Below are 72,089 nucleotides of genomic sequence, written 5' to 3' on the forward strand. Positions count from 1 at the left end.
CTGTAAAATTTATTAAGAAATCTGGTTGCTGGACACTACTTGTGTATAATTATCAATTTCTTGTAGTGTATTTTTTTCTGTGTGAAGTATTTTTGATAATAAAATAACTAATTACATAGCACAGCATCAATATTTAGAAAGAAACTTTTTCATAAAATGAAATAACAACTTCATTTCTTTGTAATGAAGAAACTTGATGTATTTCGAATTCTAGAAACTTGATGTATTTGGAGTTCACAAATTTTGTCAATGTCAACGCGTGTTCTTTTATCTTGCTGTGATTCTAGATGTAGAAAGTTTGAATTGAAGTATATATCTATTACGTATGTATCTTCCTAATAAACTTCTAAAGTGTACCAACAGTATATATAAACATTTAAAAACAAAATAATACAACTCTTGTATCTTTCAACACAAAACTCCACAATTTACAGACAAATAAAACCGGTTTTGAAGCTTCTAAATTGTTTTGTAATTTATTTCGTACTTTCTTTCTACTTGTTTAAGAGCATGTAGGTTAAGAGATAATACGAGCAGCAAATTTAAACTCATAAAGAAGTATGAAGGTACTAGCAAATGGCTCCACGGCACCACGTATGGAGGATATCTTAGCGAACCACTTTGACTTTTTTTTTTAATTCTTTCTACGTAGCTAAAATCAAAGAGCGCTCAAATACGTATTTGTTTATTTTAAATCAGAGGTTCAAATTACATGTAACCTTAAATCAGAGGTTCAAATTAATTAAGGTACCTTAAAAGTTTACCTCACATTTAGCGAAACTCACAGTATTTTTTTATTTTATTTATTTATTTATTTATTTTTTATTTTTATTTTTTGTTTTTTGGTGAGGTTTAACTGGATTGTTGACGGAACTTGCACAATACAATATTTTAAGTTTTTGTTTGCAAATAAACCTACATCTGTTTTATTTTCTGGTTATAATCACCATAATTTGAATCGTTGGTTTCTTGGGCAATGAAGAATTCGTATTTTCCATTGAACCGATGTTCAACGTAGTAGGACTTTGCTAGTAGTAGCTTGTAATTCCCATCTAAGCGCTTCACATCGTTTGGATTTAACAGTGGAAATTCTCAAGTTTGCGTTTCGTTCAGTTTGACGAGCTGTCGTGATTGTCTAGTCAAGTTTTCAGATTTTACTAGAACCTCTAAACGATTGGGTTTATTTATCTTTACAAGCAATTCGTAAGGGGGGAATAGAGGTCGATCCCAAGACCTTTGGCATGCAGTACAACTGCGTTTACCACTCGATCATCTGTCTTATGTGATAAGCAGCCCCTTATTAGGCTTTTATATTTAAAATATCAACTTGGTCCCAATTTTATTACCTGTAGTTCGCTAATGGTATATTTCCACAAGGCGAGTATAGGCTCCTTCTAAAGGTCTTACTAAATACTATTGAAAAATATAATAAAAACTCAAAATATCGTGTTTTAAAAAAACAGTAAATTTTTGCATATTTGCGTATTTTTCCCGTAGATGATAATGTTTATTCCAAATTCAATTTTCGCGCCTCTATTTGCCCATTACCCAAAGTAATATATACAGAATTCGCGACGACAAGAGATTTTGATCTGAATAGTAACACGAATTCTCTGCTTTTAATCGACATATAATTTATTCGTGAATATGGTTTTCGTCAGTTAATATTGATCCCAGATATTTGAAAGTATTCACTTTATCAAAATCTCGGAATAAGTATTATTCCATATTTTTACGCATCCATGAGTTGCCGTATTACGATCCCGACGAACTTCCATGTATTTAGTTTTTTCTGCATTTACTTCTAAACCTATGACCCTGTAAGCGTTCAATAAGACCTCTGCATTTCCTTCTACTGTTTTCCTATCATCCCCTATTAAATTTACATCATCATACGCCATAACCTGGTGAATCCCATTTAACTCTAGGCCCTGGTTGCTATCTCGCAAAGTTGAATAATAATGGCGACAACGCATCTCCTTGTTTCAGGCCTTCTCGACGTGAAAGCTCGTGGATATAAATTTTCCTACTTAAACTTTACTTTGTTATTCATTTAAACATATCTTAATTAATCTAATTAGCTTCTTCGGTATTTCAAATTATGTAAGAATGTCGTACAATACTTCTCTTCTAACCGGGTCGTAAGCCTTTCTAAAATAAATAGAGAGATGATGTACCGAAATATTTACAGTGAGCTTATGTCCGGTTAACTTTTGTCCGCTTTTGCATTAATATAGGTGAACTTATGTTCGGTGAGGTTATGTCCGCGACCCGCCACTACATGCAAGAAGAACATAAGGATGGAAAACTTTCTAACTTAATTTCAAATATCTATATGTTAATGATAAAAGATCACTTTGGAAGAACTGGGAAATAACGAAACAACCTCTTTCCCCCCTCAACTCTGCCTTCCAGATGGTGGTGTGTAACGAACAAGCGCAAATGTGTCGCCTGGGGCAGAATTCAGGAAATAGGGGTCTTCTTAGGAGAAAGCGAACTTCTCTGAATGTACAGCTGCCGACTTGCCAGACGAACAACAAACACAGTCCCAAAACTCTAGTATTAGTGATCATCTCATAGGTGACCTTCCCTCCTCTCCCTCCATTTATTCAAAAGCTCTGTGAGTGAAATCTCCTCGTAGTGTTGACAGAACAACAGCGAAAGGCAAGAATTCATCCCTCTCCCAGCACTCAACCATGCGTCAGTCTTCGGCAACAAATTGCCAAGAAAAAGCGATGTACTTGCCTAAATGAAACATCTCATTCCAGTAAAAATGTTGATGACAAACAATGCAAGCAACGCTTGCATTAGGAAAGAATGTGCGGAAACAAGTAAAGGCAAAGGCAATGGTCACGGTATTGAGGTATAGATAGATAGATAGAGAGAGAGAAAATCCTATTTACATCAGCAGTGGATTTTGTTTCGAGAGAGGCTTGAGGAACGGGTAAAAATATTTGTGTTGTAAGTGTAATGCGAAGAAATTATCACAAATTTATTTCGGGAGGGGGTTGAGTCCGATAACCACTCCAAAATACGCTACTGTACATGAGTCAACTGTTCCCATTTTATCTAGCAGCAACGAAACAAATTTTGAGTAAAAGCAATTTTAATTGCTATCAATATTCGAGACGAGACCGATTTTTTGAGACTGACCTAAGTCTCGTCTCGATTTACAGAGGTCTATCTCGGTCTCTGTCTCGTCTCGGTATATAAAAGTCTTGGTCTCGGTACCATCACTACTTTATTTGCCATAGCATCTGCAAAGCGAATATAATTAAGTTTCCTACCTACTAGCTACTACGAGAATGTCATCTTCGGTGAAATACTTTTTTGGTGTTTCTTCTAAATATATAGGGTGTTTCAAAACAACATCGATAACGTTTGGGAGGTGATTCCTGACACCAAGATGGGACAAAAAGTATAGATCAACTGGTGTGCACAAATGCTTCCTTTCAGAATTATAGGCTACCGAAAACATGAAAAAATGAACTTTAAGGGTCCATAGGTCCTAAACTATGGGACGTACCGTTGTCGGGTAAAGACTTTACTTAGGCACTAATATGTGCCCTATGCAAAAATGCATGTTTCAGAATCCTAATGTACTCAACCAATAATTTTTATAGAGGGAGTTTGGCTACAGGCATATAAGTTCAAGTACTCACAAATTACCTCTATAAAAATTGTTGCGGAAATGCCCGAGGATTATGAAACATGGATATTTGGATAGGTCACATATTAGTTCCTAAGTGAAGTTATGACCCGACTACAGGACGTCCCTTAGTTTAGGAGCTATGGACCTTTCAATTCATTTTTTTCGTTTTCGGCAGCCTATAACTCCGAAAGGAACCATTTGTGCACCCAGGTTGGTCTACTATTCGTCTCATCTTGGTGTCAGGAGTCATCTCCAAAACGTTGTGGGTGTTGGTTTGAAAACCCTGTAGAAGTTGGTGAAAGGCAATATCTCTGTCAAACTTCGTTCCAACTGTACTTGCCTCCGTCATTTCAACTCTTATTTGTTGGTTAATAAAAGGGTTCGTTCATTAGTGGATACTGTATTACACTTTGATTTTTTTCAAAGTGCAAAGCATTCTTATATTTAAAAACAATGATTTACTTGGCGGAGGCGAACTCAAACCAACATATACAGCATTTTATCTTTTTCTTTACCGATAACTTGAAGTAACAAACCCACGTAATATGTACTGTCTAATTAATTAAATTGTTTATATATACAATTAATATTATATATATATATATATATATATATATAATATTAATTGTATATTTATTTTAGGTATAGCAATTAATATTCCTGATCAGTGAACCGAAGGCTAAAGCTAGCATACATAACGTCTATCTGTAGCCGCGGGTTGGATTCTACTCGTAGTAACACTGATTTCAAACTTCATGCTTTTTTGTGGCATGTCTTTTTAAAATAACTTGAAGAACACAGAAAAAGCTTAAAAATTAATATCTTTGAAAAAAACTGCTTTTGTTGTAAACGGATCCGGTTTACGGAGAACAACGAAACTTTACTCTGGTGAGAAACGAAACTGGGTTTGAAGAAACTTGAGACCAGTTTCGCCTAAATCCGAACCGTTTTTTTAGCAATCCGAACCGTTTTTGGAGAAAACAGAAACCGGGCTTGAAGAAAAAGCCGAACCGGTTTTTGGAAAAACGTAACTGTTCCTGAAAAAAACGAAACCGGTTCCGGAGAAAAACCGAACCGGTCCCGGTGAAAACCGAACCGATTTTTGAAGGAAACTGAAACCGGTTTCAGCGTAAAAACGAACCGGTTTTGGAGAAAACCGAAACCGGTTTCGGCGAAAAATCGAACCAGTTTTTGAAGAAAACCGAAATGTCGGTATTTCGGATTTCGATTTTTTAGAAAAAGGTTTCCGGTTTTTATATAAAACCGGTTTTGCCTATCCCTAGTATATACTCATATACTATACAACCACATATATTTCTATATATAAATACATATACTATAACATATATACATACATACACACACGTATATAGAGATAACTAATATGGACTAATAAATACATAAACACGTGTGAGACAATCAATATATATACCACAATATAATAGATATGTGTATTCATATCTTATACTTTAAGCTTTTTCAACAACCTATTCCACTGTTGGTCGATGATCAGTCCTGAGTTCCAGTTCATAGCTTTATTACCCTCCATTTCTATAAAACGTGCCTCCTTCCATTTCCTAACTATGCTTCTTTCTTCCTGGCCTAAAATTTTTACTTCATTTCAATTAACTGAATGTCCCGTGCCCTTACGTGTTGGTAGACCGCATTTTTGTTCCTTTCTAGTCTAACGTCATCCTTATGTTGTCTTATACACTCTTTTGGTCTCTTTCCAGTTTCCCCAATATAACACATATCACACTTGCCACACTGAATTTTATAAAGGGGTCCTTTTTTCTCCATCATTACCCCTTGTTCTTCTTCTGTCTTCTTCCTTCTTTTTTCCCTTATTGCATCCAGAAGCCTCTTGCTCCCTTTTCTGTAAGTTGAGATGCCCCCCATCTTATTAAGCATTCTTTTAATGATTTCTGTTTCTTCTCCCAAACTTTCTATCTCCCACCACATTTTTCTTCTTTTATCTATTCCTCCTTCACTTTGCTCTCCTTCTTGGCTTATTTCTTTTTCTTCGTTTATCTTCTCCCATCTCCTTCTGAATTTTACCCTCTTTTTATCGTAGCCATTATTCTCCACCTGCTTATGGAATGACTGTATACTTTGTTCCGCCTTTTCTCCTTCAGTGGTTATTTGCTTAATTCTATTCTCGATGTTAATGATGAAATTTCTCTTGGTCGAGTAATCTACATCACTTCGGGCGTAGCAATAGTTTCCCGACGCGCAACTTTTTTGATACCATTCTGTGTATATCACTCCTTGTTTCCTCCTTATTCTCATATGCAGGAAAACTATAGCCTCTTCCTTTTCTACCTCTATCTCCAGTTGTATGCTTTTCTCTATATCCTCAATTTCTTTACAAACTTTTCCAATTGTTAGAACCTGTTGCTCGAGACGTCCATATATCTGTCGTTAAAGCAACTACTTCTGCTTTTTGTAGCCTCTGTTGTACTTGCACTTTCAGTTCAGAATAAAAAAGCTGCAAGCATCTCCATAGTGTCCGCCTAGACGGTACGCTATAATTTGGTTCAAGAAAGGATATTAACTCTTGAAACCCTTTCCTGGGAGTAGATCTGTTACTATCATGTTTGCAATCCTTTTCGCAATCTGTTCTTCATGTTCTGGTGTGCACGGCCGGCTATTTTTAAGATACTTTACTATTGATCTTTGTTTATACGTTCGCTTTTTATTGTGTGTTGAGGAACTCTAATTACCTCATCACGCGTTTCGTCATTGGTGACAGTTTCAAAGGAAACTTTCACAGTAGCATCTTCTGATATATTTGTGGTCTCAACACAGTCTGAAATTCCAGGAGAATCTTCAGAACTATCCGAATAGGAAGCTTCCACAAAGGTACTGTTAAAAAAAATGACATAAATTTATGTTTAAGCAAAATCACAATGTAATTCTATGAACAAATTAAATAAAAACTTATTTTAAAGACAAAAGCAAAGAAATTATGAACATAAGCATTGAAACTTGTTTCAGTGTATTATTATTTGACTCATCAAGCCACTACGTGGGTATGCATGTAACAGTTGTTTTGACAAATTTGCCTCAGGAGATTTGTTCGTACTTCCGCTGTCCTGAAATTAGGGTGTTGGGAAACCGGATGGCGTTCTGGTCACCAGCATCGTTGTAGTAATTTATCAGAGAAGGGTAAATATCCTCCATTAAAAAGGAGATTCCATTCAATCTCGCCTAACGATTTATCAGTCACTGATATCTCCAAGAGAAGAATGTCAGCTATTTCAGGTTTTCCTCCTATGCGGACTAACATGTGTGTAGCCAAAATCGAACGTCGAGTAAATGCCTCACCACACTCTTAGCACGTGTAAGGTTTTTCTCCTGTGTGGATTAACATGTGTGTAGCCGAATGTGAACGATGAGCAAATGCCTTACCAAACTCTTGGCACGTGTGAAGTTTTTCTCCAGTATGGATTAACATGTGTGTAACCAATTTTGAACGTCGATAAAATGTTTTACCACACTGTTTGCATGTGTAAACTTTTTCACCTCTGTGCATTAACGTGTATGTAGCCAAAGTCGAGCGATCATTAAATGCCTTACCACACTCTTAACACAGATGATGTTTTTCTCCTTTGTGAATTAACATGTGTGTAGCCAAATGTGAACGTTGAGTAAGTGCCTTACCACACTTTTGGCACGTGTGAGGTTTCTCTCCTGTGTGAATTGAAATGTGTGTAGCCAAATATGAACGATGAGTAAATGCCCTACCGCACTCTTGGCACGTGTGAGGTTTTTCTCCTGTGTGGATTAACATGTGTCTAGCCAAATTCGAACGATCAGTAAATGCCTTACCACACTCTTGGCAGGTGTAAGGTTTTTCTCCTGTGTGGATTAACATGTGTCTAGCCAAATGTGAACGTTGATTAAATGCCTTACCACACTCTTGGCACGTGTGTAGCTTTCCTCCTGTATGAATTACCATGTGCGTAGCCAAGCTTGAACATCCTCTAAATTCATATCCACATACTTCACCAATGGGAGATTTTTCACCTGAATGCAGAAACTCACCACTTGACATAGTTGAACTTTGATTAGAGCGTTTATCACTATTTTGGTACGTATGACGCTTTTCACTTTCCTGTGTCACCATATTTTTAGTTAAACGTGAACGATGATATCCTTTGGCAAACTGCGTCGAAGTATCAGATTCCTCATAAGAATGAGAAATGGCTTTATTTAATGTAGTAAACGTACTCCCTTCTCCGTGGAAAGCAAAGATTTTATCGCGCCTGTAACAAATTCAACAAACAATGAAATGTAAATGGAGATAATGATTAAGTAGGAAGAAAACATGTAATCATTCGCTATATTACATGATAAAGTTACGCTATATTACATGTTTTATTAAAATAAATATTGTAGAAATATGAAATGGAGTACCATTTCACTATTGTCTCAAAATAAGTTGCTGTAGTTGGTTTCACTATCTCAAATTAAACTATCATTTATATCGTGGCGGACATAAGTCTATGACCAAGTATTGTCGGCTGTCTTGACACAAATGAACAGTATGAGAGTTATATCTGTCTTATCTGTAGTTTCGTGTGGAGAAAACACCAACTTGCGAACCAAATGTTTAATAACAAATCAACGTATTAATAGAAACTTTACCGAAGATAATTCACTTATATCATCATAAGAGGAACACGAAAGGCATTTTGAAACTAATTAAAAAATTACATACAACTTTCCAAACTGAGGCAGAGAAACTTAGAGTAATAAGACTAAAGATGAATCATTTACAGAGTTGTGATTGTGGTTCAGTGGTCTAGGGGCTTGACCAGTAATCTGGAGGTTCTTCGATCAAATACACGTCAAACATTTTTTTTTTTTTACTTTAGGAATTTTGATGGAAATAGATCGGCGATAACACACGCTTCATTACTTTCAAATATTTGAATACTCGTTTGTTGCAGCACTTGAACTATCAAATTTTCAGGAGTAATACTAATAACAATAACAATTATCTCGAAGAATATTTAAAAATTAAAAACCTATTATCGCCCTGGTCGTACCATTACAAGCAAAAACGTGATATTAGGCAAAAAAATATTTCGGTTTTGTGTAATGTTGCCCATGAAAAGACGAATTTCTCATCTCGATTCTAAAACAAACCAAACAAAGCGGGATGAAACATATTAATTCGAGACGGGACAAGGTTAACTCACACTATAATCATGCTTTGGAGATGAGATTCGAGACAAGACCAAAACTATCGTAAACATTTCTCATCTTATCTCGATTCTAGAAATAGTGTATGCCACTTTTTAAGCAACAATTGCTCTGTAGACTGAAACTTATACATCATTTTGATAGTTTGTATTTTAGAGCTTACTGAATTATGGTCTGTGTATATATTTTTGTAGCAAAAGTTTTTTAATTACATCTGCAAACTTCACAAGTTAGTTTATTACAAGCTTTAGTATTCAATTATATTCAGTTCTTTTTTTTTTAGTTTTTTCCTGAAAACGTACAGTAGAATATATTCTACACGAAATATTAGCGGAAATCTTTCGTTTAAATTTGAGTAGCTGTAGAGGTGTCTCATGATGGTATGGAACCCCTTTCCCGAAACCCCTTCAACATCTTCTGTAGCTTAGCCAGCATAACCATTACTTAAAAACAACTGTAATTACGGCTCTTGTGAGTTTAGAATCCCTACTTTCTACACCAAAATTACCTCGAAACTTTCCGTTATAACATTTAACTTTCTTTATAACATTTAGCTAGTTGTAGGGAAACTTTCCGTTATAACATGTAGCTAGTTGTAGAAACGTATCGAGAGGGTATGTGCTGTTGGTCCTGACACTTCTCTCCAATCCCGACTATTTTGTATTTTGTGGCTTACGCTACGGGTTATTTTACAGGCTTTAATACAATGTGTCCTCATACGAAATTTGTTACCTATACTGTTAATATTATTATTATTATTATTGCTGAATATTTGAGACCTCAATATTACGTCACACTGCCGTAGCAAAGCTGGGATAAATGTAATAAACAAGTGACAAATCTTGGGAAAAAAACGAAAATCAATATGAAGGTTACGATTATATTTACAAGAATCTAACAACTACCAAAAAACACGATTTCAACCACATGGCGACCGTTCTCCGGATTAAATTATAGCGATCTTCTACAACTACTTTTACAATACCATTAGTTATACAGATAACGTGTTGAGTTTGGATCTGATTAACCTAGCGTCGACAGTCAATTTCCATCAGAACCTCGGCGAACACAATTAATTAAAAATAAAGCAAAGTGATAGATAAAAACAAGAACTGAGTAATGTAGATTTTTCATATAAGTTAAGTAAATATGTTTTGACCTTGAGAGCAACAGAGATTAATGTAGCTCATAAAAATTTTTCTTGTTGATTTTTAATTCCATGTAGATGTGAGTGGATAGCAAACAGCTGATTGAGTATACACATATACATACATGTTTTACACTATGCACCTTCATGTGCATTTATGAATAAGAGTAAACGTTTTAATACTAATACACAATAACACACTGAGCAAGGCTATGTGATAATATGTAAAAAGAAAACAGTATCACGTGACAGTTTCAACACAATAACTGTGCAAACAAACAGTAAACATATAGAGAATGTTTCGGAAAGCAAGAATTAGAACGTACAGAAAAAGGAGGAAGCAGAATAATTGAACTAGTCAGAAGAAAAAAGAGAAAAGCAATAGCGAACAGAGATCAAGGGGGAGTAAAATATAGAGTAGGATGCGAGAAGTGTAACAAAATTTACATAGGAGAAACAAAAAAAATGCAAAAAAAGGATTAACCAGCACAAGGATGATGAAAGATTGAAAATGGACAACAATGCGATATACAAACACCAGAAAGAAACAAACCACAGGAGAGGGTGGGAAGGAGCAGAGGTCACAAAGGTAGAGAACAGGACTTTCGTGAGAAAATGGAAAGAAGCCAGAGAGATTATGAAAGCAGGACGCAAGGTGATGAACTAGAATGCAAGATTCTCGATAAATAAGGAGTGAGAGAAGATTCTGCTTAAAGAAGAAGGAATAAAAAGGAAGAAGAAAGAAATAGAAACAAAATAACAAGGAAAATAAGGATAATTAGAGGACAGGACGCATCCAGCGGAAAAAGTAAACCTTTAATTGGACACGTATGCAGCTAAAAAGTGAAAGTGAAAGTCACACAAGTGTTACTTTTTAAAGAAGGGATGGAACCTAATTAAAATTGATCTCCGGACAGTATATATAAGTGATGACCAACTCCCAGCAACCAGAAGGAGTGGAAGTCTGATGAAGACACAGTTATTGTGTAGAAACTGTCACGTGATACTGTTTTTCAAATATTATCACATGGACTTGCTGAGTGTGTTATTGTGTATTAGTACAAAATGGAATCAAAGCCTGATAGAATAGTTATAGAAAATATTTTATATATGGTACTAGTTTATATCTGTGTTAATTTTATATTGAAGCACTTTGCAAAGTGAAACCTGAGTGTTAAAAACAAGGATTGGTTGTTAATGGTCGTAATATCACCATTCTTAGTGTTTCATGTTTTAAGTGCATGTTTCATATTTTCGTATTAAACACAGACATTTATATTTTTGTACTTTGAATTAGTTGCTCGTAACTCATATCAATATGGAGGCTAGTGTTTTAGAACAATTTCAAGCAATGTTGACAGAGGAATTAGAGAAAAAAATAAAAACCATTGCTCAAAAATGGTAATGAATATTAGATGCCTAGGACAAAAAATACATGAATCAGTAGGTGAACTTCAAAAGCCTGTAACAGAAACGATTTGGGAGCGTAGGAAAGAGCGAATTGAATGCCAAAGGAGACAGCTTACGTAATAATATCAAAGTAGCCAATAACTCCTTTACTGAAGTACTCTCTGAATTAGTTACCGCGGCCAATCATGTTGATTCAGTAACTGCTGAGTTTAAAAATAGTGTAGCGGAATGAAAGAAAGGTCTCACTGTGTTCTATGAATACATGCGAACGGCACAGTTTGAGTGTAGGCAAACCAACAAAATAAAAGAGTGCAAGGCGGAAAAGAAACCGTCTTGAATTCGAGCCGGCCCAAGTTGTGAAAGATATGTGCCAAATAAACCAGAAAGTCGATTACAATCAGGAAAAGGAAATATGCAGTGTAGACATAGCAAAAGAGAAGAATTGTTACGCGTACCTGTAAAAAATTGTTCCTAATGTAATTGTTTTGCCGGCAAGGGATACCGATGTTTCACACATGATAAGCGGTAGCGTTCAGGTTGCGCGTATCCGCCCTCTCAAAAAAGCCAAGGAAGGCTTGAGAGTTCAATTGATGATTTTGTGTGATAACGAAGTTACAGTGTTGTCATTTTGTGTCACAGGCAAATGGTGTTGCGCGAATTAACACATTCAAATTTGTCTTTGTAACAGTGTATGTCTAACGTAAGTTGCATTTTAGTGCTGCAAATCCATTCCGACTTTTACAGCTTTGAGTATCGTAAAAGGAAACGACTTAAAATTCACAATAGACCCGCCAAGCGAATTCTGTTTTACGTAGTGAAGGTCTCGTAACACTTCAAATAAAGCACACGTAGTCGAATGTATATTTCCGTTAAGGAACCGAAATGAAACACCTAAGTTAAGAAGAAAAATAAGATGGCCAATGATACCCAGTTGAGTTTTCGTAATACATTATTAACGTAAACTCGATTCCGAGGAGCATAATCAGTAGAATTAAAATGAGCAGACGTGATCATATCAGTACATCACATGCAACATTTATTAATTTTCAGTTGCCGAAATGTTTGAATTTTCAAGCTAGTACTTCACTATTGCGAAATTGTAAAAAGCGAAAGTTTAAGTGTAATGCTACACAAAATGTTGACATGTTGATTGCTCATGATGAAAACAATGTGCGTCGACCTCCATGTACAGCGTATTCTCAGCACGCTCAACCACACATTAGGCGTGCAGAAGGAAATAAGTTGAGAATAAAAAGAAAGTGTCTTGGTAAGCGTAATTCGAAACGCACTAAACTCGGTCAAAGACGAACTACATGCAAATTAAAGTCGAGCTGTAGGCGAGGTTATTTCGAGTGAAACATGCGGAAGAAGTATACATCGACTCCGAAGAGCACTAAAAAGCTTAAGCGAAAACACGTACGAACATTGTATAGTAAAATACATGGCAAAATATAGTAATAGTAAGCGCAAACCTAAAAAGAAATTTATGGCAGGTATCGCAATGCAGCGTAAATCTAAACGTCGCAAAGGAAGGCGTGTCATTACGTGGAAGTTTAGTAAATACGCTGTAAAAAGGAAAAAAGTTCCGAAATTAAACAAACTTACTGGAAAAGTTCACGTAACCGTGCTAAATTACAGCTTACAAGCGTAACCGGCACATATGGAAAATTAAACTCTTAGCACAAAAAAAGCGTGAACTTCACCCCAACTCGGGTTAAACCCCAGAAGAGATGAGAAATCAGAAATACCGAATTTCAACTTTTAAACTTTTAGATTATGAAAAAAGGATTATTGTTTATTTATTTGATTATTTCCCCGAATTTCGAAGGTTACTTTTCAGAATCAAAGTGTGTGCCCACCGAGACTGACGCACCAGTCCAACAAACCATCATTATCGCTCTACAATCAGGTACGTTTACTTAGATGTCATGTTTTATAGTTTCCTTACAGTATTTGGAGATAAAAGATGAATGTGGAAAGGAGAAGAAAGACACCATTGGAAATTTTAAACAGGTAATTGATTTAGAACGCGACTTTCGACTTTGAAATTGTAATAATACCGCACCACTTGTGAAAAGTATGGCTATCCCGTTTTGAATGCGGACTTTCAGTATCGAATTCTTATTAGGATGTTTAAGTTTTGTATTTTTTTTCAGGTCTTTCCAGTTTTGGGAACCATACTCCACAATAAAATTTTATTATCAAATTTTGCTTGAGTTTTTAATCATTCTTCTTTATGTCTATATTAACATTAACTGTCCCCATACAATCAAGCATTTAGAGACATGTTAGGCAATTAAACATAATTACGAACATAATTAGAGAAGTACTAGTAATAACTACAATTAATCATAAAGTTAAAATTTTGGGTAATTAAAAAAATGTGTTCTTTAGATAGTGAACTTTTTCATCTGATGTTGTAATTGTATAATGAGAAAATATGCGAAATTTGTAATGTAAGGTCAAGCCGCCGTCAAAATACTGTAAGTTAAACACAATTTAGTATAATATTGAAAGTAATTGACAATAACCTTGAATTTGATAAAGTTGCTCGTTGATTTGTTCGTCGTTCGATATATATATGCAGTCTACTATGAAAAGTCAATGTGCATTCAATCTGACTAATGATAACTGAAGTTAATTGACTTCAGAGAAAGCGATATTATAAGTTAAGAAGAGTTGAAGGTTAAAATATAGTTCATCCCCGAGGGACATCCCTACTTTCGTTATAAAATTAAAGTGATGAAACCAGTCCGACGCCCGGTTGGGTCCCAGCTAATGTGCAGATTTGGCAATTGACTAAATTTTTAAATTTTGTTCTAATTTTTAATGTTTGGCATAATTAGAGAGAAGTATAATAGTAATAAAATTGATGTTCGGTTTTTTGATTTGGTTATAATATTTAGTTTTGATTTGGATTTATGGAAAATAATTAGAGTTTTGATTTGCATTTAGTGAAAGTAAATTAAATATTATTCTTTTTGATATTTGAAAATAACTCTTGTATTCTTGTGCCGGAAATCATTAACCGATCTCGAGAAAAAGAAAAAGGGAAACCCGTTTACGATTTCACCCTTTACTACGATAAACACCGGATATTATGATGTATCGATAGTACGGAGTGCCTACGTCAGTTAGGCAGTATATGGTAAAATTAAGGTTTATGTTATGAGAACATATTAAGATTGCTACGTACGAGTAGGCCCTGAACAACAATAACGTTTAATGAACAAGTTAATATTACTGTTATCTTGTGTTTCACTATTGTGACAAGTGCTCTCGGATGTGACTTTATTCTCGATAAGTGCAATTGCTAGTAAGCCACACATAAGTATTAGTAATCGCTCTTGAAAAGGTTACATTTGTAAAGCTACCAATTTTGTAGGTACGAGCGGGCCTGAAGTAATACTAATGATAAAAAAATTGATGAATTAAAATGTGATGTTGTAGCATTTAATCTCCTCCCAGGGTGTATTTCTTGTCGTCTTTTTCATTATATTTATTTTCTTAAAATGCCTCTTCAAGGCCTGAATGTTGACAGCCCAATTGGGGTTCGGAAATTAACCCTGATTTGTCATGACTTGAATACCGAAGGCATGCAAATAGGGTGGTATGTAAGGTCTTATGGCAGAAGCGATTCATTCGAATCGTCAGGGACCTGCAAGCTTCAACTGTAAGAGATTGTCAGCACCGTTGGTTTTAGGATCCAATTCATTAATCTGTATTTTTTATGAATGACTCACAACCTGTGTTTTCAAATAATTACGCACAGAATGGCGCTCCGTAGGGCTTAACCGCCGTTTAACTAATTTATTTGTATTAAAATGTTCAAACGGTTATCAGTTACGTTGTATAATATAACAAAACTGACTTAACATTGACGGAAATTCTTTTAAAATTTGGCGGTGCTTACAGTGACTGTTTTCCACGCCACTACAACAACAAACCCTCCCTGTAATTAGAACTGATGCTGACCCCAACATTAACACCAAAATAAAGTTACATGTTCTATCGTAGGAGGTAGTTGAAACTTCGTGTATACAGTTTATGGTTTTACCGACGGAGGACTGTAAAACTCTATTCATATTTTGTGCGAAGTAATGCCCGATGTGCCACTGTAAGCGAAATGAAGTATCAAAATTTAGTGTGGCAAATCATAACACGGAACTATGAAAATGTTTGGGAATGAAGGGATCCATATAATTAAAAAGTTACGTCTCTAATGTATTGTGTTACTTTGGAACACAAATATACAAGCAAAGAAAGCATTTCAGCATGTTACCTATAAAATACTTATGAACGTACAAGAACACATTCAACACGTAAGACATGTAAGTCATCATAAATACAGAATTTTGCGCTATCCTTGTTTACCCACATTCTGCGTAATGCCCTAATCTGCATAGCAATCTCATTTTTACCGGCCATCTAGCACATGCTGATTAGCGTTGTTTTTACAATAATTCATATATTATGTACGTACACCAAGCCCATAAAGTGACCCAATATTGAGAAATGTAGGTCCATACCCTAAAAAAGATTCCTGAGAATGTAAAAAGTCGACTTCCTTGAAAAAATGTGTGCAGCTATGAAATGGACTGTTGTATGGACCTCTACAAATAACTAGGAATGCAATGGATATACCCGGTTGCAATGAAATGAGCTGAGCGAGCTTAAACTACGTAGAATCCAAACGTTCTAGGAGCAAGCGTTTTTCGGTGATTATTCCTCGATGGTACATCGGATTTTTGATTTCGACCTATGTTTTTACTCAGCACGACATACTCTATCAACGTGTTTTTTGATTGAGATCGGCCAAACTGTCTAGGAGCAAGATATTTTACCTTGTATTTATCTTGTAAATATTCTTTATCTTGTATTTTACTTATGTTTTTCGGAGCCCGCCGGAAAAATCAAGCTAAATCAAAATCACAAACGTCCATAGTTTATGTTCGAATATAATACATTACAGGTTTACATTTGTAAAATTTTAGGATAATTACCATTCTCATTATTTGTTATTTTACATATGTCTCTATATAAACAAAACAATATCGTCGAGCACCCATATTTGAAATATGTGCAACAATTAGTGGGAAATGTGTAACCAATAATAAAGAAATAATTATTTTATCAAGATACGAACTACATAAGAATTGTATGGATCGTATCAATCTTGTTATTATTTTTATTTCGTATACAGCTTGTCTATGTGTGCCATGTCATTTCGAAATTGTAGGCTACTAACTTACGTTCATGATATCTCCCATACTTAAATATTTCTCGTGAAGTATTGTTTTTAACCAACAAAATTTCCGAAACCATGTAACCGTATTATCAATCTGAGCCAATTAGTTAATGAAGAATTGAACATTACCTTTCTGGCCGAACTGAATTTAAACTTTTTGTTGTTAATTGTTGGGAGTCATTGGAATACGACGCGCAAGTCTCCTGAACCACAATTTTTCTGAGCGTTTCTATATTACTTTCAAATTCAGGATCTTCTTCTAGTGCTAATTCTGGTTTCACCCTATCAACGTTTAGTTTCACATCCAAAGAGGACATAGCTGTATCCTTGTCCACTGATACCTCTCCTTCCATTGTAGATAATATTAACTCTTTGTTGTCATTCATTAGTTCGTATGTCCACCCTCTCCCTTAGAGCGGATCATCACTAGATAAGTCATAAGCAATTTCTTCTTTGCACATCAATTCCAACTTAACAGACGCCTTACCAGCCATTGTGAATTGAAATATAATAAGAATTTAACACTATTCTTATACTCCCCTTATATTTTACGTTGCCAGTGTTAATGAAATGATTTACAAGTACGCTCACAAAAGCAACTTTATATTTCCAATCTTCTTCTTCTTCCTCTTATGGCAATTGATTGTTTGTTTGTAGTAAGCATTACAAAAGTTTTGCATAGTATCATTATCACTGTATTGAACAAGAATATCGGCAAATTAGAAAGGTAATTAAACGTGTAAAATGTAAAGATTAAAATAGTTGAAAAATGATAAAAAAAAGTAACAAGATGTGTACAAAGTCATAAAACAGATAGAAAGTAGTAAGTATGATAAAGCGAAAATACGTGAAAAAAGAAGTGTCGCAATCGGGAAAAGTCAAATTTCAGGTTCAGGTTCAAGGTATTTTCCTTCCTTCTCTTCGGAAGTTTGGTTCTTGAAAGAAAGAGAAAGTAAGTACTGCCCTTTTTTCACTTAAAGTTTTCCATTTTCTTTTTCCACCAAAATTCAAGAAGTTCTTTGTTTTTTTATATTTCTTTCTCACTTAGTTCCCTTCCATTTACATTAGAGCCTAGCCTCCAAGCTAATTTAACCAAATTTCCTTCCTTTTACATTTCATCGATCCATTTCCATTTTTCCCTGATTTTTAGGGTTTCTTCACATTTTAACAATAAGTGTTCTAATGTTTCATCTTCTTTAAAACATAATTGACATTTTTCTTTCACTTCTTTAATTTTTTTTCAATCTTACCCCTGTTTCATAGCTCCCTGACCTGGCTTTGAAAATAAAAATGCTTCGCAAATCATTGTTCATATAAATTATTTTCTCATAACGCCTTTTATATGTGTATATTCCTTTCAAACTGCTCTTCTTGACACCTTCTTCATACCACTTTGCCTGCGATTTCTCTTTAATTGTTTCTTCTGTGATTTTTTGGAAAGAAGTATGGTACAATAGGGAAAGATCAGAATAAGGAGAGAATTTCGAACAGATAAACGGGTTGAAGGCCAAGTTAAACAGAACAAGAGGTAGACAAAACTGAGGAGTGTAAAATGACTGGGAAAAAGTGTAGAAAAAGGAGGGAATGTATTAACGTGTAAAGGAAAGAAAATGTGTGTAAGTTTAGTAAATATGTATAGAAAACCCCACACAACTCTCGTCATCACAGGACACACAAAGCACGATGCACTCGCCATAACGGCCACTCAACTCGATATTTCATGGATACTCTCCCGGCAATTATAGACGGTAGTTGCAATCAAATATACAATCAGGTTTTAATATGATACAGAATACTTGCTCATTGAAAGAATTAGTTCTTCTTCTTCTTCTTCACAAATATAAAGCCCGACCTGACAAACACCAATGGAAATTTATAATGTGTTTCAAGCCACTGTTGTATACATGTTGAAGGCATGAGCTACCGCTGACTTTATATATTATTATTATTATTATTATTATTATTATTATTATTATTATTATTATTATTATTATTATTATTATAATGATAATAATAATAATAATGATATGCATAACAATGAACGAAAAGTGGTTGGTGTGTTTTCTTTGTACTTTTGTTTTGATATCATTATTGTTTTCCACCGTAAATTAAATTGCACTAGTTATTTTTTTCGTTTATTCTATTTGTAAAATGTTAACTTTTACCAATGTCAACTCATTCAAGAGTAGTGATAGGCAGTGGGAATATTTACGGTGGAAAGGAAAATAAAAAACGGGAATACTCCCGGGTTGTTCTCTTGCATATCAATTTCCGGGAAGGAATTTATTTCCATTTCTTTATTTTATTTTCCAAATTATACGAAAAGTATGACAAATTATTTTATTTTCATTTATTATGATATACTTCTAGGTTTTAAACAATTTGGAGGTTACAAAAATTAAAATTCGTTGACTGTATTTTATATAACTAGTCATATGATTTTTTCTAACAAGGGACATGTTTCGGTTAGGACGCGATGATCGGTATAAAACTTGGTATACATATACAGGACTAATTACTGAACACTGTATGATAAGTCATTCCCGTGTAAAACTCGTTTTCCGCCGACAACGCCATCTATCCTTCGAAACACTAGCAGTTAAATTCCTCGTTATAGGTGCTGAGTGATGATCAGTCTGGGGGGCCAGTGTGTCGTAGTAAGCTCGAGTTGTTGTTAGGTCAGTGTAGAAAAAATGGGCGGGCTGCGTGCATTAACCTCCTTCATGTAAGTGAATTGTTAAAAGACAAACTAAGGCGCAGATTTAAGAATCAAATATCAGTTGGAGCAGAAGATCAGTGATTTGCAACACCTTTATGCAATTTCATTATCAATGAGTATGAAAATGAATTAGAAATGATCATACTCGTCAGAGATGATAAAGAAAACTGGGCCATATGCAGAGTTCATCTGGCTTGTGATTAGTACCATACTAAAGCGTTCGACTTACATATGCTTCCTTCAGATGTCGGGCGTTTAGCATGACGCTAATCATTTGTCAAAACGACTATGCATAAGGCGGAATAAATTTCTAAATGTTATAAACAAATCAGGTTGGGTAACTGCCAGAACACAGATACCCCACCATTTTGTCAACATTTGCGCTTAAATATGTATGTTCAAAATATTTGCATGTCCTTCCTTTTTTTTAATTTTGCATGTAACATTGCCACACACGACTTTTCTTCCTGCCTATTTCTCGAAATTCCATGCGTGAATTCACATGTAAGTTCGAGTACCTCTTCAGAATTTCGAGTCAGAGAGAGGAGACAGACCGACGTCTATTAAAAACGGCAAAATTTGATGCAAATATCTGAGAAATGTTATATATATATAAATATATATATATATATATAAATATATATATATATATAAATATATATATATATATATATATATATATATATATATATATATATATATATATATATATATATATATAGGGTGTCCGAGAAGTCCTTCCCTGATTACAGAAATTGATAACTCAGGCTAGAAATAAGATAGAAATATGAAACTGGTGTAGAATTGTTTGCAAACTATAAAAGTTTTGGTCACATCAGTACACTCCACATGAGCACCCTTGGTAGCACGTAGCACATCTAGGCGATATTCAATTTCCATCCACACATTAGCCAATATCACTGGAGGGATCGGTGCAACGACTGTGGTTATTCGTTGCTGCAGGGTTTCAAGATCAGGTACACGTGTTCGGTAGACCTCATCCTTAACATAACCCCATAAAAAGAAGTCTAATGGGGTTATGTCAGGAGAGCGTGGAGGCCAAGCTGTTGGTCCATCACGACCAATCCATCTCCCAGGAAATGTTCTATCGAGATAGGCACGGACGTCCAAACCCCAATGAGACGACATCGGGGACGTCCAGAAAAACGACATCGGGGCGATACTGAAGCAGCTGAGGAAAAGCATACAGCTGCAACATATCCAGGTACACAGCAGATGTGATGGTATCCTCAGCGAAGAAGAATGGCCCGATAATTCGATCGTGCAATATCGCGCACCAAACATTCACCTTTGGACTGCCTCTGGTGAACTCCCTGACCTCCCTGGGGGGTTCTGAACCCCAAATGCGCACATTATGGCGATTCACTACTCCACTGACAAAGAATGTCGCTTCGTCTGAAAAGGCAATTCGTCTGAGATAACCATTATCTTCCTCAATACGTGATAGCATTTCGACCGCAAAGTCATATCGACGTGTACTGTCGTCGGGCAACAAGGCCTGAACGAGTTGCACTTTGTAAACACGAAACAATAAACGTTTGTGTAAAATGTCATGGATAGAGCTTTTTGGCATCTGTAATTCACGTGAGGCCCTGCGCACCAATTTATCAGGACTTCTAAGAAAAGACTGCTGCACAGCCTCCACCGTGTCTGCTGAGATTCTTGGTCGACCAGACCTCGGAAGGTCAGCAACCGACCCTGTGTTCTTGAACTTCTCATACCAGGCTTTAATGCTCTTGACATAAGGTGGAGTCCTCCCAAATGTTGTCTGGAACTGTCTCTGTACCGTGGTTGGTGATCGTGTCTCATGGTACCACAGGACACACTGTTTCTTCTCCTGCTTGGTTGGCATGGCTTCTTGGGCTTCTTACTTACGTAGTACAAACCTAAAACAAAAAAATTGAGACTTGGTAAAACAGAACAAACCTAACACAGACAAAAACTTTTATAGTTTGTAAACAATTCAACACCAGTTTCATATTTCTATCTTATTTCTAGCCTGAGTTATCAATTTCTGTAATCAGGGAAGGACTTCTCGGACTCCCTGTATATATATATATATATATATATATATATATATATATATATATATATATATATATATATATATATATATTACTAGGGTGATACTAACCAACTCGTGTGTGTCCATAGAAAAGAGGCACGTTAGCTGTGGTGGGTATACGCGTGCAAGATGTCGAAAAATACTAATTTGTTAAAGGTGGCCTCTACAAGCTAGTTTTGATTACAATTAGAAGCAGTGAACCGTTTCTATGGTTACAAGTGACCTATATAATTGCTCTTAATATTGCTGTTCCTTTCTAGCTTGACACGTTTCAAGTTGTAAGCCTGTAACAGCACCTCCGAAAAGAATGAAAAGCACTTCATCCCTGACAGTCCACAATTGCTCCTTCTGTGAAGATTACTTTGTACATAGTGTTTGTATTTGCTGTGTCAGTTCTTCACTATTACTTCTCAGCTATGCCGCCTGAGTGAAGTAACTATTCTGCATAGTCTTTTGTTATGACGTGACTGATTTCACCTGGAAATGTCCAAATACTGGACCCCTTCTTCATTTTAAGCATGTGTCATCTGATATCGTAAAAACGGTTTTATGCAGTGCGATCCATTCCTACGCGATTGTGACTCAAAGCTACTTGTTGGGAGCACCTACCATAGGGTATAGGTGTGTTTCTCAAACTCTTGTTACTTTCCACATAAACCTACCATTGTCATCTCGCCTCTTCCCAGGATTACACCCGAGCTCAGTTCCTCAAATTTCCTTTGCTTTAAATTGAACTAGATATAATAATAATAATAATAATAATAATAAACACTTCTGGGCATTTTGCAGTCGTGTGCATGATTTTCGCTCTTGACGTCTTCATGCTATATAGCTAAGTGTATAAGCATGCATATTATACATTTGTACACAATAGATCCACAATACTCAAAAAAATAAGAGAGCAGAATATATCAGAAGATAATCAGTGAACTTTCTGGTGCCATCATTTAACCTTTGTTATGGACATGCACTAACCAAAACAAATCATTATGACAATAATTCGTGAACAAATAAATTTATTGGTTTTTGGTGATCTCTTACGAATATCATGAGGCTTTCAGAGCATAACGGAATCACGTCTTCAGAAAGCTGAGAAAGTGAGAAACCTGTTTGTAGGTACTTTTATGTATTATCTGTCAGCAAAGTAAATGTACACCTATTTTTCGAGTCTGGCATTCCTGCACTCCTTCCGTGGAGAGTATGAGAATTAAATCAATCAAATGTTTACTGAGGGGCAAAAAGAAAAGTTCAATCTGAATAAGACACTGCAGATGGGCACAAGCTGTGAATACGAATAGAGCATAGTGTAAATAAAGGACGACACCAAAAGAGAAAGCCAGAAACAGATGTTAAACTTAGAAAAAAAGAGTAAAAATTGTCGAAGTGGGAACATAAAGCATAAATACAACAAATACGCCGACAACTAAACGTTCACCACGACGTGATCTTGGTGTAGTGGTTAAGGTGCTGCTTTACAAATGAAAAGGTCGCCAGTTCGAATCTTCGGTGGGGACGTTTTTATAAATTTTTGTTAATAATACATGCAGCTCGTGAGAGATGGTAAAAGAGGTCGTATTTAGTTTTTCGTAGCAATTATTATTGGCAATGTTTAGTACTGATAATACTTTTTGTCTTTGCGTATTGCTTTTATTCTTGTCTTAATTTTGAAAGAGAAGAAAATCCGAACAAATGCCACCAAAATTCCTCATATTTTGAATGTAAACGCCATTTGCAGTTAGTAAAAAAAAATTGAACGTTCCGATGTAGCTGCAAAAAGTAAAAAGAAAAACATGGAAGTGGAGTGTTCGAATCCATACTCATGGTTATTAAAAATAAAATTTTTACATGCCTTACACCTCCTGACCACGTATCTACGTTAGCAAGTAAGAGGTTTCTGTTTAGGTTAGTCTGCTCAATAAGTTTTGCAAAGGGGCCCGGTTTAGCTCTGACGCACCACAGGTGCGAGAAGGGAGCAAAACACTTTTTCTCTCTTCCTCTGTGTGTCTATTTTTCTATCTATCTGTATATATATATAACGCTATTTGTGAATGCATTAACCACCCTAATTTTCAGCGGATTGACATGAAACTTGGCACAAACATTAATTGTTGAAATATCTTGATGAGTTCGTTAACCAGAATAATCAGATGAAAATGTTCAAAATGGTGCCCCTTCCAACTTTTAAAAACTTCCAAGGGAACCAAATTTCGCCCATAAATAGGTATTCACAAAGTTTTTCACGCCCTTTCGCTACGGTAGGCTTTTTTTGGCAGGAGGAGGGTTATTTTCCTTTCGGAACAAGATGATTATTAGTGATGATATGGAATTACACATTGAGAGTAAAGTAACTTGTGAAACGTGTTATTTGAAAGAATAATATAATAAATGTGCTTTCCTCTAACACAGAGAACTGTAAATCATGTATTTCGAGTTCGGGAGCCTGAATGGCGAGGAGTGTTATTTGATTTGCTTTTGTAACACATTGCATTATTTGGTTTGTAACACATTGCATTGCAAATAAAAGTAGGCAACATTAGTGGTAAGTAAAACAACAACAACAACAACAACAATAATAATAATAATAATAATAATAATAATAATAATAATAATAATAATAATAGGTGTTGTTTGTTGCAAGGGAATATCTTTTTCAATTCTTCTTCAAACGGAATGATTGCAACGCCATATCTCCCTTACAAACAAAATATTAGCAATTTATATCGAGAGAACGGGAAATTGTAGAGTGATGGGAGCAACGTTGGACAGTATGCACTCATATTACTTAGAAAAATAAGCGATTTCAAAGCAAAATGAACGAAGAGTCATTCTTATGGGTAGTCATGGGGCCACGACAGAGCCCTCTTTAGGCAAAATGTCAATAACGTATATCGAGAAGACAGGAGGTGATAGTGAGATGGTACCAACGTTGGACACCGTGGACCCATAAGTAGTGATGAGCAAATGCAAGACCAAGACCAAGACCGGGGTGGTCTTGATCTTGGTCTTGGTCTTGCACACACAGTATTGGTCTTGGTCTTGGTCTTGCATGCAAGAGTCTTGCAAGTCTTGCATTTAAGAAATCTGAAGCTTTTCGTAGGTAAATTTTACTATGGATATAAGGGATAATAAATTCTATAATGCGCCAATAGTAACGGAGATACAATGTATATTTCTAAATGTAATATAGTTCAACTTTGTGTAAGTATGATGATAGTGTACAACATAGGTGATGACCTTTATTTTTTTAATGGGTGCCCACGCTTTACTACTTATAAGATATGCCTAAATCACAACGTTTCGTAATCTGTTTATATTTTTTAACAGATCCAACACTCCAGTGGTTCCCAAACTGGGGAGGCTACCCCTGAGTCACATGAAAGAAAATCAAGACGGCGCAGATTATTGAAATGCCATGAATTGCAAAATTATTCTTACACTTTAAAAGTGTCAGATTTTTCTTTTCAACCACGATTAGCTAATCCTTGTGTTAAACAAAACTCTAATTAAATATTGAGATTTTGTTTTAATGATTCCAATATGTACTCTATGGGGCATAAACATGGACATTACGCAAAAGCGAATAAGAAAATGCATGCTTTCGAAATGTGGGCATGGAGAAAAAAGGAGAGAATTTGCTGTGTTGAACCTTAAAACGAATGAGAAGGTGTTAGAGATATTAGCAGCTATAACCGGTAGGGTTTGTATTCCTGTTCGGGATAAGTAGTTCTTATGACCCCACTGGGTTTGACTCTTGTTCGGTACGCCTTACCTATGGTGGATTCTAGTAGTTGGTGGGAAAAGGACATTCGCTCCACAACTGACAATACCAAAGTGAAGAATGCGCAAACCTCCAAGTTGGATCTCGAACCAATATAACTTTCAATTGAGGTTGCGACTTCGGGTGCCCACCGTCCTCGCCACGCCTGCTGACATCAACAGTATAGACACAAGTGGTCAGATATAATATCCACCATTCCAGTAGTGATTCGTGTAGTAAATACAGTAAAGATAATTGCAAACAAAACATGTACAATATGTAACTTTTATTCAATTAACACAGGTAATGTATAATACTTACGTGTATAACATTACATTTTATTGAGAAATTTACTCAACATGTACTAACACACTATAAGCTCATATTTATAATCATTTAGTATTTATACGAAGAAGTAATAATGAATGATTGATTTCTTTCTTTCTTTGAAGAAAATAACGCACTGTAGATGCCGGCTAGATTTTACATTACACGATGCATTAACATTCAACACACGGTATTTATTCGCACTACACTTTACTGCACTGTAAATTGATGGATTTGGGGGGTGGTCATGTAGTTATTCCCAGTAATGAAATTTATTATTGATTATCGTTGTCCGTCCAATGGTCATGATTTAGGCTCCGTTCTTGTTATTGCTCCTCAACTGTGAACGTAATCAACCTTTTACCTGCATGGATTCCTTGCTCATAGATCGTGGGTTTTCATTGTTTTCGATATCAGGCGATGTTTTAGCATACGTTCATTGGTTTCGTGAAAATTTTACGTTTAAGCAGTTATTCCGGTTTTACTTCGTTTTCACATAACTAAATTCACGACATTTTCAACGATGGTTAACGAAATCTTAGATTTTTCGATGGACGCAACATATGCAGGACAGTCTATGCAGCCATCATCACCAAGCACACCTTCGCGCCTTTCAGACTAAGCGTCAGTAAGTTTGCGCCAGTCACGACAGAAGATTATTTTAAAAATATCCATAAGAAGTATTCTTTACAAGGAATATATATATCGTAAGGCGTTAAATGAGTTCACCATTAACATGTGATAATTAAAATATTAAAAATAATAAAAATATTCTTCGATTAAGTTTGATTCGATCGTACTATATTTTATAACGTCACGACCACATCACATCCCTTTTGTTCGGTGAACAGGAAGTACAAGTCACCACTCACAGGACTGCCAACTCATAGAAAAAGATAAAACTATAACACAGTTTGCGTCGACGTACAGTGCATGGAGCCTTATTCCAATTCAGCCAAGAAGAACTGGGAAAATTAAAATGGAATGGGAGTGAGTGGGGCCACACTCTCACAAATGGCGTGCGGAAGGGACGATGATCTTTTTTGAAGATTATCAGAATCCTGGAACTTTGAAATTATCCTCTTCCCAAAAGTTTATTTCTCCGGTTATTATTCCTCTTCTTTCTTCCACTATTAATATTTGATTTATTATAGTTCACTAATACTTTCCACAAACGTAAATGGGCTTCTTATTTTATGGGCTATAAACTTTAAATGGTCTCTCTTTTTTTCTATAAATATAAGATTACATTTATCTTCATAATACAATATTTGAATATGAGTTGAATAACATATTGATTATCTATTATGTATTCATTTTATATCATATATATTATTCATATTCACATCAAACAACTAATATATTTCTTATACCATTACATAAATCGTAAAATTTCAACCTTCCCATTTTTTTGTAAGTATCTGACTCGTATTATTACATTTTACACTAAATATCCTTATTATACTACACTGGATATACCAAATTTTCAATATTTTGGGAAAAATCACACATAAAATGCAAAAATAACCTTTTTATACGTATATACTTCCTTATAACTAATTATAAAATAACTCTTAATAATGTAATGTTTTCATTATTCAAACCTTTAAAATACAACATTTAAACAACACTATTAACTGATTAGTTAACTTCAAACACAATGCAATAATACGGTAACACGAATATATGAAATGAATTCTCTCATTAGTAAACAATTTTTCAAAACATATCACATATTAAAAACTTTATTTCACACAGTATTGAATAATATACGTTTTTGTCGAGATTTAATAAAATTTATCGGCGCCTTTAAGATTCACGGCTAAATTTTTACAACGTAATGATTCAGTTATGATTCTCTCTGATCACTCGACAGGATCTGCCTGGCTAAATTTTGAAGATACCTACCCACAACGAATTATTTGTTTTACCACCCCGAGATGAGGCCGAATTATAGAATACAAGGTTAAAAATTCAAAATAATAAAGAATGGGATTTACCAAAATAGCTTACTCCGAGCGTTAAAGAAATATTACATTACCCAACATATATAAGGGAGGAGAATCTCATCTCCATATCTTTCCTGGTTTTTCCATCACATTGGAAAAGAAAGGATCAACGGCCATCTGGAAGTCGCATAGCTGATCACAGATGCCTGCATATATCATATGAAACAACCTTTTTTTTCTTACATTCCTTGTACTCTCTCATTCAATAACACATAAGGATTTTGTAGGTTTACCAACGCAAATTCCAACACATCAGAAGAACACAGATTTTTACAGTACAGAAAATTCAAATATTTGTCAACATATAATAATTTTTCCAAAATTTTATGTATTCCTTGGTTATTACTTCTTGATTGAACACTTTGAGACAAACATACTGGTACTGTAGTTAATGCGTTGCAAAGAACCGTTTCAACACTACTTTCTAAATCTGAATTTTTAAATTCATTTGAAATAATGTCATGGTATTTCTCACAACTATGTTTTACAGCTAAGTCTAACCAAATTTTACGAGTTTGTTTCGTGGGTTTCCACACCTTATGTCTATCTACTGAATGTGAACCAATTGATTTACCAGTTAAAGGATCTAACAATTCGAACACCTTTTCTGAATTTGACGGTTTATTAACACAGAGATAGGGTCCTTTGAACACATTGAAGAATTTTGAGATTTTCTTGTCTGATGCGGAACTTAAGTTCGTCTGTTTCAGAAAAACTAAGTCATTCACCTGTATTTTGTGTTTACTCTCCTGTTGTGAGTTGTACCTCTCATTTCGCTTTTGAATCACCTCTTTTCTTTTAAAATCTGCCATTACCAATTTATTGTCCCAACTTTCATTGTCATTTTCATTTGTATCATTTGTAAAAATGCCAAAATGTTCGACGATAGGTTTTTCAGCCTGATTATTCAAATGTAAACCTGCTGGACTCGCGCCAAGACTGCTAGATATAGAATAGTTCAGCAACACAACAACTTGTGGTATAAATTTCTCCCAAGAACCATGATCATCTTTACAAAACAGTCTAAATAATCTGTTCGTCTCCCAGTGGATCCTCTCAACTGCGTTCAACGCCGGATGGTAAGGCGTTGAATAAAATATTTTAACACCATATTCTTCCATTTTCTGCTTGAAGTTTTTAGAAATAAAACAACTACCATTGTCCGCCAATATAGCTGAAGGTATTCCTAAGTGCACAAAGTACAATGATTCCAAATATTTAACTACACACTTTGTAGTAGCGTTCCGGATCGGATAAAGAACAAGGTAAAGAGTAAAAACATCCAAAACCGAGAGTATAAATTTACACTTTGAGGGAGATGGCACAAGAGGTCCGATGACGTCAATCGAAATCAATCTCCTGGGGCCTTTCACCTGTATGGTTTCTAAAGGTCTAGCTGGGGGTCGAGTATCAACTTTAGTTCGTTTGCACTCGAGACAATCGTTAATATAGTTCATCACGTCTCGCCGCATCGATTTCCAATAACAGCTCTCGCTGATGAAGCTTACAGTTCTTTCACACCCGAAATGTCCACAGTTGTTATGCATTTCTTCAATTACCATATTTACTAAAGATGGTGGGATGCAAATTCTCCAACTATTAGGGAAATGCAAGTTCTTATACAACAATATACCGTTTTCAAGTTTGTAGAATTTCTCTACATTTCTATTTTGCATCTTACTGTAGGGATCGTTTGGTTTCTCTAAAAATTTAATAATTTTACTGTACTCAGGATGCTCTTTTTGTTTTTCGGTTAACTCTCCTGGTGTGAGGTTTCTGAAAAATGATGGGAGAACTTCTAAGTTGTTTATGTTCAAAATGTCACTAGGATGGGCTAGAACTATCCTGGACAATGCATCACTGGCAACATTTTCACTCCCTGAAATGTGCTTTATTTCTAAATTAAATCCCTGTAGTCCGAGACTCCACCGAGCCAAACGAGAGTTCCAATGGCGAATTTTATTCAAAAACACTAGTGAGTTATGGTCTGTGTAAACTTTCACGTGATGGCCATATAATAATGTCCCCATTTACGTATGGCTGTAACGATTGCATACGCCTCTAACTCCGTGATAGTACAAACCTAGCACTCGCTTAAGTTCCTTTACATTTTTGGGACGAGGCAATGTTCGAATTGTTTCTACATACGACGGATCCTTTTTCACGCCTTCAGGTGTGACTACGAAACCAAGAAATTGAAAACTCGTATTGCAAAATGAGGATTTCTTTAAATTTACAGTCATATTAGCTTCTTCTAATTTCGTAAACAATAAATTCAAAATTTCTAACTGTTCATCAAAAGAAAAGTTGGTACAGAAATGTCTACAATATACGTAACTAATTTATCAAACAATGCATGACCTAACACAACCAAAAGACAAGCCATTAATCCTACGCCTCCGTTTGCGTATCCAAAAGGGATAGATGTAAATCTATACATTTTACCATTCCACGAGAATGCTGTGTAATCTCTAATACTTTCAGAAATTAGAATTTGTGTATAACTTTCTATTAAATCAATATTTGATACGTACTTTGCACCCTGAAACTTTAACAAAAAATCATCAATTTTGTTTACCTTTAATTGTTTTATTTTTAGGTGCTTGTTCAAAACTGTCAGATCCACTACTACTCGCATTTTACTAGTATTTTTCTTCGGCACGCAGAAGATTGGGTGTGAATGGATTGATACACAAGATTCTATTATACCACATTGTAACCACTCATCAATTTGCGAATCAATATGTTCTTTGAATTTATATGGTAATGTATATTGCCTTTTAACCAATACGTACTTTGGTCAGTATCTACCTCAATTTCATACTCAAATTTGGTACAACGTCCGGGAATATTTTTAAAGATTTTCCAATGTTTCAACAACAATTTGAACAATTTCTCTTTCTCAAAATCAGACAATTGAGCTTCCCTAACCTTTTCCCGTATTTCTGAAATCGAAACAAATTCACTTTCTATTTTACTATCAAATGTATTACAGACTGCAGCTCTATTTAACGATTTATAATGCGATTTTTCGATCTCACAATCAATTTCTGACATTTGTTGTGAATAGTAATCAAACAAAAATTTATCTTCATTAGGAACTTCTAAATTTAACACTTTCATTTCCTTTTCATTACTACAAGAATTACGAATTTTATTATAATCTTGATCGGAAAGAAAAACATGATTAACCCATTTTTTTTCTAATTTTTGCTTTTCACTTACCAAATTATTTACTATGGGACATTAAACATTCACTTTTCCAATCTCAAATAAAATTTCCGATTCATCATCACTGTCGCTAGTAACATTCATTTTAGTTTCAATACCAACCTGAGACACAAAATTTACCTTTTCCTGTACATCATCTTTAGTCAGAATTTTCGTAACCTTAGTATTGTCAACTTGACCACCTAGCATAGGTACGTTAACAATTTCTCCTTCCTTTTTAACCGTAATAGAATTATCACCAAAATCTATCTTTGCCTTGGATTGAGTAAGGAAATTTCTACCCAACAAGCACTCAGTATTTAAGTCAGAGACAACTAACTCACGTACGTCAAAACTAACTTTCCCTATTTCAATACACATTATTGTTTCACCTTGCAGCTGTTTCTTTTTCTTATCTAAAAAATCCACCAACAAAATATGTGGAGCTGGTCGCAAGTTAGGATGGGAAATAATAGACGCTACTCGTTTCCATGTCTCTAAAGACAAAAGGCTAACTGATGCTCCAGAGTCACACAAGGTTACTATTGGTTGATTTAAAATCTGTACCTTTATCTCAGCTGACCTAGATTGACTATTAAATTTTTGGTCTTCATCACTGCTTTCAGATGAATCGGTGTCCCAGCTTACAACATTAACTACGTTCTTTTAAATTACAACAAGCTAGCATTGCGAATCATTTTTGAGTGCATTTTGATTTCAGTACCAAAATTACCATTTACATTACCAACTCTGCCAACCGCACTCGCATTGGAGAGCACTTTTAGTTTAAATTTTGATCTTTATTTTTTGGAAACATAACCCTTGGACTATAATACGGAAATTGTGGTGCAGATTGAGCATATGTGGGCATTGGCTGTACTCGGTTCATACCTTCATCATGGTTACTATTTACAAAGTTCACTCTTTCGTTTTGATTTGAATTTTCATACTCGTGATCATCTTCGTAATTACTACGATTATTACCTTGGCCCTCGCTGCGATCATTATTTCTAGCATACCTATTCTTACCTTTGTTCCAATGGAACTTTCTCTTATTCGGACTCCCCTTCCTTTTGGGTCCGTCAAACTTACCTTTACCTGAATTTTTGCGGTTTTCATTGCCATAATTTCACCTTTTATTAAAATTTTCATAATTCCCAGGCACTTCATCTACCTCATTGACACGTACAGTTCTACCATGAAAGTTGTCCCTATCTTTAATATTTCGGCTATCATAATACAGTGCTTCTAGATTTTGTATAGCGGTTAAAAATGAACTGAAATCTAAATTTGGGAACAATGCTAATTGTCGTCGGTAAGAGATAGGGATCAACTGTTTAATCGTGTTCACAATGAAAGTATCCGGTATATCAGGTGACAAACCACGTATCTTATTGAATCTTTTGTGAACAAAGTCGGTGACAGTACCATCAGTTTTTGGGTTGAACGCTTGCGATTGCAACACCGAACGTTTACTTGCAATGACTTGCTCAGAAGCAAATTGAGCTTTAAATTCTTTAGTGAAACCTTTAAATGAACGAAATGTACCTAATTTTGACTTGTACCACTCGCGAGCGTTACCGGTAAAAACAAACCCTAATACATCTAAATATTGGGATTCAGGTACATCTACAGCGTGCGCTGCAATCTTAAACTGCTCTAAAAAAGAAGTTGGTGACTCATCATCTTCTAAACCTGAAAACTTTGGGAACATTTCGATGTCACCATGACGCAATATTCGTCGTTACACATCCCTGTCTGATTTTCTTACTTTAATTCGCTTCTTTAATTTTGTTGTCTCTCTTGCTGTCGAAGAACTACAATCCGTTTGGTTGGCACTACTAAATTCTTCCTTACTACTATATTTTAACTTATGGCTCCTCCAATCGTCACCGGATATACTTGATCTACGCCAACTACGTTCACTCCCCTCTCTGCTGGCATGTTCAGTTAATGAGGTTAACTTCGTTTGGGTTTCATCTACCTTTATTTCTAAACCTGACAACCTATCGCTTATTAAAGCAATGTTCTGATTCATATTGATTATCAAAACCGGGAGGGATAGTGTTCTGTGACAGAGTGCAATATTGCAACATTTCTTTCTAACTTATGAGTTGTAACATTTAATCCCACTATCATTTTTTCTTTGTTTTCTAAATTACCTTCAATTTTATTTACCGATTCCTCAATTGCTTCAAATTTCTCGAATGCTCGGTCCACCTTTTCTTCACATTTACCCAGATCGACCGTAATGTTCTCGAGTCCTTGATAATTCTGTACTGTTTTCCCCCATATTTTCTCACATTTATCATTTACCTTTTCACATTTCTCGTCAATTTCTTTGGATATTAGTTCATATCTACTTACACATTCTTTTCTGATTATTTCTAATTGCACCTCAAGTTTATCGTCGATCTGCTTTTTTGTTACCTCTGATATTTCTAACATCTTATTTTCTAAAGACTCACGCACTTTATTGGTTTGGTCGCTGACTTCAGCTATCTTATTTTCTAAAGATTCATTCACTTCAAGTATTTTATTTTCTAGAGACTCATTACTTTTTTCTATTTTGTTTTCTAAAGATCCATTACTTTTTATATTTTATTTTCTAAAGATTCGCGTAAATTCTGCATTTCTTTATTAGAAGCAGCACTTTTAGTTTCTAATGACTCATGCAACATTTGCATTTCAGCTTTAATTGCATCTAACAATGACTTAACGTTACTTGCATCCATTTTTCACAATTATGTAAAAATTCTAAATACGAGTCAGAAACTTACCTTGTACCTTTACGTTTCTTCACACGAATCACTACTTTTTGCATGTACGGTGCAGGAGTTCTGTCTCTGTTTCGGAGTGCTATTTTTATAACCGGTAGGGTTTGTATTCCTGTTCGGGATAAGTAGTTCTTATGACCCCACTGGGTTTGACTCTTGTTCGGTACGCCTGTCCTATGGTGGATTCTAGTAGTTGGCGGGAAAAGGACATTCGCTCCACAGCTGACAATACCAAAGTGAAGAATGCGCAAACCTCCAAGTTGGATCTTGAACCAATATAACTTTCAATTGAGGTTGCGACTTCGGGTGCCCACCGTCCTCGCCACGCCTGCTGACATCAACAGTATAGACACAAGTGGTCAGATATAATATCCACCATTCCAGTAGTGATTCGTGTAGTAAATACAGTAAAGATAATTGCAAACAAAACATGTACAATATGTAACTTTTATTCAATTAACACAGGTAATGTATAATACTTACGTGTATAACATTACATTTTATTGAGAAATTTACTCAACATGTACTAACACACTATAAGCCCATATTTATACTCATTTAGAATTTATACGAAGAAGTAATAATGAATGATTGATTTCTTTCTTTCTTTGAAGAAAATAACGCACTGTAGATGCCGGCTAGATTTTACATTACACGATGCATTAACATTCAACACACGGTATTTTTTCGCACTACACTTTACTGCACTGTAAATTGATGGATTTGGGGGGTGGTCATGTAGTTATTCACAGTAATGAAATTTCTTATTGATTATCGTTGTCCGTCCAATGGTCATGATTTAGGCTCCGATCTCGTTATTGCTCCTCAACTGTGAACGTAATCAACCTTTTACCTGCATGGATTCCTTGCTCATAAATCGTGGGTTTTCATTGTTTTCGATATCAGGCGATGTTTTAGCATACGATCATTGGTTTCGTGAAAATTTTACGTTTAAGCAGTTATTCCGGTTTTACTTCGTTTTCACATAACTAAATTTACGACATTTTCAACGATGGTTAACGAAATCTTAGATTTTTCGATGGACGCAACATATGCAGAAAAGTCTATGAAGCCATCATCACCAAGCACACCCTCGCGCCTTTCAGACTAAGCGTCAGTAAGTTTGCGCCAGTCACGACAGAAGATTATTTTAAAAATATCCATAAGAAGTATTCTTTACAAGGAATATATATATCGTAAGGCGTTAATTCTCATGTTATTTTATTTGTTTTAGAAACGAGATGAGAAACTCCTCTTCTAGTGAGCAACATTAAACCAAACCAAAATATTCTTTCCAAATGTCACGTTTCTGCTTGTAAGGGAACGATAATTAGCCTGAGCGATAATTAGCTCCTAGCTTTTAATCTTCTATGAGATAATAATAATTATTTTTAGTTTATTATTATTACTATTATTATTGCTGAAAATTTGATAGTTCAAGTATTGAAACATCCGAGTATTCAAATATCTGAATATAATAAAACATATGTTATCACCGATCAATCGTCATCAAAAATCCTAAAGTAAAAAAAATACAATGTGCATTCGCACAAGCACCATGACCACTGAACCACGATCGCTACGCGGTAAAAGATTCGTTTTTAGTCTAGTTACGTTAGGTTTCTTTGTCTCCGCTTGCAAACTTGTATGTTATATTTCTTCGATTCAAAATGTCTTTCGTATTTCTTTTATGAAGTCGGAAAAGTTTACATTAATAACTTAAGTTGTTTAAACCGCTGGTTCACAAGCTTGCTTTTTCTCCATACGAAACTACAAATATGACAGATTGAATTCTCATACACCCCATTTCTTTCAAAGCAGTCGCCATTACCTGGTGAAAGACTTATTCTCGCCACGATTCATATTAACCAAAATAAATTCATTTTTCGGAAGCGGGACTTCCACTTTTCGGATTTCGGAAAATTATAGAATTCAGAAGAATTCCGGACCTCAGAAACAATCCGGAATTTAGAAAATTCCGGAATTGAGAAAACTCTGGATTTCGAAAAAAATCTGATTTTTCCGAATTCCGGAATTATTCCAAAATCGGAATTTTCCGAATTCCGGAATTTGTCCGGTTTGACCTTCGGGAGTCCGGAAAGTAATAATTCCGGAATTGGCTATCCCTAGTTTATACACAACCTTTCAGAACACTAAGCTAGTAGCTGTCTACAAACAAACAAGTAGTGCTAAGCATTTTGTATCCTGCAATACGTCATGTATTAAAATCCGACCGCAGTTTCAGTATCTATCCAGAAATTGCACGTATCTAGCTACTGGAAGCTGAGGTATGAAGAATTGTATTGTCTTATTCTTTTGTGTCTTATACAACCCTGCAAACCACTGAATATCTAAACGGCTTTCGTTAAATCCAAGTTGTTGTGCTCACAGTTACATCCATTTGTGTCTATATGATCTTGTTACTAAAGCTTTCTATATGACAGCGTAAGTAAGTCTATCTCTCCTCTCCCGTAAAGTTGTGATACGATCTACTACAGAATAAAGAACCAATTATCAATTTAACCAAGTTGTTGTATTACTACACATCTGCCTCTGTCAATTTCGATTTCGTTGGTCGATTTCGTTGACGCGACATATTTGCATTTTTATACCCCTTTCTTCGTTTACTGAACTAAACAGTAACTATTCTGAAATATATTTTCTGTGCATGCCTCCTAGATAAATATTTCTGATGCCAATAGTTTCCGTTTTTTCCAAGGAATGTTCTTTTTCTTATTCCCAGCATGACCCTTTTATTACATTATATGAAGAGCATGTAGGTCTAAATTAGAGATGGTACCTAGTCTCGGTCTCGTCTCGATAATTCGAGACGAAACCGAGACCGAGACGGACTTTTATATACCGAGACAAAACCGAGATCGAGACGGAACTTACATACCGAGACGAGACGGAGACCGAGACAGAAATCTATGAATAGAGACAAGACCGAGACGAGACCTTGGTCAGTCTTGAAAGTCTCAGTCTCGTCTCGAATTATGACAGCTATTTTGCCTTTACTCAAAATTTGTTTCAATGCTGTGTGAGATAATATGTGAACGGTTGACTGATGTACAGTGGCGTATTTAGGGGGTAGGTGTCGGGCTGAAGCCCCTCCCGAGATGAATTTGTGATCACTTTTTCGCACTGCACGTACAACACAAATGTTTCTTACCCGTTCCTCATGCTTCTCCCGAAACAAAATCCACTGCTGTTGAATATAATCTTCTCTCTCTCTCTCTCTCTCTCTCTCTATATATATATATATATATATATATATATATATATATACAGGAGCGGATCCAGGATATGATCAAGGGAGGGGTTAAACCATACTTTGCCTCTTTATCCAGTGTAAAGCAGGGTTGAAGTTCATTTTATTCCGTGTATACCTGAGCGTTAAGGGAGGATATGGCCCCTATAGCTCTTCCCTTGGATCTTGAATACTGAAAATTTGTACCATGTTGTGTGAAATATTGAAGGGAAAATTATTCTAGATACTCTGCAATACCACTAGATAAACAAGCAGTGTTGGTAACGCAAAATAAAGTTGTATTTTCTCAAATTGCACTATGTAAGGCATTACCTACTTCTAATTTAGATATTAAATAAAACCACAATACCACATACATTATTCATTGTAACAAAGGGCAATACAGTATCACCAACATCAACATTTTGGAGATCTCTAATAACTCAAATGGCATAGACGGTGCAATGTGCATCATTTGTATCTTAGCGTCAAATACTATGATCATGGTATAATGTATTTCGAATGAATGAAGGATCAAAGTTACAAGGAATGAAAAAAATAACTTTTTCTAAAGACTTGACTTCGAAAACGTGCTGACATATCACGTCTCATCATGTAGATGCTTCCAAAAGACTTAAGTCATCATAATGTCATTTACAACAATTGTTATTTCAAACCGTTTCAGAGATACCAAACACATGGATAGTGATTGTTGTACTGCTTAAAATAACGTATTTGTGTTAAATTTTTATAATGATTGTTGCTTTAGTTTGCTTCTATAACATTACAACAATAGTTTTTAGTGGTTTTAATTACAAGTCGCAGTTCCATTATTTTAAGTAGTGTTGCCAATATTATTTGAAATATATATTTCTATTGCAAATAACGTAGCTAAACTGCAAAATATTTTTAAATTACTCGTAATTTATTTTATGGTGCAAGAATGTTTTCAAAAGACGATGTTTTTCGTAGTCTTTATAATGTTAATGTTAATGTCAAAGTTTTGGTTCCAGCAATACACGTAAATGCAAATTGTAACTGAAATTAAATGTAACTGATAATTTTTTAGTAATCCTGGTTGTTTCCCTAAGCCTTAATCGTGATATACACAGAACCATGGGTAATGAAAAGTTATAATTACACCCTAGTTACATTTCACTTGTTTTAGTTTGACCACCGACCACCTCATACTCGATCCATACCATAGCTGTATGCAGTTATTCAAGGACTTACAGTTAGTAATACACATTGTGTTGATTTTTGGTTTTGGTTGTTTTAGTCTCACAATTGTGCTAGGGTGTCTAAAGGAGACGTGGAGCTAATGATAATAATGGAATCCGAACTACTTCGGTCGTTCAACTGTACTCCTACCGGAAATCGAATTCGGGACCACGCGAACCGAAGTCAAGCGTGCTAGCCACTAGACCAAATGGAGTCCTCACATTGTGTTGACTTTAAGCATTGAGTCAGTGTTGTCTGATTCGAAGATCAAAAACTAGCGTGTCTGTGCCCCAAAAGTAGCGGATTTGAACTATTTGTAGGACAAATATATACAGTAGAAATGAATTATTTGGCAACTAATGACTAGTACTAATGAAATGATTTTTAATATGGGCTGGAAAATGTGCTGGACATATTGCAAGAAATTATGATCAATGAACAAAAACAATTCTAGACAGGATACCACAATCTATAAACAGCCTAGAAAACGTTCTTGTACATAGGGTTTGACGAAATCAAGGACAACTGGGGAGTAACCTGAAAAAGAAAGAATTGCTCAAGATAAATATTTGTAGAGAAGACTTGGAAAGACCTTCATCTAGGAGTCGGTTGATAATGGTTTATTAAGATTTTATTATATCTGGACCTCAGAGTTAGACTAAACCAAGTCATAATTTCGTAATTTTACAATAGAAGCGAAAAACCAGTTCCTTAAGTAAGATCTATAGTACTGTTTTTCAAACTATACTAAGTAGATACAATGTAATAGGATGCTTTTAGACTTATATTATTACACCACTAGAAAGAACATAATCTATTAAAAAGTATTATTAAATCTGTTTCGACCAAAAAGTGACAGCATAGTCTACCTCTAAAATTCATATATATATATAAACTTTTACTGGGTAAGGTAGGGTAAAAAGGGATCCAAAAATTAACGAAATTCGTACAGCGATAAAAAAAAATACATACATTGTTGACTCTTCATATTGCAGCAAAACTACGAAAATTAATAGAAAAGAAAACTAGAAAGTTAAGAATCACTCGTATTACCGGGACAGAGAAAATAGATACATATAGCTCGAATTACCTATACACTTATATAATATGTATGTTCATGTTTCTCAAGTAATTTTCAGTCAATATAAAATTTCAACATAATGAACGCACGATTAGTTTTCTCGAATAAAGATCGCATGCACCGCTGAGAGTTCAGGAATAAGCTTAATCTATGTTACGGCACTGGATACATGCTAATGTAATACATTACGACCTTATGAGCTTGTATAAGAAACAGAATGTACTTAAAGTGAGACGCGAACTATACGAAACATTGGACTTTGAATGTAACTTGTTTGGTGATCGAACCCGAGACCACAGATAGCAAAGATGAGTACCATAGCTCCCACCACAAGGTTAAGGAAGTTTCTGTTTTAAAGCGTCAATTAAACACTGAGATGTGAAACGGTAATAAAGCATTTGATCAATTTGAAACAAAATATATTGTAGTAATAATTTACTGTATTTGTTAAGATAATTAATATTATATTCTGTTTTTAAAATGACAGCCAAAGCAGAATATATTGGATAATAACTGAGAAATTGTAAAATTTCAATTTCGGTACGATTAAATACATTCGTGCTGCTATGTGTTGCGTTATCCGTTAGGAGGTATTGAACAATTCTGATTTAAAGGAAGGAAATAAACTACTGTATAGTACTGGGGTTAATTTAATAGTTTAATCGTAGTACTAAAACTATTTGAGACAAAGTCTATTGCTGAAAGTGAAATATGAGTTACTATTAGGGTTTCATCCCGGGTATGTTATACCCACTGATGATTGAACCTGGAATACACACATGGAAAGTACTAGCGCTAGCAAATTAGCTACGAAGAGATATATCATACCATAATTCTAAGTCAAGAATGAAGGCAAAAAATAAGAAGCGGAAACGACAGACTTACAATAATAATACTTTCACACTTTTAATTTCACACTATATATTTCGAGACTTTCGAGACGAGACCGAGACCGAGATCGAGACTGGCATCTGTTAACCAAGACGAGACCGAGACCAAGACGACGATTTTTGACTCGAGACGAAATCGAGACCGAGACAGTATAAAGTCTCGTCTCGATACCATCCCTAGGCTAAATACCTCATGTATTGCATAGAATGTAGGTTTAACTCTTCCAGCAAAGAAGAAACATGTGATCATAGTATACAACCCACAGAGGTGATAGCTGGAAATACAGTGGTCGTAATCCCTAACGACACAGGGAGTGAGCAGTGCCCTCCTCGCTGGTCTAGTGGCTAGCACGTGCGCCGGATGTATGGTGTATTGTTTCCCGGGTTCGATTCCCGGCGTGAGAGCATCTCTTACTTTTTAACTGTCCTCGATGATTCTGTGTTCGTGTCCCTGTCGTTGTAAGTTATTAGAAAAAGCAAGTTAAACGAGTGAAGCAAGTAAAACTAGCAATAAGTAAGTTACTGAAACACGTTCGGTGAGTCAGCTAAAAAAGCTGGACAAAGCACTGACATTTCGCGTCGTCCATGCGAGTTCGAATCTATCTCGGCTTGATTTTTTTCTATTTGATTGAAAGTATTGTTTGTTTTCGCTACAGGTAGCCACTCTTTTCGTATTTTTCTCCGTCGTTCACAGTTAAAGTAACTGACTATTCTTATTTTTTCTACGAATGATGGATCTTCTCTTTGGCTTCATGTCAAACATGCACACGTAATGAAAAGACGCTGTTGATAATAATAATAATATGAAATATTACTAGCTAACTCGTGTGTGTATTTCGACAATATAATTTTATATTATTATGTGGAAATAAGTAATGCTGGCTCCCCCCTAATTTTTTTCGATGCGCCTTATGGGTCCACGATGTCCAACGTTGGTCCCATCTCACTAACGCCTCCTGTTCTCTCGATATAAGTTCATGACAATGACTCTTCGTTCATTTTGCAATGAAATCGCTTATTTTTCTGAGTACTATGAGTGCATACTGTCCAACGTTGCTCCCATCACTCTACAATTTCCCGTTCTCTCGATATAAATTGCTAACATTTTGTTTGTAAGGGAGATATGGCGTTACAATCATTTCGTTTGAAGAAGAATTGAAAAAGATATTGCCTTGCCACAAACAACACCTATTATTATTATTATTATTATTATTATTATTATTATTATTATTATTATTATTATTATTATTATTATTATTATTATATTATTATTATTATTATTATTATTATTATTATTATTATTATTATTATTATTATTATTATTATTATTTTACTTACCACTAATGTTCCCTACCCTTATTTGCAATGCAATGTGCTACTAAAAAGCAAATCAAATAACACTCCTCGCTGTTCACGCTACCGAACTCGAAATACATGATTTACAGTTCTCTGTGTTAGGGGAAAGCACATTTATTATATTATTATTCCAAATAACACGTTTAACAAGTTACTTCACTTTCAATGTGTAATTTCATATCATCACTAACAATCAATTGTTTCGATACGAATATAACCCCCTCCTACAAAAAAAAGCCCGACCCTAGCGAAAGGGTGTGAACCTTCTTTATGCGATTAATCGGGTCCAATATTTCAATAAGTCTCTGCACACAAATATTTCCGTAAAAAAGGAAAAGTTATTCAAACTTTCTGAATACCTATTTATGGGGAAAATTTGGTTCCCTTTGAAGTTTTTAAGAGTTTGAAGGGCCGCCACTTTGATCATTTTCGTCTGATTATTCTGGTATACGAACTCAAGATATATCAGCAATTAATGTTTGTGCCAAGTTCCGTCTCAATCCGCTGAAAATTAGGGTGGTTAATGCATTCACAAATAGCGTTATATATATATATATATATATATATATATATATATATATACAGATAGATAGATAAATAGACACACAGAGGAAGAGAGAAAAAGTGTTTTGCTCCCTTCTCGCACCTGTGGTGCGTCGGAGCTAAACCGGGCCCCTTTGCAAAACTTATTGAGCAGCCTAACCTAAACAGAAACTTCTTACAGTCGGGAGGTGTAAGGTATGTAGAAATTGTATTTTTAATAACCATGAGTATGGATTCGAACACTCCACTTCCATGTTTTTCTTTTTACTTTTTTCAGCTACATCGGAACGTTCCAATTTTATTCTTTACTAATTGCAAATGGCGTTTACATTCAAAATATAAGGAATTTTGGTGGCATTTGTTCGGATTTTCTTCTCTTTCAAAATTAAGACAAGAATAAAAGCAATACGCAAAGACAAAAAGTATTATCAGTACTAAACATTACCAATAATAATTGCTACGAAAAACTAAATACGACCTCTTTTACCATCTCTCACGAGCTGCATGTATTATTAACAAAAATTTTTAAAAATGTCCCCACCGAAGATTCGAACTGGCGACCTTTGCATTTGTAAGCCAGCACCTTAACCACTACACCAAGATCACGGCGTGGTGAACATTTAGTTGTCGGCGTGTTTGTTGTATTTATGTTTTGTTTCCACTTCGACAATTTTTACTCTTTTTTTCTAAGTTTAACAGCTGTTTCTGGCTTTCTCTTTCGGTGTCGTCCTTAATTTACACTATGCACTATTCGTATTCACAGCTTGTGCCCCTCTGCAGTGTCTTATTCAGATTGAACTTTTCTTTTTGCCCCTCAGTAAACATTTGATTGATTTAATTCTCATACTCTCCACGGATGGAGCGCAGGAATGCCAGACTCGAAAAATAGGTGTACAATTACTTTCCTGACAGAAAATACATAGTTAGAACCAAAACTTTTTTATTCAAAAGGTATTTACAATATCTTCGTATGAATCTATAAACAATGAAAAGAATCTCAATTAACCTTTAAGTACTATGGACGAAAATAATCACGTAACTACTATGGAACGGTCTGTCAGACCGAATTGTTGTTTCGCATTTTCTTAATAGTAGTTTTATTGCATAATTTTTTTAAATGCTATCCTACATATCTTAGTTGCTTATAGAAAAATCAAACATAGTAATTTCACGATGTAAAAAAAGCTTTATATTTTTAAAACAATAAGAAATAGAACATAGTCAAAATTTGCAACAATGCTTTCATTGTTATTCTAAAATTGTAATTGTTGATATATTTATTTTTTTTTCCGTTTCTAGGTTGTCAAAATAACACTAATTTAAAATACAGTGTTCTTGTCTATGCAGTGAGAATAAAATATACAGGAAAATCAGAGAAAAAAACAAAGAATTTTAGCTTTTTTAAACTTACAAGAAGGCACTGTTATAGTTGTACTGTTACATTTTTTTGTAGTGAAAAGGTAATGAGTAAACCTTATTTTAGTTCTTTATGATGGCGAAAGTAAAGAAAATACATTTTGCCGGTAAAGACAATACCGCACGAACTTTTCTGACAGCATGTACTTTCTTCAGGTAGGCACTTATATATTTTTTTCTACACTGCAAGGAAATCGGTACCACACACCGCTGACACGAATATCTTTGCTTTTCCCTTAGATATTCATGAACAGAAGAGTATGTTTTCCTCTTCAACTCCTTGTGTGCGAAGGTGGGAAAGTTACTTTCAAGCTATAGTATGATTTTGATTGAAAAACTCAGCTCTCGTGGCAGATGTCTGATGAACAATCTACGTTCTATGTGAGGCCTAAGAATTCCCTTTCCCAACGGTTTCATGAAATCAAGTCTTGTCTCACTGGGGACTTAGTGTAGACTTGATTCAAGACATACTGTACGCATTGACACCACACGCAACATCCACCAGCATAAAGAAAATTGTCAATGGCTATCGTCTTGTTCGACGACTTGTTGTGTAATCTGTACATTTTTTGTCTAGAGTATCCCACTCCGCCTTTACTCGTTATAAAATATGAGTATTTCAGGTTTTCCAGTGTCTGGGTCATTATTTGATGTGTGGTGCAAGACGTGCCACAAGGTGAGACACAAAACTGCTAATAATCAGTAGATAACGAAAGACAACTGAACAGCAAAATACTCGCGTAACTACTATAGTACGTCTGTGAGACCGCTCGACCCCTCCAGCGCCGCGTACAGGGGATCAATTATAACACGAACTTCACAATACGTAACCATTTGCTAGACAGGGAGGTAGACGAAAAGATCCACTTGTAGTAGGGAGACTGTGGAAAATATAATGATACGAAAAGTAGCAGCGGTCTGAGAGACGGTCCATAGTACTTACGGGTTAAATATCTCAAACATGAATTGCATCTGAAAGGAACAAAAACCAAAGTACTTGATTCTTTTGTGGTCTCAATGCACCGTATATGACATACAACCAAAACTCAAAATATTTATATGAAAAAACCTATATTGATATCTATATGGACAATTCCAGAGAGTTCTGTATGTAGTTAATAATAGCCTGTGATATATATTTAGAATTTCACTCTCCTAAGAGTAGTGTGAATAAAATAAAGCCGTCTAACATGTTAAAGCTAGCTAAAGCAACTGCAGGATAGAATATGCATACCATGTAATGCCTCTGAACATTTATTTCACATTATATCCCATCGTCTTACTTAGCCGGCGTGATAGAAGAATAGAATGAGAATACTAAATATGCAATACAATCAAATAAAATAATGCCATTTAAAAGGTCAAACTTCGAAAATTCAAAATAACATTTACATACATTTCGATAGACTATTTTTTTATTTCTTTTTTTTATTTTACAATCCAAAAATATTTAACATAAAACGTTCAATTTCTATGGCCTCATCATTATCATCACCACTACCAAGTTGTAATTAATGTACAATAATATATTTTGCTATGTAGCCAAGAGTGCGAATCTGTTACACGTTAATATTTTTTCAATAAGCGTATTGTTTTACTCTGCGACTAGTTTAAATCAATTTCAGTCTATAAAGTTAGTACAATGTAAAACTTTACAATTACTGTTTCTACTAATACAGACAACTCCTTCTTAAAACACGAAGATTTACTTTTCACATTCGAAATAATCACACAGCTACATTTGTTGTTCTCTTGTGAATAACTATTTATATCTCCACTAAGAATCTCTCTCTCGGACTTAACGATGGGCGTGAGTGTTCTACACGGATACTCATAGTCACAGAGTAGAGGACACCGCATCCAATCTTCTTCCAACTTTCTTTTACAGTACTCTTTTGGAAAACTGCTGTCACGCATGTTATTGAGATACATGCAATACTGTCCATGGTATCCATTCCGAAATTCCCCACTGCCTGAAAGGAATGAAAAAGATATAATTCACATTTTGAGTACAAAAGTAATATGATACATAGAATTTCATATTTTCAAAAAATTAAATATTTGAAAATTGAATGTACTTTGCATGACATCACTTGAGATTTATTAAGCAATGTACTTCAGGCACTCCTGGAGCAACATATCAATGTTTATTCTACTACTACATTGATCACTAGAACATGGCTATGAGGGACAGGAAAACACAGCGGTAGAGCACTTACCTCTGGTGCATAGGGTCCTTGGCTCTATCCCCGACCAAGTAACCTTGTCGTGGAGAACATGGTGTCCGTGGGTATTTCTCGGGGTACTCCCATTTCCTCCTATAAAAAACGTTTTAGTGTGCGGTATAGTAGTGGTAAATGCATTGATGAAGGGACAAGAGAAGACCTAAATAATTTGCTGTTATGAATCTCAAGTACGAAGATGCAACAGAGGCACTTTTTCACTATCAGGTAGTTCAAAAGTAGTGAGCCTTTTGCACAAAAGATGGTGTGAGTATCCCTAATGTCAGATTATATGAGTCTCAGCGAGTAAGGCTTAACATCATTCGTTAGCCGACGGTTGAAGCAAGTATATGGAAAATGTATCGAAATTCTCGCATTCAGACGTAAGATATGTCGTGAAAATATGTGTGCTTTCGGCAAAGCTGCATTACATCTTACGATTTTATTGCGATAAAGATATAAATGCTGCGAAGGTCTGCAACGAAATTAATGTTGTTTATGAACAAGATACGTTGAAAAACAGCAAAAACACAATTCAGTCGCTTTCGTTCCAGAAATTTTGATGTCCAGAATGCAACTCGCTGTGAGCGACCAACCACAGAAAAAGTGGATGATATTCTGGGAAAAGTCCAGAAATATGATCGGCACTAATGACATTACCAATGACCTAATGTCCATCATCAAATAGGATTAAGTCATTTGGATAAAGCTAGGTAGAAAAAAGAGCACGACACTTTAGTAGCATATGAGCTGACTCAAAGAATTATACACGATTAAATTTTATCTGAAAACCTTACTGAAACGTAACGAATTCGAGCCATTTTTAATACAGTTGATCACAAGCGATGACAAGCAGATAACCTACATCAATATACGGGAAAGAGTGAAGTCGAAGAGACCAGAAGTTCTACAATCTCTGGCAAAGCTTACACATCACCACGGTAGATTAAGCTGTGCGTTTGGTGGAATTGAAAGAGTATCTTGCACCACCAACTGATGATGTCGGGCACAACGACAGACTCGGACCTGAATTGTCGACACTTAATGCGAGTGTGCCTAGGAATTCAAATTAAACGGCTGGAACTTATCAACAGCAAGAGTGTGGTAAACCATGCTAACATCATTAGTGCGCTTACATACTTGACCTGTCAGAAACTGAGAGAACTCGGTTCAGAATAGATGACCATACGAGCAGAGACAACTTGCAAACTGCATACTGTAAGCTTGCATCCAGCTTGGTTGGAAAGCGTGCAAGCATACCGCAAACTGGATTCCAGTAACAAAGTTGCATGGGTGCAACCTTGCATTCAGTGTTCCATTCCAGCTTGACTCAAGAGTTTTACGCTGGCAGCAAGCCAATAAGCCAATGAACTACCAGTGATGCTATGACGCTCTGCGAATCATCTAAAATATTGTATGCAAGTACAACAAAAGGCAAATTGTATGAAAGCAAGTGTTAATACAGCAAGCGTAGAAAGCCTAAAGCCACACACGCACCAAATGGCCGAAAGCTGTCTTGCTACCGTATAGCACGGACATAGCACTGTTAGACTAGTGTTTGTTTCGATGTCTGGAAAACTCCTTGAGCAGGGTAACTTAAGATTTAAAAAGAAATCCCTTGAAACCGTGTGTCACAATTTTTGACCGGAAAATACAGAAGGTCTCTAGCAACGGGATTATGGAGTTGTCGAAGAAGTGACAAAAAGTCATTGACTAAACTGGTGCAAATATGGTTCATAATATTTTCTAATCACAACTAACACACTGTCAATTCTACCCTACAAATGCTCGATATTTTTAGACTACCTGACACTTGCAAATAACTTCCTTTATCTGTATACTTACTAACATGTTTTGACTTCGGTGTCTACAGCTGCTGCGTACATATTTAGCTCAGTAATGCATACGAACTGGATTACTTTTTTTGCCCTTAAGTTTGGACAGTTTTATTTAGCTTTTAAAATAGTTCCTTACGTGATTACTTATATATGCATTGATTTGTATTAAATTGAATAAAAACCCACTACTTCAAACGACGTTTACGCATTGTTCTATATACAGTTTTCAAGAAAAACACTTCTTTTCCAGTTACAAAAACGAACAGTCGACCAAATGTCAATTTTCTTCATCGCGAAAGTGGTGCAACCAATTTTTAGTGTAGATCACCTAAAGTTTGTATTCTAATGCCTTATTTTATTAGTAGTCTTTAGCTATGGGCTATTACCTAACCTACTGGGTAGATGATGCTATAAAAGTAGTCAGACATCCTTAGGGGGCGCAGAAGGACAGATGCGGGCGCTTTTTGTTGTCAACACTTTTACTCATAAACATATTGGAGTAAGTAATGAACTTGCAGCACATTGGGTAGATTATACGACCGTGACATTATATCATTTATTTTCGTACAGATTAAGAATATACGGTGAAGTTGATATAAGAGTGACTCACTCCTTCAAGGGAATAGTGTCATCATGCGTCATGAACATCTTTTCTTGGCGTATGCCAATACCCTACTAGGAACAGGTTATGATGAAAGCCGCCAACAAAAGTTATAAGCAATGGTGCATTTAGAAGGAAGTCACATTGGTTAAAATTAGTTCCATCAATTCAGTTCAACTTAACAAACTTGCTAATGTATTGATTACGTGTACTATATAATGGTTAGTAAGTTGGGTACATTTTCTTATCTTAGTTTGAAGTGATAAAAATTTAATTTTTACTGCTGTAACTTCCCTCAACGTTCGCCATTGATTACAAGCCTTTCACTATTTAGCTCCTAATACTTTCTACTCTTTTATTTTCTTGGTGCCTACCCACTAACTGCACACGGACTTATAGTACACTTGCAAACTTGTTATAAATTGAAAAAGACAAGTGCAAAGGCTGTACCAACCTGTGCTACGTGACCTGCACAAGGTAGGATTACATCTACTCCGAATCAGAGCAAAGCGAGCTTGAACGACCTGCTCGCGCGTCCTTCTCGAACACGAACGTCAGTGATGATGGATATACGCATAGAGAAAAAGAAATGTGAAATCTAAGGACTAACTTGTGGTACTTGTTCAAATAGGTAGCTTTGTATTATGACTCCACAGTATTTAACTACATTTTTTACGCTGTTTTTATCTCTACATACGACTTACATGTTCTCTATTTTGTAACACAACTGGCGTTTGATTGTCATGTTCGGGCAGTTAATTTTATATATAAAGCCGACTTAGTGGTTGAGGGAATAAGTACTTCACGCTGGAGGTGGGCGTGGTTAGAGTAAATATCATGCAAGCCTCCAAGTTAAATAACAAATCAAAATAAATGTGACAGGACACGCTGCCCCATCAGCATTTGCATACGTGTTGTTTCCGCGAGTTTTGCGTTTCGCTCACTTCGAGCGGTGTGACTGAGCGCTCCGCTCAGTAATCTTCTGAACTCTACCAATGTTGTCTAAACTTCACTGGCAACATTGACAACACAGGATGAGCAGCAGCAGTGTAGAAAGTAAGAACAGGTGGGAAGGTATAAAGAAAAGAATAAAATAAAAATGCAACTATGAAGAATTATTTGTAACTGAAATAATAATGGAACAAGAAACATTTAAAGACTTGTTTCGTGTTAACCTGCAAGTCAAGGTTAGAAACTAACAAGTGGGCCGTATTCGTGAAGAAGAAAGACACTGCAAGAAAACATCGCACATTTCTATTGAGCATCATCGTATTGAAAACACTTGCATTATATAGTTTGTTTGCATTCGTCATAGTAAAAAAGATATATATATATTTAAGCAATTGAATTTAGCACGGATTCACGTACTAATGTCTACGAAAAGGATTAAAACAAGTGATATGTGTATACGGTATACGACACACTAAAGCATGCTTTGTACTCGTAACCTTATAGAATTCTTTTGATATAATCGTTGAAACATATGCGCATATAAAAAGTAAATTTAAAACATTGATATAGTATTTACCTAGAGGAATATAATAATATTCATTTCAAATACTTTACTCATAACCTAATCTATTTTATTGAATACAGCATATCAGTGGTACAAGGTTTAAATATAATTAAGATTCTTGCGCCAGTAAGTATTAGTAGAAGTCAATCACTTGTATACACTCTAGAGGATCAGTAAATATAGAACGTCATGTATATAATGAGCGCACAATACGAACGCATTACTTTGTGTTGAATTCTTTCAACCTTAAGCTCAAATTTGGAACATATATGCAGATCTGGAACATATACCCAGATCTTTTCAAGAACAGCAACTCCCAACACTTTCTGCAACGCTGCCATTAAACAAGGTCCACCATTCTTGTAATCAAAGGGTACTCTGCAACGACGATACATCTGGCCTTCAAAAGAGAATGCTACAAGATCCCTACAATCTTCAGTTAACTCGATCTGGCAGTAGGAATGCACCACGTCAAGGGACGTTGCACAGGTCATCCCATTAAATCTCGTAAAGAGGTCATCGAGGCGTTCGACCTTCAAATTTGTCAAAGATACGAATTTATTAAGATGGAACAAATTAAGACAGACTCTAACATCATCTGAGTTCTTCTTTCTGACTATTACCAGGGGATGGTGATGTTTTGACACTGCAGGCTGAATGATACCTTGACGCAACCATTTTTGGATCTCCTCCCTCGCCTTATCTCGATAACACAGTGGAACTGGGTAAGGTCGTTTCACAATTGGATCTTCAGTGGTAACCTGGATTGTATACTTAAACTTGTTATATTTTCCTAGGAAATGAGCGAAAACTTTTCTTCTTTTCATCAGCACATTGAACAACATTTCCTTGTATTCCGGAGCAATAGGAGTTTTCTGCATCACTTCTCTCACTTCTTCTAGGGTAGCGTAGAGACTCTTCAGTCGCTTTTTCCCTGACTTCCATTCTCTTTGGACAACAAGCCGAACATTGAATCTCCTGAACAAGCGGGTCATACAAAGATTCCACAAGAGCTTTGTTTGTGCCAGCGTAATTCGTTTAAGGTTGCAATCTTCTCTTTGCCTTGACCTAACTTCATTATACGAATCTTCTTGTTGAATCAATACGCTGTTCCACTGATTTAAAACTTCTTTCAGATTTTCATAATCGCATCCATATAGCTGTGAGCCGCATACGTCCTCTGGATGGCATTCGCATTCACTCCATTCTTCTTCTATGACGGTTACAGAGAGATGGTAATCCACACTCAACTCATTAATCATATTATTACATGTATTTTCTTTCTCCTTCGCTTCAACCATGGGTACTACGACTTCTTGCTCCCCAGTTTGAATGGTTACCATGCCACTTCCAAAATTAATTCTGTCTTGAAACTTGCTCATGTAATCATGACCCAGTAGATCTTGGTTGAGCCCGTCGACTACAAAAGCTCGAACATCCGTTTGTATTCCCTTAATCGTCACAGGAAGATATACTTCGCCTTTCACCATTTTCTTCCTGGTTCCACTATAATCGACAAGAAATACGTGGGGTACTGGTTTCAATTTCGGATCTGATATAATATTCGTAACATTTCTCCATAACTCTAAACTACACAACGTAACCTCCGCACCGCTATCAACAAGTGCTTGCAAAACTTCATCCAACATACACACTCGTATGATACCAGACCATTCTTTTATTCGTTCAAAGTCAGTCTTCACGTCATCAATATTCTCACAACATGTGTTATACTCTCACTCTTGTCCAGCTATACATTGAAATTTAACTCGAAAAACATTTACCTCACCCCTACACTCATACTCACGTTCACATAAAGGACTATATATATATCACTATACACTTCCTCAGGTATATCCTCACTTACACTTTTCTCATGGGTTTTCTCACAACACAAGTCGTACCTACCTCCGACCCGCGAGGTGGATACTTCATTTAGTTTTTTTAAATGTGATATTCCTCGAGGATCCCAACGGTGTTGAATATCCTCTTGGGAGGATCTCGGGTCATCGTTTTCATATTCTTCGCGTCTGTACGATTTCCTACCTGGCCGTCTACTTGTCCTCCAAGAACGTGCACCACCACGTAGTCTGCCTCGTCGATAGTTTTCGCGTCCTCGTGCACCATCTCGTCCTTTGTACGGTGATTCTTCTCTTGTGTTCGCAGGCTCTGTCTTTTTCCTCCTGGTCCTTCGATATAGCTGCTACTTTAGCTTTACGAGTAACCACATCTTCACCGTCCTCCCATCTTCTAGCAGCATCTCTTCCTGTCTTCCCTCTTGCTTCCTATGTGTCGTGAATCAGTTCAAGTCGTCGGACTGTTTCAAGAATATCCGCTAACTCCTGGCCTCGTGTCGAAACCAACTGTCTCTGATACTGAACTGGTAGTAAAGTTATGATAGTGTTACAAATCTGGGTTTCACTGCTCTGTAAATCCAAGTCCTTAATCTGGCAAAATCTATTTTTACCAAACGTTCAACACTCCCATCAACCTTAGGGTTGAGTGGTACAGTCTTAACCTCTTCGGTCCCTGCGTCGCCTCCAGGCGACATGAAATTTAGTAGTCCTTCAGTCCCAGGAATAATAAAAAAAGAAGCCTTTAGTCCCAGCGTCTCCTCACGACGACATGAAACACTACATTTTCCAACAATTAGTTTATAAATTTGTAACGAAACTTATTGTTGTTGGCTGTTTCTATTTTTAGATCATGGTTGGAATTATTTAGAAAAAAGATTTGGCAACGTCGCATTTGTTTTTACCTCAGAAAACATAGTGAGAAGTTGACTCCTGGTGAAGACAGAAGTTTTGCCTCAAGCAGACATTGGTAAGCTATTATTTCGAGATTTAATTAATTCTGCAATTGCATGATTTTCTCACGACATTGTAGTTAAATGTTCATAGTATATTTACAAAGAATCAAAAGATCAAAAATATTACTAAAAGTATCCAGAATCATGTTGCAAGTTTTCGTGTCTTCTATAGGCGACATTGGGACCCAAGCTTGAAACACGGAAATGAAGAGGACATTATTCTTTCAATTCTTGCACTTGCATTTAGGGAACTTCAGGCAACAATAAATTCATTTTTCATATTTATTTTATCTACATTCACTACTAATAATGTTCGGAACATTGTTTTGGAGTTTACGACTTCACTCATGAACTAGTATTATTCCGATTTTCTTTATGAACTCTTAAATTCACCATCTATTTAATTTTGGAATTTTGAACTTTTATTAAAGGTCTAATATTTTAAAATACGGGTTGGGAAAGTGGATAGGAAATATAGGTCTATCTGAAGAAATCAAGCCTTGCCTTATTGAAGGTATGATCCCAGTATTTAAGTGGTGTGACAGAATTTAAACAGAAAAACTCTCGATCGGGATGGCCGAAACGAAAATCGAACCTGAGTCCTCGCATTATTCGCCATTTAGGGCCCAATCTGTAAAGTTAGTTTGTGATCACTCTCTCTATATATCTCTGTAATCATTATTGTTTTGTTTTTAAATTTGATAAACTGCCTTTACATCTCTACATGGTATTAATTACTTTTTATTTCTTTCCAGATTCTAAGAAATTCGTTGACTGGGTAATGGATGAGCTTGATGGTGATGTATCAGACTATGATCTTACGGATGATGAATATAATGATCCAACTTACGTCCAGCCACATAGTGAAATAGAGAGTAGAAGTGCTTCTGAAGAAGAAGATGGCAAAGATCAAGATGGAAGTGAAAGTGAAACATATTTCAGTGTTCCTGATTCAAAACGGAGAAATTTTTGGAAGAGAACTGAGGACTTCAATCCACTGCCACCAGCACCCGAACATATTGAAGATGAACAAAACCCGGTAAATATTTCTCCTTATGACTATTTCAGTAAGTACATACCTGAGCAAATTTTTATTGATATGTGCACCTACACTAACCAGCGATATTTGAGTGATACAGGTAAGGAACTAAAATGCACGGTTGAAGAAATGAAAACATTTATTGGCGTAACCATTATCATGTCTTATCTAAAACATCCCAGAATAAAAATGTATTGGTCTGGAAAAACTAGAGTAGAAGCTGTAGCTAGTAAAATTACAAAAAAACGATATTTTCAGTTGAGGCGTAATTTGAAAATCAGAGACGATTCTTCAGTGTTACAGGAGGAAAAATGTGCAAATAAGTTTTGGAAGGTTCAACCTATAATTCAATCAGTGCAAACAGGTTGTAGGTTAAATCCAAGATCAAGAGACATATCAATAGATGAACAAATGATACCATTTTGGGGGCATGTATCTACTCGCCAATATGTGAAAGGTAAACCAAATCCTTGTGGTATAAAAAACTTTGTTGCAACAGCACCAGATGGCCTTCCTTTGGACTTTTTCTTATACCAGGGCAAAGGTGACAAAATTCTTGATGATGACAAATTCAGTTATTTAGATATCGGTGGAAAATCGGTAATCAAGCTCTGTGAAACTCTACCTAAAGGTGTCACCATTTACATGGACCGTTTTTTTCTTCAGTTCCACTTCTTGACGTGTTGCACTCCCATGCGGAATGCCAAGGTACAGGCACCATTCAGAAAGGAAGAATACCGACCAATTGTTCTTTGAAACCAGATCAAGTTATGAAGAAAAATAGAGGGTCGATCGACCAAGTTGTGAGAATTGATGGTCAAATTGCTGTCGTAAAATGGTACGATAATAGACCAGTGACTCTCGTATCATCAAAAGAGGCTTCAAATCCAATCGATATGTGTAAACGATGGTCAAAGAAAGAGAAACGATATGAAGAAATTCAGCGACCTGCAGTTATTAAATCATATAACAGAAGTATGGGAGGTGTGGATCTTCTTGATAGAATAATTGGCATGTACAGAATATCTGCACGTACTAAAAAATGGACGGTTCGAGTATTGATGCACTTTCTTGATTTCTCCATCGCAGCTTCCTGGATTGAATATAGGCGAGACCAAATAGCATTACAAACTCCGATGAAAGATATTTTAGATTACCTAGATTTCAGGCAGAAGATAGAAGAATGGCTTATTCAAGATGATGGACAGGAAGATACTACTGATCCCGAATACGTTCCTCCTCATTCAGAATCAAGACATCCACGAGCCATCGTACCGCATCCATCTGACGAGGTACGAAGAAAAAGCGTTCTCCATCTTCCTGAATTTCCTCCTTTAGTTAAAAAGAACCGATGTCGCTTACCAGGTTGCTCTTCAAACTCAGCTAGAATAAGATGCTCTACGTGTAAAGTATTTCTTTGTTTGCAGGAATCAAGAAATTGTTCTCAACTCTATCATCTCCTCTAAACAAGGGTAAAAAATTGTGGGTTTACTTAGTGCACTAAACACAGACTGCAAAATTCTAGCACAAATGGTGCATAACATATACTGTAACATGTTTATACTAAAAGCAAATTGTTTTTAACACCAATAAAATGTTGTACAAGGAAACAGCATTAGTTCTATGTGAAAAATCGAAAAATACTTTAGTATTAATTTTAAGTGTGCTTTCGTACTTTAGAGTCCCAATGTCTCCTCCAGGATACATTAAGTTCTCCGCAAACCACGTGACCTAAAAAGTAAAAAGATCTATTTTCTTACTAAGACAAATGTAGTTATGTAAATTTTAATGGAGGAAGTAGTCTTTTCAAAACTTTTTTTCCTTGGGACTGAAGGACTTCAAAATCTCATGTCGCCTCGAGAAGACATTGGAACTAAATGAGTTAATTTTTTTTAAATTCCTGGGACCGAAGAGGTTACGGCGCGTTAGCCTAGCACATGTCACGTCTTCTGAATGATAATGTCTTAAAAACATTTGCTTGAAGTCGGCATACGTGAGGAATTTGTTGACATTGGAATAATACATGACAGCACTGCGTCTCTTAGTATGAACGGTAATACCATAAGCGCCTGACTAGGTCGCACACCCATTAGAGCACACTCTCGTTCAAACTGTACAATAAACGCTTGAGCTGACAAATCACCTCTCTCTGGTGGATAATGCGTGAACGAATTTATATCCGTTAATCGCAATTTCAATTCGTGTTCGGCTTCTTCATTTCCAATTTCCCCCCTATAGTCCTGAGCTGCTTCCGAATACGCTCCGCGACGGTTCGTTAGTCTTCTGGCGTTTCCATTCTCGTTGCCATTAGAGGAAAGCTGTCTTCTTTTTCGGTTTCTTTTTCTTTCCGTCTACGGGGGCCATCCATCTTCTTCTGAATGCCCGCTCTCATCAGAGGAACTGTTCTTAATCTGTCTCATCCGTCTTCTCCGATAAATTGGGTGCACCTCAGGTTCCTTGCTCCAAGAAGCCGCCGTACTTTTGAGGGCACTTCTTCCACAGCAGGTACCACTGGAATCACTTCTATTGTGCCTTCCATCTAGGCTTGGAAATTGAGCAGGATTGTATGTCCGCTTTACTTCTGTTTCCTCTTCTACGCCTGAACTATGTCTTCGCCATTCCTCCTCGATCCTTTGTTGAAGTGACGCTTTTGCTACCTCCTGACTAGCCAATATTTTCTTGTACTTTCCACAGTTCCGAAGTGTTTTGCCACATGACAAGCTTCGATTGACTCACTTCCGCGCGACACTCTTGCAGTTGATTATTCATCACCGCGTTGGCTCTTATCATTCTTCCAGAAACCTCTTCTATCACCTTTCTACGTTCATCAGTCTTCTGCAGGACTTTTAACTCTTCGTTGGCTAAACGATCTTCTATCTGTGCCGTAGTCATCTGTAACACCTCATGCTTCACTTCTGCAATCTCATCCTGCATCCTGTCCTGACATTTTGCCATACGTGCTACACAGCTATTCGATAGCTTTTATTTACTTCTTCAAATTGCTGACTCACCTTTTTCTCTGTTAGTATTGCCACTTCGAGTTTAAAAACGGTATATAATAATATCAGTGACGGTGACGGTAACGGTGGAGGGTGTTGGTGATTAAAATATTAAACAAATTTTTAATAAACTCCCGTTATCCGGAATCTCGGTAGCAGGAGCGCACGCTCCGAAAACAGTGTATCAAGAGATAGTGAACTCAAATAATAATACCAATATTAATATTACAACACTCTTAGGTCGTATTCGACAACTTACCATTTAAGCCTTCAATATAAATCCCCACACCGATGTTATTCACGAAGTTGTTAGACGAAGCGTGGACGTAGAAAGATGATGCAAGACGCAGAATTTTCAGAATACACTTGCGTAAACTTGTTATTGAAAACCATGTGTATTTATTTATTATATTTATTTCTATATTACCACATTCTATCTCAAAACGGTATTCATATACACAACGGATAATCCTCACCACAAGTGAACAATATTTTGACGTAAACAGTCGCTTCAATAATGACTTGGTAACATCCCTAACTTTAATTATTGATACCGTTCAACATAAAACAGATTGACAAGTACTCAAAAGAAATAAGATATATAAAACTAGGAAACAAACAAAATACTATATACAACAAAGATAATAATAATATATGCAATAAGGGTCCTCTACGATACTTCTAAAAGTCTTTTCAGAATAAATGGAAGTCCAGACGACAGTAGCAAATTATGTTATTTCATATGTCTAGAAAGAATTGTTTTAGAGAAGCTTAATCTTTTATTTATTTTTATATTTATTATTTATAATTAATTCCTTTTTACTGATGCACTGAACTATTATATTGTACTGGCCACTTTGGTATAATTGTTTATATCTTCAGTTCTGTCTTTATCCGAACAGGCAATACTGCTTTACATACAAAGTGACTAACTAAATGACACTTGATGGTCGCGACTGGCAAACTTTTATTTAGATTGAATTCAATTTGGTACTGATACTTCAAATATTCTTCACAGATAAATAGGTTAGTTAGCACAGTTTTCAGAAATAATAGATTTATCTAACGATGTTATATTACTACTGTAGTTGTTAGATATTTTTATAGCTATAAATTGAACTTATGCTATTATATAGGACTATATCAAATATAGATTGACTTTCTTTCAAGCGCCTTTTCTGGATACATGCTCCAAATTTGAGCTTAAGACTACAAGAATTCAATGCAAAGTAATGCGTTCATATTGTGCGCTAATTATATACACGACGTTCTATATTTACTGATCCTCTAGAGTGTATACAAATTATAATTTCTACTAATATTGTCTGGCGCAAGAAACTTTACATTTTCTTTTTGTAGCACTGATATGCAGTATCCAATAAAATAGGTTAGGTTACGAGTGAAGTATTTGAAATATATATTATTATATCGGCTTACATAAATAATGTATCAATATTTTAGATTTACTTTTCATATGCGCATATGTTTTTACGGTTATATCAAAAGAATTCTTTAAGGTTGCGAGTGCAAAGCATACTTTAGTGTGTCGTATACCATATACACATATCACTTGGTTTATTTCTTTTCGTTGAAGTTAGTACGTGAATTCACGTTAAATTCAATTGCTCAAATATGTCTTTTATTTTACTCATGCAAACTAAGTATAGAATCCAAGTATTTCAAGTACGATACTCTCCAAAACTAATATGTGATGTTTACTTGCAGAGTCTTGCTTCTTCACAAATACGGCTTACTTGTTAGCTTTAAACATGTTCTGTTTTTCTTACCTTGACCGGCAGGTTAAAACTAGTCCTTAAAAGTTTGTTGTTCTATTATTAATTCACTTACAAATAATTCTTCATAGTTGCATTTTTATTTTATTCTTCTCTTTATACCTTCCCACTTGTTTTTACTTTTTATACTGCTGCTGCTGATCCTTTGTTGTCAATGTTGCCAGTCAAGTCTAGACAGCTAAGGTGGAGTTCAGAAGGTTACTGAGCGGAGCGCTCAGTCACACCGCTCGAAGTGAGCGAAACGCAAATCTTGCGAAACCAACGGGTGCACAAATGCTGATGGGGCAGCGTGTCCTGTCACATATGGCGTCCGAATAGGTTGATCCCTGCGCCGTCACTAAGCACTCAAAGATTAACTTTCACTTAGTTCCGCAGATACTTATAAAAAAAGGTAATACACAAACAAATGAAACAGGACACATACACTTATATACATATATACACAATATTTCGAAATATGTACAGCCTGCAATCTATTCGTAGTATTCATCAGGCAAGTCATTCAAAAGTTGACTGGCACAATTCTCTTCTGCCTTCTTCCGCCATTTCCAGTATTCTTCCTTAGTGGGCTTCCACAATTTACATTGATGTTCGGATCGGTGTCCTATCAATTTCCCACTGTTTGGATCAATCGGCTCCACAACCTTAAGACTTGGCTTGCGATCACATAAGTATGGTCCTGAATACAGGTATGGAACTGACTCAGACGCTTGTGAAGAATAGTTGCAATCAAGAGGGTGAATTTCTTGGACTGTTAGTTACGTAGTGGGTGGAAATCGGCGTAATCGACGAAGAGACAGTGCAAGTGAATCTGCTGGTGCGGCCATGTCAGACTGAGAGCTAGAGATGAGTATCATGTACAATGTTGTCTCTGTGATCGCTGGTATCACCGCGTGTGTAGTCAAATGACAAAAGAACAATGGAATGCTCAAAATGAACTCGAGGATGATGCACCCGTTGAGTCGTTATGGAAGTGTGGACAGTGCAACCCAGATAAGTCGATGGAGACGGCAGATCGAAGTTTGTCTTTGGATGCAATGGAGCAGATGCTTATCCGGATGTTTGAGAAGTATAATGAAAAGGGACAATGTGAGCTCAGATCGAAAATCAAAAAAGATTATCAGATTGAGATGAAGGTCATTCAGAAAGATTTACGGGATAGTAGAGAGCAATTGGAGAACAAGATTGAAGAAGTTAGCAAGAAGTGTGACAGGACGAACGCCTCGTTAACTCAACAGGTAAATGAATTTTCACGAAAGATTAACGGAACTCAGCAGGAGAATCAAGGTTTGAAGAATACCGTCTGTAAACTTGCGGAAGTTGCAATACTAACAGAGAAAAAGGTGAGTCAGCAATTTGAAGAAGTAAATAGAAGAATCGATCAGGTATCGAAAAGCTGTGTAGCAGGTATGGCACAATGCCAGGACAGGATGCAGGATGAGATTGCAGATGTGAAGCATGAGGTGTTGTAGATGACTACGGCACAGATAGAAAATCGTTTAGCCAAAGAAGAGTTAAAAGTCCTGCAGAAGACTGATGAATGTAGAAAGGTGATAGAAGAGGTTTCTGGAAGAATGATTAGAGCCAACGCGGTGATGAATAATCAACTGCAAGAGTGTCGCGCGGAAGTGAGTCAGTCGAAGGCTGTCATGTGGCAAAACACTTCGGAACTGTGGAAAGTACAAGAAAATTTGGCTTGTCAGGAGGTAGCAAAAGCGTCACTTCAACAAAAGATCGAGGAGGAATGGCGAAGACATAGTTCAGGCGTAGAAGAGGAAACAGAACTGAAGCGGCCATACAATTCTGCTCAATCACCAAGCTTAGATGGAAGGCGCAACAAAAGTGATTCCAGCGGTACCTACTATGGAAGAAGTGCCCTCAATAGTACGGTGGCTTCTCGGAGCAAGGAACCTAAAGTGCACCCAAGTTATCGGAGAAGACGGATCAAGAACAGTTCGTCCGATGAGAGCGAGTATTCAGAAGAAGATGGATGGCCCCTGAAGACGGAAAGAAGAAGGAACCGACAAAGACAGCTTCCTTCTAATGGGAACGAGAATGGAAACGCCAGAAGACTAACGAACCGTCGCGGAGCCTACTCGGAAGTAGCTCAGGACTATAGGGAGGAAATGGAAAAGGAAGAAGACGAAGAGGATTTGAAATTGCGATTAACGGATATAAAATCGTTCACGCAATATCCGCCAGAGAGAGGTGATTTGTCAGCTTAAGCATTTATAATCCAATTTGAACGAGAGTGTGCTCTAATGGGTGTGCGACCTAGTCAGGCGCTTAAGGTATTACCGTTAATACTAAGAGACGCAGTGCTGTCATGTATTTTTCAAATGTGAATAAATTCATCACGTATGTCGACTTTAAGCAAATGTTTTTAAGACATTATCATTCAGAAGACGCGACATGTGCTAGGCTAACGCGCCTTAAGACTGTATCATTCAACCCTAAGGTTGATGGGAATGTTGAACGTTTTGTTACGAATAGATTTTGTCAGATTAGGGACGTGGATTCCCAGAGCAGTGAAGCCCAGATTTGTAACACCGTCATAACTTTGCTACCAGTTCAGTATCAGAGACAGTTGGTTTCATCACGAGGCCAGGAGTTAGCAGAAATTCTTGAAACAGTCCGACGACTTGAACTGATTCACGACACATGGGAAGCAAGTCGGAAAACAGGAAGAGATGCCGCTAGAAGGTGGGAGAACGAAGAAGAGTTGATCACTCGTAAAGCTAAAGTAGGAGCTATATCGAAGAACCAGGTGGACAACAAGACAGAGCCTGTGAATCCAAGACAAGAATCACCGGACGAAGGACGAGATGGTGCACGAGGACGAGGGAACTATCGGCGCGGCAGACGAGGCGGTCGTGCACGTTCTTGGAGGGGAAATAGACGGCCAGGAAGGAAATGGTACACACACGAAGGATACGAAAGAGATGATCCGAGATCTTCCGAAGAGGATATTCAGTACCGCTGGGATCCTCGAGGAAGTCCAGATTCAAAAAACTAAATGAAGTATCCACCTCGCGGGTCAAAGGTAGGTACGACTTGTGTTGTGAAAAGACCCATGAGAAAAGTGTAAGTGAGGATATACCTGAGGAAGTGTATAGTGATGTATATGGTCCTTTATGTGTACGTGAGTATGAGTGTTGGAGTGAGGTAAATGTTTTTCGAGTTAAATTTCAATGTATAGCTGGACAAGCTGGACTGGAAACAATTATACCAAGTGGCAAGTATAACATAGTAGTTCAGTGCATCCGTAAAAAGGAAATAATTAAAAATAATAAATACGTAATAAATACGTATATAAACAAGAGGTCAAACTTCTTTGAAACAATTCTTTCTAGACATCTGAAATAACATAATTTGCTACTGTCGTCTGGACTTTCGTTTACTCAGAAAAGACTTTTAGAAATATAGTAGCGAAACCTTATTGCATTTACTATTATTATTTTTGTTGTATATAGTATTTTGTATGTTTCTTTGTTTTATATATCTTATTTATTTCAGTACTTACCAATCTCTGTTTTATGTTGAACTATATCAATAATTAATGTTAGGGATGTTACCAAGTCATTATTGAAGCGACTGTTTACGTCCAAATATTGTTCATTTGTGGTGAGTATTATCCGTTGTGTATATGAATACTGTTTTGTGATAGAATGTGGTAATATAGAAACAAATATAAGAAATAAATTCACATGGTTTTCAATAACAAGTTTACGCAAGTGTATTCTAAAAATTGTGAGTCTTGCATCATCTCTCTACGTCCACGCTACGTCTAACAACTTCGTGAATAACATCAGTGTGGGCGTTTATATTGAAGGCTTAAATGGTGAGTTGTCGATTACGACCCAAGGGTGTTGTAGTATTAATATTGGTATTATTATTTGAGTTCACTATCTCTTGATACACTGTATTCCGAGCGTGCGCTCCTGCTACCGAGATTCCGGATAACGGGAGGTTATTAAAAATTTGTTTAATATTTTAATCACCAACACACTCCACCGTTAGCGTTAGCGTTACATAAACTCATGTTGAGGTTGCGCTTGCGCGTACACACCATCCTTGACGTGTCTGTCTATTATGCTTCCAAGTACCTGTACCTATTGCCAGGAATTCCTGTGGTGATTCATGTATGAAACATGGCAAAGATTATTGGAAACAAACAAATACACAGAATAAATTTTACTTGAACAAAAGGTATTGTACACTTCACATTTACTTACGTGCACCTTTTGTGAGTATAATTTCGTTGATACGTTTACTTTGATATTCTTTAAATACCTTCCTTTTAATTTTTAGCCCATTTCACTTTATACGAAAAAAATTAAAAAAGAGCGAAAGGTTAATTTAAAATGATATGATATATTGTCGTAGGCGGCTTATTTTGAGGTTGGTAATATATGACCACTTAGCACACGTTGGTTCACTAAACACTTTTCTGCACTACACTTTAATTACTGAGGATTTAGGGAGGATTTGGTGTTATTCCACTGAAAAGGAATCTAATTCCGTTTTCTTATACTGATGACGATTTCGCGGTTCCATTCTGGTTACTTCGGCTTTCATCTTCCCATTGCGAAGTTTATGGTAAAATCACTAAATATTCGATAGATTGATGGTACATCAAATGGATTTATTCTTTGAGATAACTTATACCATCTTGCAACGTATATGAACGTAATCTACTACGAAGATTAAATTGTCTTATTAAAGGAACGTGAATGTAACTGGTTTTTACGACGTGCGTCCATGTCATTTTAGGTAATTTGCATAAAATTGGCATTTGTTCTCTAATTTTCACAAACCATTTATATCTTGAAACTATGTTCACTCTCCAAATATTTTAGAATATTAATTCCTCAACACTATAAGAGATGAACAATTTCTATGCAGATTTTCATTGCATTCGGTTTGCCTAGTTGTTCGTTGAGTTCATGATGATTACCTAATGCCATCCTTCGCGCCATCAACCACAATGTTCAATTTTACCGCGGTGATTTTAGCAGACATTTGTCCGCAGACAAAACGAAATCTCCCAGGGTTGCCAGTATACATTTTAAATGTGTACTATCAAAACAAATCACGGCACTTCTAATGCAATGTCAAAGACGATTCACGTCTTTAAGTTAATTTGCACATAATATGCTAACATGTGCACTATCTAATTTAATTTTCATATATATAGCGATTAATTTTTCAGAAAATAATAGCAAAATATTGCCTTCATAAAAGGTAAAAAACGTACAGTGCCAACTTTAAAATCCAATAATTTTATATTCATCTACAGGGTCCGCACTTACACTCTATCACCATATAAAAGTGGGCTATATGTATCTCTATAATATATGTACGAGGAGAGAACACTAATTTTTCGGATAAAGATGAGCAAAATATTCCCTCAAATGATGCTGAAAAACGAGCAGTGCCAACTTTAAAATTAATAATCTAACAATTTTATATTCATCTACAGGGTCCCCACTTACAGTTTATCATCATATAAAAGTGGGATATGTATATCTCTATAAAATATGTACGAGGAAAGAGCAATAATTTTTCGGATAAAGATGAGCAAAATATTCCCTCACATGAAGCTAAAGAAAAGAAAATTGCAACTTTAAAATTAATAATCTAATAATTTTATATTCATCTAAAGAGTCGCCACTTACACTTTACCACCATATAAAAGTGGGATATGCATAACTCTATAAAATATGTACGAGGAAAGAACACTAATTTTTCGGATAAAGATGAGCAAAATATTTCGTCAAATAAAGCTGAAAAACGTGCAGTGCCAACTTTAAAATTAATAATCTAATAATTTTATATCCATCTACATGGCCCACACTTACAGTTTATTACAATATAAAAGTGGGCTATATATATCTCTATAAAATATGTACGAGGAAAGAACACTAATTTTTCGGATAAAGATGACCAAAATATTTCCTCAAATGAAGGTAAAAAACGACGAATGCCAACCTTAAAATTAATACTCTAATAATTTTATATTCATCTACAGGGTACCCACTTACAGTTTATCACCATATAAAAGTGGGATATGTATATCTCAACAAAATATGTACGAGGAAAGAACACTAATTTTTCGAATAAAGACGAGCAAAATATTCCGTCAAATAAAGCTGAAAAACGTGCAGTGCCAACTTTAAAATTAATAATCTAATAATTTTATATCCATCTACATGGCCCTCACTTACAGTTTATTACAATATAAAAGTGGGCTATGTATATTTCTATAAAATATGTACGAGGAAAAAACACTAATTTTTCGGATAAAGATGACCAAAATATTCCCTCAAATGAAGCTAAAAAAAGGAAAATTGCCAATTTGAAAATTTATAATCTAATAATTTTCTTGTCATCTACAGGGTCCCCACTTACAGTTTATCACCATATAAAAGTGGGATTTGCATATATCAATAGAATATGTACGAGGAAAGAACACTAGTTCTTCGGATAAAGATTAGCAAAATATTCCCTAAAATGAAGATGAAAAACGACCAGTGCCAACTTTAAAATTAAAAATCTAATAATTTTATATTCATCTACAGGTTTTCCACTTACACTTTACCACCATATAAAAGTGGGATATGTATAACTCTATAAAATATGTACGAGGAAAGAACAGTAATTTTTCGGATAAAGATGAGCAAAATATTCCCTTAAATAAAGGTAAAAAACAGTCAGTGCCATCTTTAAAATTGATAATCTAATAATTTTATGTTCACCCACAGGGTCCCCACTTAAAGTTTATCGCCATATAAAAGTGGGCTATGTATATTTCTTTAAAATATGTACGAGGAAAGAACAAAAAAATTTCGGATAAAGATGAGGCAAATATTCCCTTACATGAAGCCAAAAAGAGGAAAATCGCCAACTTTAAAATTAAGTAACTAATAATTTTATATTCATCTAAAGAGTCCCCACTTACAGTTTATCACCATATAAAAGTGGGATATGCATATATCTATAAAAAATGTACGAGGAAAGGACACGAGTTTTTCAGATAAAGATTAGCAAAATATTACCTAAAATGAAGGTGAAAAACGACCAATGCCAACTTTAAAATTAATAATCTAATAATTTTATATTCATCTACAGAGCTCCCACTTACAGTTTATCACCATATAAAAGTGGGATATGTATATCTCTATAAAATATGTACGAGGAAAGAAGACTAATTTTTCGGATAGAGATGAGCAAAATATTCCATCACATGAAGCTAAAAAAATGAAAATTGCCAACTTTGATATTAATACCCTAATAATTTTATATTCATCTACAGGGTCCTCACTTACAGTTTATCACCATATAGAGGTAGGATATGCATATCTCTATAAAATATGTACGAGGAAAAAAAACTAATTTTTCGGATAAAGATGAGCAAAATATTCCCTAAAATGAAGGTAGAAAACGACCAGTGTAAACTTTAAAATTAATAATCTAATAATTTTATGTTCATCTACAGGGTCCCCAATTTCAGTTTATCACCGTATAAAAGTGGGCTATAAATATTTCTATAAAATATGTACGAGGAGAGAACACTAGTTTTTTTTGATAAAGATGAGCAAAATATTCCGTCAAATGATGCTGAAAAACGAGCAGTGCCAATTTTAAAATTAACACTCTAATAATTTTATATTTATGTACAGGGTCCCCACTTATAGTTTATCACCATAAAAAGTGGGTTCTATATATCTAAAAAATATGTACGAGGAAAGAGCAATAATTTTTCGGATAAATATGAGCAAAATATTCCCTCAAATGAATCTGAAAAACGAGAGGTGCCAACCTTAAAATTAATAATCTAATAATTTTATATTCAACTATACGGTCCCCACTTATAGTTTATCAGCATATAATAGTGGATATGTACAAGGAAAGAACACTAATTTTTCGGATAAAGATGAGCAAAATATTCCCTCCGATGAAGGAAAAAAAGAGAATTGCCAACTTTAAAATTAATAATCCAATATTTTTATATTCATCGAAAGGGTCCCCACTTACACTTTATCACTATATGAAAGTCGGATATGTATATCTCTATAAAATATGCACGAGGAAAGAACACCAATTTTTCCGGTAAAGATGAGCAAAATATTCCCTCAAATGAAGGTGAAAAACGACCTGTGCCAACTTCAAAATTAATATTCTAATAATTTTACATTAATCTACAAGCTCCGTACTTACGGTTTATCACCATGTAAAAGTGGGCTATATATATCTCTATAAATTATGTATGAGGAAAGAACAATAATTTTTCGCATAAAGATGAGCAAAATATTCCCTCAAATGAAGGTAAAGAAACGACCAGTGCCAACTTTAAAATAAATAATCTAATAATTTTATATTGATCTACAGGGACCCACTTACAGTTTGTCACCATATAAAAGTGGGCTATATATATTTCTTTAAAATATGTACGAGGGAAGAACAATAATTTTTCGGACAAAGATGAGCAAAATATTCCGTCAAATGAAGCTAAAAAAATTGCAAACTTTAAAATTAATAATCTAATAATTTTATATTCATCTAAAGGGTCCGCACTTACAGTTTATCACCATATAAAAGTTGGATATGCATATCTCTATAAAATATGTACGAGGAAAGAACACTAAGTTTTCGGACAAAGATGAGCAAAATATTCCCTCAAATGAAGGTAAAAAACGACCAGTGCCAACTTTAAAATTAACAATCTAATCATTTTATATTCATCTACAGGGCTCCCACTTACAGTTTATCACCATACAAAAGTTGGATTTTTATATCTTTATAAAATATGTACGGGGGAAAACACTAATTTTTCGTATAAAGATGAGCAAAGTTTCCATCACATTAAGCTAAAAAATGAAAATTGCCTACTTTGAAATTAATAACCTAATAATTTTATATTCATCTACAGGGTCTCCACTTACAGTTTATTACCATATAAAAGAGGAATATGCATATCTCTATAAAATATGTACGAGGAAAGAATATTAATTTTTCGGATAAAAATGAGCAAAATATTCCCTCAAATGAAGGTGAAAAACCACCAGTGCCGACTTTAAAATTAATAATCTAATAATTTTATATTCATCTACAGAGTCCTCAATTATAGTTTTTCACCGTATAAAAGTGGGCTATAAAGATCTCTATAAAATATGTACGAGGAGAGAACACTAATTTCTCGGATAAAGATGAGCAAAATATTCCGCCAAATGAAGCTGAAAAACGAGCAGTGCCAGTTTTAAAATTAATACTATAATAATTTTATAATTATGTACAGGGTCCCCGTTTATAGTTTATCACCATATAAAAGTGGGTTATATATATATCTATAAAATATGTACGAGGAAAGACCAATAATTTTTCGGATAAAGATGAGCAAAATATTCTCTCAAATGAATCTGAAAAACGAGCAGTGCCGACTTTAAAATTAATAATCTAATAATTTTATATTGAACTACAGGGTCCCCACTTATAGTTTATCACCATATAATAGTGGGATATGTACAAGGAAAGAACACTAATTTTTCGGAAAAAGATGAGCAAAATATTCCCTCCGATTAAGTTAAAAAAAAAGAGAATTGACAACTTTAATATTAAAAATCCAATATTTTTATATTCATCGAAAGGGTCCCCACTTACACTTTATCTCTATATGAAAGTATGATATGTTTATCTCTATAAAATATGTACGAGGAAAGAACACCAATTTTTCCGGTAAAGATGAGCAAAATATTCCCCCAAATGAAGGTGAAAAACGACCTCTGCCAACTTCAAAATTAATATTCTAATAATTTTACATTAATCTACAGGCTGCCCGCTTACAGTTTATCACCATGTAAAAGTGGGCTATATATATCTCTATAAAATATGTATGAGGAAAGAACAATAATTTTTCGGATAAAGTTGAGCAAAATATTCCCTCCAATGAAGCTAAAAATAATTGCCAACTTTCAAATTAATAATCTAATAATTTTATATTCATCTACAGGGTCCCCACTTACAGTTTATCACCATATAAAAGTTGGATATGCATATCTGTATAAAATATGTACGAGGAAAGAACACTAATTTTTCGGATCAAGATGAGCAAAATATTCCGTCTAATGATGCTGAAAAATGAGCAGTGCCAATTTCAAAAATAATACTCAAATAATTTTATATTTATGTACAGCGATCCCACTTAAAGTTTATCACCATATAAAAGTGGGTTATATATATATCTAAAAAATATGTACGAGGAAAGAGCAATAATTTTTCGGATAAAGATGAGCAAAACATTCCCTCAAATGTATCTGAAAAACGATCAGTGCCAACTTTAAAATTAATTAACTATAAAATTATATTCATCTAAAGGGTCCTCACTTACAGTTTATTACCATATAAAAGTGGACTATATATATTTCTATAAAATATGTACAAGGAAAGAACAGTAATTTTTCGGATAAAGATGAGCAAAATATTCCCTCAAATGAAGGTAAAAAACGACCAGTGCCAACTTTAAAATTAATAATCTAATAATTTTATATTCATCTACAGAGACCCACTTACAGTTTGTCACCATATAAAAGTGGTCTATATATATTTCTTTAAAATGTGTTCCAGGGAAGAACAATAAGTTTTTTGAATAAAGATGAGCAAAATATTCCCTCAAATGAAGCTAAAAAAATTGCAAACTTTAAAATTAATAATCTAATAATTTTATATTCATCTAGAGGGTCCCCACTTACAGTTTATCACCATATCTCTATAGTTGGATATGCATATCTCTATAAAATATGTACGAAAAAAAACACTAAGTTTTCGGACAAAGACGAGCAAAATATTCAGTCAAATGAAGGTAAAAAGGACCAGTGCCAACTTTAAAATTAACAATCTAATAATTTTATATTCATCTACAGGGCTCCCACCTACAGTTTATCACCATACAAAAGTGGGATTTGTATATCTCTATAAAATGTGTACGGCGAAAGAACACTAATTTTTCGGATAAAGATGAGCAAAATTTCCATCACATGAAGCTAAAAAATGAAAATTGCCTACTTTGAAATTAAAAACCTAATAATTTTATATTCATCTACAGGGTCTCCACTTACAGTTTATTACCATAGAAAGAGGGATATGCATATCTCTATAAAATATTTACGATGAAAAAACACAAATTTTTCGGATAAAGATGAGCAAAATATTCCCTAAAATGAAGGTGAAAAACGACAAGTGCCAACTTTAAAATTAATAATCTAATAATTTTATATTCATTGGCAGGGTCTCCAATTACAGTTTATCACCGTATAAAAGTGGGCTATATATATATATATATATATATAAAATATATGTACGAGGAGAGAACACTAATTTTTCGGATAAAGATGAGCAAAATATTCTCTCAAATGAATCTGAAAAACGAGCAGTGCCAACTTTAAAATTAATAATCTAATAATTTTTTTATTCAACTACAGGGTCCCCACTTATAGTTTATCAACATATAATAGTAGAATATGTACAAGGAAAGAACACTAATTTTTCGGATAAAGATGAGCAAAATATTCCCTCCGATGAAGTTAAGAAAAAGAGAATTGCCAACTTTAAAATTAATAATCCAATATTTTTATATTTATCGAAAGGGTCCCCACTTACATTTTATCTCTATATGAAAGTAAGATATGTATATCTCTATAAAGTATGTACGAGGAAAGAACACCAATTTTTCCGGTAAAGATGAGCAAAGTATTCCCCCAAATGAAGGTGAAAAACGACCTCTGCCAACTTCAAAATTAATATTCTAATAACTTTACGTTAATCTACAGGCTCCCCACTTACATTTTATCACTACGCAAAAGTGGGCTATATATATCTTTATAAAGTATATATGAGGAAAGAACAATAATTTTTCGGATAAAGATGAGAAAAAAGTCCCTCCAATGAAGCTAAAAATAATTGCCAACTTTCAAATTAATAATCTAATAATTTAATATACATCTACAGGGTCCACACTTACAGTTTATCACCATATAAAGTTGGATATGCATATCTGTATAAAATATGTACGAGGAAAGAACACTAAATTTTCGGACAAAGATGAGCAAAATATTCCCTCAAATGAAGGTGAAAAACGACCAGTGCCAACTTTAAAATTAACATTCTAATAATTTTATATTCATCTGCAGGGATCCCACTTACATTTTATTACCGTATAAAAGTGGGCTATATATATATATATCTATAAAATATGCACGAGGAAAGACCAAATTTTTCTTATAAAGATGAGCAAAATATTCCCTCAAATAAAGCTCAAACACGACCAGTGCCAACTTTAATATTAATAATCTAATTCTTCTATATCCATCTACAAGTCAGCCACTTACAGTTTATCGCCATATAGAAGTGGGATATGCATATCTCTATAGAACATGTACGAGGAAAGAACACTAATTTTTCGGATAAAGATGGGCAAAATATTCCCTCAAATGAAGATGAAAAACGACCAGTGATAACTTTAAAAATAAGTAATCTAATAATTTTATATTCATCTAAATGATACCCACTTACAGTTTATCACCATATAAAAGTGGGATATGTATAACTCTATAAAATATGTACGAGGAAGGAACACTAATTTTTCGGATAAAGATGAGCAAATTTTTCCCTCAAATGAAGCTAAAAAAAGGAAAATTGCCAACTTTAAAATTAATAATCTAATAATTTTCTATTCATCTACAGGGTCCCCACTTACAGTTTATCACCATATAAAAGTGGGCTATATATATCTCTATAAAATATGTACGAGGAGAGAACACTAATTTTTCGGATAAAGATGGGCAAAATACTCCGTCAAATGATGCTGAAAAACGAGCCGTGCCAATTTTAAAATTATTACCCTAATAATTTTATATTTATGTACAGGGTCCCGACTTATAGTTTATCACCATATAAAAGTGGGTTATATATATATCTATAAAATATGTACGAGGAAAGAGCAATAATTTTTCGGATAAAGATGAGCAAAATATTGAATCAAATGTATCTGAAAAACGATCAGTGCCAACTTTAAAATTAAAAATGTAATATTTTTTATTTATGTACAGGGTCTCCACTTGTAGTTTTTCACCATATAAAAGTGGGTTATATATATATCTATAAAATATTCACGAGGAAAGACCAAATATTTTCCGGTAAAGTGGAGCAAAATATTCCCTCAAATGAAGCTGAAAAACGACCTGTGCCAACTTCAAAATTATATATTCTAATAATTTTACATTAATCTACAAGCTCCCCATTTACAGTTTATCACCATGTAAAAGTGGGCTATATATATCTCTATAAAATATGTATGAGGAAAAAACAATAATTTTTCGGATAAAGATGAGCAAAATATTCCCTCAAACGAAGGTAAAAAACGACGAGTGCCAACTTTAAAATTAATAATCTAATAATTTTAAATTCATCTACAGGGACCCACTTACAGTTTGGTACCATATAAAAGTCGGCTATATATATTTCTTTAAAATATGTACGAGGGAAGAACAATAATTTTTCGGATAAAGATGAGCAAAATATTCCCTCAAATGAAGCTAAAAAATTGCAAACTTTAAAATTAATAATCTAATAATTTTATATCCATCTAAAGGGTCCCCACTTACAGTTTATCACCATATAAAAGTTGGATATGCATATCTCTATAAAATATGTACGAGGAAAGAACACTAAGTTTTCGGACAAAGACGAGCAAAATATTCCCTAAAATGAAGGTGAAAAACGACAAGTGCCAACTTTAAAATTAATAATCTAATAATTTTTTATTCATTTGCAGGGTCTCCAATTACAGTTTATCACCGTGTAAAAGTGGGCTATATATATATATATATATATATATATATATATATATATATATATATATATATATATATATATATATATATATATATATATATATTATATGTTCGA

The 72,089-nt window shown here is 35.2% G+C and overlaps 1 protein-coding gene across 1 annotated transcript; it reads right to left on the bottom strand.

Moving 5' to 3' along the window:
- Positions 1-4,935: 4,935 nt before the first annotated feature.
- On the bottom strand, positions 4,936-17,531 carry LOC145674909 (uncharacterized). The gene is made up of 2 exons (XM_081745169.1): positions 16,798-17,531; positions 4,936-7,920 (listed from the first exon to the last, which is right to left on the bottom strand). The coding sequence occupies exons 1-2, from the start codon at positions 17,052-17,054 to the stop codon at positions 7,239-7,241; spliced, it is 939 nt and encodes a 312-aa protein (XP_081601295.1). The 5' UTR covers positions 17,055-17,531; the 3' UTR covers positions 4,936-7,238.
- Between the last annotated feature and the right edge of the window lie 54,558 nt (positions 17,532-72,089).

This window comes from Thermobia domestica, chromosome 18, assembly GCF_964235325.1.
Source record: "Thermobia domestica chromosome 18, izTheDome1.hap1.1, whole genome shotgun sequence".
Taxonomy (NCBI): domain Eukaryota; kingdom Metazoa; phylum Arthropoda; class Insecta; order Zygentoma; family Lepismatidae; genus Thermobia; species Thermobia domestica.

What these genes read in the sequence shown, in the direction of transcription:
- LOC145674909 (XM_081745169.1), bottom strand. Translation starts at nt 17,054, where the DNA reads ATGAATGACAACAAAGAGTTAATATTATCTACAATGGAAGGAGAGGTA. An exon ending in AATTCAGTTCGGCCAGAAAG is followed by an intron (nt 7,921 to 16,797) that starts GTAATGTTCAAT and finishes AATTTGTTACAG; the next exon opens with GCGCGATAAAATCTTTGCTT.